This window comes from Sprattus sprattus (genome assembly GCF_963457725.1).
Source record: "Sprattus sprattus genome assembly, chromosome: 11".
In the NCBI taxonomy this organism is placed as follows: Eukaryota; Metazoa; Chordata; class Actinopteri; order Clupeiformes; family Clupeidae; genus Sprattus; species Sprattus sprattus.
Genome location: NC_137909.1, coordinates 20,291,901 through 20,352,192, shown reverse-complemented (window position 1 = coordinate 20,352,192; position 60,292 = coordinate 20,291,901). Strand labels below are relative to the sequence as shown.

Genomic DNA, 60,292 nt, shown 5'->3' with positions numbered 1-60,292 from the left:
CCAACCATTGCGCGTTTCAGTGGGACTTTTTGGATAGAAAGTGTAAGTAGTGAAAGTCCATGTCAGGGATCATCCAACATTGATTAAACTTTAGACACGTAGGGGAGAGTGGGGTGAGATGTGCCAGTTTTTACTTAAAGTGACTTTAAAGCGAGGCCATGACAATAATGCTTCTAACTTGAATATGTACATATATTTCAGGATGTGGTGCATCTTTGGGGACAATCACTTTGGATCTGAAATATAGTATTTAAGAAATATAGCTTTCTGAAAAAAAGTGGTCTCGTGGCACAGCTTGCCCCCGGTGCGGGGTAAGTTGTGCCATTAAAGAGAATACATTGGGGTAAATTGTGCCATTGATTATTGAAGTAAAACAGTATATTTGCATCTCAGAAACTGTGTTGCTATATAAAAGCTAGACAAATTCAATGCAAAATTACTCATTTAAGGTTTATTTAAAGTTATTTTTCAACAACAAAAGCTGATTTTCTACAAGCCTATTGCGCCACATGAGCACATCAAATGTACGGTACATTTTCTTAAACAAGGCCTCGAGCTTCCTGAACACATCAGAACAAAGTTGAGTTGAGTCAATTCTATTTAAAGGTAATTTACATGAACACATGTTCAGAACAAAATTAAATTCAAATGAAGACCAAATTTAATGGAATTCTCTATACAGATCACTGGCACAATTTACCCCAGGCCCTTTGGCACAAATCACCCCAATCCCACCTTTTTGGAAAAAATGCATCATCCAACTGCTTTGAGCTAAAATCATACTAGCTATATAGACTCATAGTGTAGCTAACCAAAGCACTAAAACATGTGTGAAATGTTTTTAAACTTGTCTAAACCCGTTTAGACCCTGTAGAGTTAGGTAGTTCTAACAGAGAAACAAGTATGCAGAGAGGTTTCCAGCGTGTACACTTGAAGCTTGACTTTATTCAACTAACCTTTTACAACCTCCCAAGCCTAACCACCAGGGGGCTACATAATATCCTGTGTCATATAAATCCATTAACACTACAGACACAACAATCAAAAATCCGTGATCATAGAAATTTTACTTTGGAAGGCAAAAAACTGTTTTTTGAACTTAAATGTGCTTAAAAGGCTCTCTTCTTTGCAGGATGAGTTAAATGGCTGACTCTTCAAAAATGTGTGGTCACTTGACCAATTTTTAGATGCGTCCGGCATCTCTATAAGAGGGTATGTCCGTCCGTCGGTCGGTCTGTCGGTCTGTCGGTCGGTCGGTCGGTCTGAAACGCCTGAGTGAAACGCATTCTTTCAATTGTAATTCCCTCCTGTGTCCACAAGGTGGCAGAGTTGAGTTGACGCATCTTGTTGTCCGCTCGGACTTGTTTCTATGGTTCCCTAGAAATAAGGGGTGGCACAACGGTATTTGTTTTAGCCAACAATCAAATGATAACACATTACAGTTACAACTAAATATAATCACTTGAGTCCAAGTTTGTTCATTGCTACTTTATTGCTCCCAGGCAACGGACACTGTAATGTCGGATCTGACTCCAGAGCAACTTCTTCTCATAGAACAGAAACGCCAGGCAGCCTTGCAGAGGTTAGCGGCACGCAATGTCTGCGTACCCATCGGGGAGAGCTGGCGACGAGAGATTGGTGCAGAATTTTCCAAACCGTACTTTACAAAGGTATCAGGCACTTTCCATTTAAGCCAATTAATAAGGTATTCCGTTTTAAATAGAAGATATCTAATCAATAATTTAAGTTTTACGAACAATGAAGGCCTAATTTATTTTCAAATTCCAGTTAGCATCGTTCATTGCGCAGGAGAGAGAACGTTTCACAGTGTATCCGGCGCCAGAGCAAGCCTTCTATTGGACCCATATGTGTGCCGTTGAAGAGGTGAGTTATTTCTGAAAATTCCTCGTAGGCCTACAAAACACTTCAATGCTGAAATGTGGATTTCCTCTCACGTATAGAGTGCTCATAAAAACCTATACCGGTATACTGTATACATGATGTGGCCCAGACAACTGCTGACTGCCAACAATCTAAAGATCTGGTGAGCTGACTCACCCGAGTTTGCTGCTAACTTATATAGCAGATAGACAGCATTATGTCTCAGATGTATTTAGATGTATTTGAGACTCACATCACTAAACTGCATGTTTCATCCACTTTTGTTTGTTTTGTTGAAGGTGAAGGTTGTCATCTTTGGCCAGGACCCATACCACCACCCTGGTCAGGCCCATGGTCTATGTTTCAGTGTGGAAGAGCCCTGTCTGCCTCCCCCCAGGTATGGCTGATGTTAACCTAAGGGTGAAGCGAGTATACGAGTTATGTTTTGGAGAAGCACATACATTATGTCTCACTCACGGGCAGCCGTGGACTACTGGTCAGGGTGTCAGGCCGGAAACCGTAGGGTGGCTGGTTCGATCCCCGACCAGTAGGAAAAATGTGGGCGGGGGAAGTGGTAGAGCATTGCTCTCCCATGCCCACATCCACGGCTGAGGTGCCCTTGAGCAAGGCACCTAACCCTGATCACTGCTCCCCGGGGGCCGCCAATGGCAGCCCACTTTTCCGGGTTAGTGTTACTTCACTTCACTTCACTGTGTGTGTGTGTGTCACTTCCCTGGATGGGTTAAATGCAGAGGTTAATTTCAGAGTGTGTGTGTGTCTACACCACCTCTGCCATAGAGAGGAATTTCACTTTGAAACAGGAGATGTCACTTTTTTGCTCACATTTTGACTTCAGCCTGGAGAATATCTATGCAGAACTGGCCGCTGATATAGATGACTTCCAGAATCCTGGCCATGGTGACCTTACTGGATGGGCTAAGCAAGGTGTGCTGATTTTATTTAACATATCTGCCAGGAAAAATTAGGTAGCCAATGAACGGGGTAAAATGATAAACGTTAAATGCAAGATAACGTAAAATGCTTAAAGTGTCACAATCATTGTGTTGATTCCTAAGAAACATACTGAGTAGTCAGCCACATGCATGACCCATGCTGCGACTTTCTTCCGTATAAAAGTATAATCCACTTATATACATATGAAAGTTAAAAGTATATAAGAGTTCACTTTAATTGACTAGTATCATTTATCATTTGAATATAGGGAATTCAGTATTTATAAACACTGACATGTCCCTAGATGGCAACAGATACTTGCAATGATCAAGTCCAGATCAGCCCCAGATCTTTTCAATAGCAAACTGCTCTATGTGTATCCAATCCAGTTTGACATGGTATGGTAAGGTATTGTCAAATGAAATGCACCAGGGTAATCCAAAACTGATTTGACCGAGTTTAATCCCATATACCTGCATAGCTCATTTAGGTAATTAAAGCCCATTTCCAGTCAGGCAAATGTATGCTCCTGATCTTCCAGAGTTTACTTCTCAGTACAGGAGCTAATTTCTATTTCTACTAGTGGGTGCCCCTCACTAACAGATGAAATACTGCCCTCTCCTGGTACAGTTGGTACCTGCAGCTGCTTGTCAAGTCAATGCTTCACTTTTTTGATGCCATTGCCTGTTACATACTGAAGAAGATCTGTGTCCAGAATGTGTAAATGTGTTTAGTCCATTCTGCATTAAGTAATTGTATCTGTTAATATCAATTATAAATCATATTAATTATATCTTTCAGAGAGGACAGTTATTTAATCATATTAATTATATCTTTCAGAGAGGACAGTTATTTTCTCTTCGTTCTTCCTTTAATGCTGGCAGGTGTTCTGCTCCTAAATGCCGTGCTGACGGTGCGGGCACACAAGCCCAGCTCTCATGCTGGGCAGGGCTGGGAGACCTTCACTGATGCAGTGGTGCACTGGCTCAGCAGGAGCCTCAGAGGCCTGGTGTTCCTGCTGTGGGGCGCCTACGCTCACAGGAAAGGCTCCATCATAGACAGGGTGAGTGAGTGAGTCATTAAAAAAAAAAAAAACGCACATTTAAAAGTAACACAAATAATTCCAATGAACAAAACTAAGAACAGTAATAATACAAAAAAAGAGTCTGGGTCATAACTTAACATACACAAAATATATGTAATGTGTTTAAGTTTTTTTTGCAACAGTGGTGTGATATATATTTATGAGTAGGAGGTTGAAGGAATAATGCAGGACACATGGTTTCCAGTAAAGTGGTTTTGAAACTGAGTAAACGGAAAAAGACCATACACATCATTCGAAAAACGTATCAGATTAACCAGATGGTAAAGTAAGTCACTATTGTGATATATTGAGTTCCGAAGATTGCACCTCTCTTCACGTTTCTGTCACATAAACAATAGAATCATGAATGCCATATAAATACGTTTTGGTTCTTAGAGTGTAACCTCGTCCCAAGCCAAACTCCATGCACCATGCAAAATTGAGAAAAATGCAAAAAAGTAGGCAAGGTGTTGAGGAGTGGGATGTGAGTGAGGGGGGTGGGGGGGGGTGTGTGTGCTGAATGATGAGTCCCGGTCAGAAAATGAGAATGAGACTCACACTCCTGGTGGGGGCTGGAGGAGGTCAGCCTATTTCATGACCTAGATAAGCCCCAACCTGTTAACTGTTGGTCTGCATCGGCCCTGAAAGGTTCAGGATGATTTTAAACACTAGGTGGCGTGTTGAGCCATTTTCAATCCATAAAAATGTGAATTAACAGTAAGTGCTGTTTTGTAGAGATACCATCATGTCCTCCAGACTTCTCATCCATCGCCATACTCTGCTGATCGTGGTTTCTTGGGATGCAAACACTTCTCCAAGACCAACGAGCTGCTCAGGAGGTCAGGGAAGACACCTGTGGACTGGAGTGCTCTCTGAGACCCTCATAAAACCTTTATATTCCAAATTGTTTTATACACATCTTGTTACAGAATAATGTAAGTATGTTAGGGAATATCATTCAAACTATAGCCTCAAATAGTGATGCATTCAGCAACATGTACACATTTGAAACATTGCTTGATGCTAAATAAAGTAAATTAGGCTGAATACTTACTGTGAAAGAGAACTTGAAATTGCCAATAGAGGGAGCAGTTGTGACGTCCACAATAACCATGATGAAAGCAGTTGATGTGAGCCCATCAGATATGGTACATGGTTGGTGTCTTGTTACTGTAGACAGTTGCAGCATCCCCTTGTTTTCGTTTTCGTGTCTGGATTGAAGTCTAATTAAGTAAAATGTTCCCTCAGACAAACTTAGTAGCTTTCACAATCATTTCTGCAAATCTTGTATGACGTGTCTATTATTGTCGTCATCAGAGATCAGAAATCATCAAGACTATATTATCAGGTTTATTATGTATATCTTTCTATCTATCTATCAATCAATCTATCTCTCTCTTTCTCTTGCTCTCTCTCTACATATTTACATGTTAAATTATATGAGATTAGATATTGACAGAAGATATTGGCAAGGTAAAACCAAAATCCATAGTTACAAATTCTGGGTGATTGTGACAAAAACTGTGTTGCAATAGACATGTATCTATCTGTCAAATGGCTAGTGGGATTTTATAGAAATTAAACCACAGATCCTGAAATATATTATGTTTAGCTTTTAACTCTGTAAAATCTGTAGTTTTTAACAACAGATACAAAATTGTAATTTACAAAAAATATATCTAAAATGTTATATCTAAACATTTTGCAAATCACATGCTTTACAACCAAGTTGACAGTTGTATGGTAATCTAGAAGTATTTAATTACAAGCTTAAAGTTTCCTGGTCATATCCACAGAGCTCTCGTGTTTCTTTTCATCGAGAGTGATAACTCAACTCATGTTACCCAGTCAGTATGAGGTAAATACAGGTACAGGCCTGTAGTCTTTCCTTTAATCAGGGGCAGAGTCAACAAGTGTTCTTTGGTTCTTTCCAGGCCCAAACGAAGGCCCAGATGAAACAGTTTAAAGCCACAAAGTCATACCAGTTAAAGGTTAGGTTGGTGATTGTGCAGAATATTGGCTCAACAGCCAATCAAATCACACCCCTCTCTCCATGCTCCTGAGGCAACATGTTTATTGGCTGGAACTGTTTATGGCTCGGTACAAGCCACTATCTTTATTTCCCATTCACAGAGTCAGGATTGTGTACGAACACCAGTGTTTGTGTTCGAGCGCACACACACAAAAAACGAGCAATTAGAGGACTGTGAAGAGCAATTTACTGAATTTGACTGTCACAGACTTCACCTTTAAATAGCCATGACCACGAGCATGATGTACTTTAACATGTCCATGTATTACTCCGGCTCCTCCCTGACTAGCTTGACTCAGTGTACACATCCCATGACACACATAGCTGTTCACTGGCTGAAGCGGAGCCGAGTGTGTTCTTGTAAGTGTTCTTGGGAAGAGGATGCCCTGCTTGTGTCCAAATTTGGTTCAAATGAAGCACAGGTTCATGAGGTGAAGGTTGGAGAGAGGCTGCTGGAGAAATGAAGACTGCTTGAATGAAAGGTCGAAGAGTGACATTGTGAGAGAGGAGACATTGAAGTTCTCTGGTTTAACTATCTTGTCTCATTTCCCAAATTTCCAGTAAGTTTATTGGCAATAATTGAAAATAAGCTCATAATACATCAAACACAACTTTGCAGGCTTCTACAACACACACTACAACAGCTTTATAATAACTGCATGTTTTCTGTCTGATTCTCCATGTAAGCTTATATCAACAAAAACGTAAGAAGTTCAAGTGACAGTTTATTCATCCAGTGTGACCGAAACAAGCTTGCGCTCATTTTTCTTCTGTCTGTCTGCACTTAAATGTTTATAATTTGGATGTTTTTAGGTCTAGTCCACTCTGCCTGAAGCATGCAAGAATGAGGCCAGCGAGAAGAGGGAGGGACAGAGAGAGAGAGAGGGAGCAAGAAAGAGAGAGAAAGGGGGAGAGTAATAGAGAGAGAGAGAAAAAGAGGTAGAGAGGGAGAGAGAGTATGCGTGACTGAGCGAGAGGAATAGAGAGGGAGAGAGAGAGTTGGTGGGTGAAGAAAATTAGGACACTATGACACCAATGCAACAGAGGCTATTGCATTGTGGGATACCCATAAATCCAGGTGATATAGGTAAAGTGAGTGCTGTCCCAGTTCAGCATTTTTAGGTCTGCTCTTCCTCTGCCTGGACACACAGAGCCACCGCTTCTGCCACAATCTTCTCTTTCTGCAACAAGGGTGACACCACGTCCTACAACTGCCACCACCCAGGAGTCCACCACAACTGGATAATTCACAGCAGCCTGTCCACACGGCTAATGGGAAGATGAATTCGAAGGTAACTTGCCACTGGGCTGGACGATAAAATACATTTACAGGTTACACTTATCAAATGCCTTAGCCATCTGGCTACTTATAGCTGTTGCTGATGTGTAGTATCTGCCTAATCCACCTACTGCTCATGCTATGAATAACCTCTGACTATTCACCAAAGGCAGTCTGACCCTGATTCACATATTTAGTGAATGATATTTTGAGACCTCGGTGTAACTGATAAAATATTACAATCCAAAAGATCTACCGTCCTGTTCCTGCTGTCTTGCAACACCACAGATAAACTACAGTTAATAGCATGGTAGCACAGTATTGCAGTGTCTGTAGGTGCTTGGCAGTTGTATCTATTTGCGTGCATAAATAAAGGATCAGTTGGATGTTGGTCTCTGTAAGGTTAAGTGGACTGCTGAATATTGATGTGGCTATCCTGTGAGTCTTTGGCCTCTGTGGCCTTCTGGCCAGCGACCTGGTTGTTGGTCAGGTCACGTTAGCCTTCACTCTGTTCAAGACTTTGTTGGGGGGCAGCAAAGCCAACTCTGAAGTCAACAGTATTGGGTTGTTGGCTGTAATGTACATTTACATTTAGATTCAGACAAGTAACAAGTTCCTTTATTTAAAATAACACACAGTGCAGTGAAAGCACACAGAGAAGGTCAAAGTGTTTTTGGAATGTGAGTAGCTAGATGTGTGTCACTGTGATTGTTTTTCTGCAGGTTCGTCTCCATGTCTCTACTTGGCATGGTGTATATCTCCCCTGCATTACTTTAGATTTTCTCCCTTTATCTTTACCTGAATGGATACATTATCATTATTTAAATAGTTTTGACAGAGGAAAGTGACAATCATTTTGTATGTTAGTCATGGCATTGTCCAGAATTTTTGGCTGCATTTACCTTTTCAACTGGAATTTTGAGCATTCATAAAATTTTACTGGTTTTGCAGTTATCCATTTGCTGACCACACAGGCCAGGTCAGAGGACTAGCTATGCCCAGCCTTTGCCGCTTCCTTTGCTCTTGTCGTTAAAAGTCAAATTGACAGACCTAATTGGCAGACAGATAGGCATACAGACAGACTGGTCTGTTGGAAAATGTAGGCAAAACTTTAAAGAGAGAAAGAGACATCAAAGAGAGCTAAATAATGTCCACTTGTCCTTGCAACATTACTCAGCATAAAGTTTATAATGGAAAACCAACCCCTGTGACTCCTGTGTAATTGGATTTGGTGGGCTCTGTGCTAAATCAGAGAGTAGAGGAAAGTGCTGGGATAGTTAACACTGGACAAGACCCAGGTAGCTCTGAAAAAGAATGAATGTTGAAGAATTCACTCCAAGGAACGCCAGAATGAACTTGAGGTGACCCACAAATAATCTGTCCCGTGAAAAGACAACAAAGCTGCTAATTTGATCCTGTCTCTTTTTTCTTGGCTAGTGTTGGTCTTGAGCATAATCAGTACCTTAGAATGGAATGTTTTGGAATAGTTTGTAAACCCTTTTACTGAATAAAAAGTGGGTGTAATGTTCCTTCTGTAAGCTTTAGCCACCGTAAGAGTAAACCACCCCCTTTAAATGTGCTGCACACAGACAATATAACTGGTGGACAGGAATGCCCATCTCTCTGGAACTGATTTGACATTGCAGCAAGACTATATTGAAAATTAACACATTTTTTCACAGGGCATTCAGTTCTGCAATAGCTATCAGATATTGGTTACAGTTCAACTTGTGTAAGTGAACCCTATAATGTTATTGTTTTAGCTATAAACTAAATGATATGACTGAAATGTGAAACACATCAATACTGGTGTTAATATTAACAAATTCCCATTTCTATAAAAATCTGCATTTTATGGGTAGAAAATGACTCAACACACCTACCCATGAGTGTGAGTATGATATTCATTCGATTTTCATCGACACTCTCATACACGAGTGTGAGCCTCCTTTTCATTTGCTGATCGAGACTCTTCATTCACAGGAGTTAACACCCCAGCCCCCTGGCCCACTTTGTAGCATTTTTCAAAATGATGCAGCTGGTGGAGTTAGGCTCAGAGCTGGTGGTAAACTTACATTTGAAGTATTCCAAGAATGTCGCTCACAACAGCTTTAAACATTGAGTTTCTTATTACATATTCAAAAGGTCTTGCTTCCTCTTAAGCCTGAATCAGATCTACTTGTAATAGTCAAAAATAACACACCCAACACAGACTTTACTATCGTTTGTGTTTTATCATCCTATTCAGACCAAGAGGTGTCTCTCAACTCAGGTAAATAAAGGCACTCCTGTTATAATGCTGCCCCAAGGAAGGTGACTCACACAACAGTGACAGCGCATCACTCTCTTTCTGTTTAGTTTGGGTCAATGTAACTCAGTACTGTAGACTGAGACATCACTTTTAATGAAAGCTTCCAGCGTGTCTAGAAATGTGCCATTTACAAACTCACCTCTCCATGCCATGAAGACTGAGTAACGTAACCACACATCCTTAATTTAGCGAGCTGATTCCAATTAAAAAGCAATGATCGTTAAAGACCCACAGGTTACCCTGAGGTTACAGGTTACCCCGACTGTGTCATTTGTGGCTAGGGGCATTCAGGCGTCATTGGAAATATGATCTTTGATGGTGTTTACAGGGTGCTCAGGTTTAACATTTAATAAGAGTAAATTGGTCAGATATGTTACATGCTAGAACCTGCTGCTCCACCGCAACTTAACCTAACTGAATTCTGCACCAGTGACAGCAATCTACTGCAGTCTCAACAGACTGAATTATCTAGCTGAATAAAAAAAACTAAAACACTGAGAACTCTACCTAATTCTATTAAAGACAATATTTGTGATTGCCATGCACTTCCTAACCTTAATATGTAACCATTAGAGCTCTACAATGCTTTTTGTTGTGTTACAACATTGTCAACCTTTATGTCTACCTGTATCTAGGATGATGCAAATCAGATTGTCACAGGCAAGGGTGCTATTTCAGACAATGTGTAAATGACAGTACTACCACATCTTCTACTTTTACTACAATGACTACTACTGGTAGCAGATACAGTGTTCAGACCCCTCCACTTTTTAAAATGTTTTTTATTTTTTTTATTTTGATGTTGCAGCCTTGCAGCGTCTTGAAACCATTTCAATTCAGTTTTCCCTTTATCAATTTACACTCAGAACCCCATAATGACAAAGCAAAAACGTGATTTTAGAATTCTTTGTAAATTTATTAAAAAGGAAAAACTGAAATATCACATTGACATAAGTATTTAGATGGTTTACTCAGTACTTAGATGAAAAACCTTTTGGCAGCGATTACAGCAGTTTGGCTCAGTACTAAGCATGATTTGGCAGTCTTCTTAGGTATGACAAGCAAGCTTTGCACATTTTGGCGATTTCCTGCAATTCATCTCTGCAGATCCCCTCAAGCTCTGTCAGGCTGAAACGTAACAAAATGTTGAAAACATGAACGAGTCTGAATACTACCTGAGTGCACTCTACCTCTACTGCAATGAATGATAATGTGTTTGTACTGACACAGTGTACGCGGGTTGTGAACTTCCATGAGTTGTGCAGCATCTGCGGGGCCCATTCAGAAATTGGAAATGAGCTGCCATCTGCATCAGGCATTGATGAGTGGTTAGTAATTAGCTGAAAACGAATCGTTCTAATCAAAGATCAGTAACTGGACTCCAGCCCTGCCTGTAATTTTGTATATGCAGGAAGAAGAAGAGGGGGGTGCTGGTGGAGGGGTGAGGGAAAGACTCACGGCAGGCGGAGGATAGTGTTTCAGGAGCCTTGTGTTACACGCAGTGGGGTTGCAATGGAAGTGGCCGAGGTGGTGGAGGTGGCTTAGGAGTTAATGCCGAATGGGGGATCTTTCCTGCCTGTCCCCCCGATAAATGATTCAGCAGGCTGGAGCGTAGAGCCAGAGTCATTAGGCTGAATGGGCCAGGCAGGGCAGGAAGCCACTGCCCGCACGAGAGGCACCACCTCTGGGCTACGGCCCTCTTAACGGGGTACCTCGGCGGAGGGGGCCAGTGGGAGAACTACAAGCAGAGAGCGACACGCAAACGGACCACGCTGGCAGTCGTAATTAGGGTTACCTCTACAAACCCCTGATCAAAATCGAACCTTCAACCACTTTTGGTCAATGCTCTAGTCATGGGTGCCAGCGAAAAGGTTAGTTGGAAAAGGACCGCCAAGGCACACTAGCTGGATTGTTTGTTCGCTGAATGAGACGAGACAAGGCAATGGATCTTCAGGTACTCTGCTCTAAAGAGTATTGGAGTCTATCTGTGTGAAGTGGCTCTGTGTGAGGCTGTTGTATTTCCATGTTAAATGTATGTGTTTTTACTTCATTACTCTAGACTGTCCTTTTGCATGCTTTCTGAAGATTTAGTGCATGGTAGTACTGTATTGTCTATGATTTGCTGTGGTCATAGTAAGAATTGAAAGAGAGAACAAAATGTGTTAAACTAAAGCATGGCCTGTACCATCAAAAGATCACTCTCACTTTTAACACAATCCCACTTATTCTGCTTTATGTCTTATGAATTAAACTCATCTTCCCCTACCTCTTATGGTGGATCTATCACCAGGTGGAGCAAAATTCTATGGCAACACATCATGGCGAATTTAGTCATACCCACAATACTATCAAGCGGTTAAAACCATTAGTTTCTCTCTGATAGGATCACACTGGACAAAACACTGTTAAAAACGTTTCCAGACAGAACGCTTAGGTAACGTAATTACCTACAGATAACCATCCACCCTACCCCCCTGTGGTTTAATACATTTTTTAGCATGCTTGCTTCGTGGATATTTAGCTGGTCATTTGCAGTCATTAGCACACCACAGCTGGGTGATGGGTGACGGAAACAAAGCCAGACTCTTGAGTTTCTGCGGGTATCTAGGCCATCGGGTGTTGCCCTAGGTGACTCGGTGTCAGTCACTGACCCTAAAAACGGACGTCGTGCCTTTCAGGAGCGGCCGGCCGGCCACTTTGAACGAGGAGTAACCAGATCCGGCCCCAAGGCCAGTGGGGTGACAGAGACAATGGGCCGGCCTCTCTGGTGATGCCGAGAGATGGCCGCACAGCCTCTCCTGTTCCCTCTGACGGCGGCCATTATTTGGGTGTCTTGTTGCTCTCTCGCTCCCACTCTGTCCTCCTTCTCTTTCTCTCCGTCGCTGGATTCATCTCGATCTGTCCATCTATTGGCCTTAGTTTTCAATCATACCAATTTGGTAAGTTTTGGTGAATCCAAATCCAATATAGAGCATTTAGCTCTGACATTTTAAACTGTTTTGACTTTGGCCAGTAACATTTACTACTCTTTCTCTTTGTCTCTCCCTCTCTGTGTCCTTTCCTCCTTTGTTCTCTCTGCCTCTCTTTTCTGTGAATCTTGATTATACTAATTAGGAAAGTTGTAATGAATCCAACCTTGTGCCATTTGGGTTTGTGACTCTTTCCATCTTAGCCAATAACTAAACATTTAGCCTTACCTCTCTCTCTCTCTCTCTGTCTCTCTCTTTCTGTCCCTCTGTCTCACACACACACACACACACACACACACACACACACACACACACACACACACACACACACACACACACACACACACACACACACACACACACACACACACATCCTCTTACCTCATCTCAGCCTTGGTGTCAGATTTTCATCCGTTGAGTGTTGTTGTCCCAGTCATGCACTTCCGTAATCTCTGCCTTGGCCTGAGAAGGCATGCCATCACAGGGTCATCAACATCCCATCACCTCAAATTATCCCACAGTGACAGTTTGGCCTGGCACAAGGCCCTTTCGCTTTCACAGAGATAACTCTTTCTGTAATGTTTTACTGCCACTTCATAGCCACATGAAACCTGTGGCAGATTATAAATGTCGTCCCCTATGTCATCCCAAAATCAGCAGGTTGATGTTTACATCTTACGAAGCACTAATACAGGGGGCATGTTTTAAAGATGACCCTTTGATGTCTTTGTTTCTGTAGTTTTACAGGTCTTGTGGTTATAATTCATAAGTTCCACAGTTCTCAGTTCTGTGGTTGTGAAGTTCTTCAACAAGCTATAGACCAGCGACATTGCTGAGAAGCATGATTGCTGGACAGTGAGAGTTCCATTGGTGCTGGAAGTTCAGGAATCATATATAAGTTCAAAACATCCACATCCTATTACTTCTAGTTACTCATATTAAGCTGTACATAACAGTTTAATTTCACTGTTACAATGGCTGTTTATGACAAATTGAGACTGAAGTACTGCCAGTGCTTTATCTTGTGAAGGATCCTGTTTTTCAGGCATTATCAGATAGGACAGGAATTGTACCACTTCTCCCAGTCCAAAAATCCAAAAATAACTTACTGTATTTCATCATAGGCCATTTGTTGACTAAGTCGATTATCCAAGTTAATGATGCCAAGAAAAGATATGAAGAATGTAATGCTTCAAACTGTCACTCTCAAAATAGATTAAAAGAATGATCATCTTTTTTTTTTTTACATAGTAAAAGTGGTTCACCCTGTCCCCCTTAGAATTTGATAAAATGGGGGTAATGAATGCCTTACAGCTTTTGGTCATTTTATAAAGTTAGGCCTATTGTGGAGAGTTAGCTCTAATCTTGCCAATGTTACTGCGCCCCCTGCTGTCTATCCATTAATATTTAAGATGGTACATGAAGAGAACACCCGCATGTGTATGTTTGAGCAAATGTTAAAGAGGACCTATGATTTTTATTTTTGGGGTTTACTAGAATAGATTCACATGCGTCAGTGTTCCAAAACATATTCTTTTTCTCATACTGTATATCGTTATCCACCATCTGTCTGGAACAGTCTTTAGAGAGTACCTTACTAGTGAGCTCTGATTGGTAGGCTAGGTGGGCAATAAGGATTGTGTAACAAGATTGCATCATCTTGTAACAAAGGAAAAGGGCTGGAATTCCCACAAGATGTTTCAGGCAGCTGAGAAAAGTAGCTATTGTGGGAGGGAGTTACTCCTGTGGTGTGTACTTTGTGTTTTTTTTTTTACTTTGTAGAGCATTTACATGTACAAAATGTGCATATTACACACTAAAGGAAAGGGAAAAAATAGAAAAGCATAAAGGTCCTCTTTAATGTATGTGCATATACAGAGGCTAGCCTGCCTGAAAGTCATAATTATTTTCACAATTACAAAATCACAACAGTTTTTTTTATTGCGCACAATAAGTTATTTGTCTGCTTACATTAAAAATAAATACATGTAAAAATATGTGAAAAAATATACTAGTATTACAATGTATTAAAACTTGAGTTCCAGTTTATGGTAGATGGCAAATTATTCATAAATGATACAGAGGTGCTACTTATTTGACAATAACTGATCATACTTACATACTACCTATGAGTGGTTGAAGTAGAGATCTCTTTCTGGATGTAAAAATAACAGTCTGACTGTTATCAGCCAGGTTGTGAAATAACAGCTGGAATGAAGAATACTTAAATGAAAATATACAAGTTTTCTGATTGGACTCATACGAATAAAGTGGAAGTTGCACACAGATGCTTTGTAGAAGAGGTTATCCCCCAAACCAGGCATCCGAGGAAGATATTAACTGGTGAGGGAGGCCACCACAGTCCACACATCACCCCAAGAAATCTACAGAGCTCAGTGGCTGTAATTGGGGTGCATGTGTAAGAGTCCACAATCTTAAGAGCCATCCATAACACTGAACACTGGAGGACTGCCATCCCATCAACCTAGATGTTCTACATCAATTCTCCCCAAAAGAACGAATAAAACTCATAGCACAACATTGTGCAAAGCTGGTACAATCTCACTTCAAAAGACTTAAGGCTATTATTGCAGCCAAGGAGTTCTCTACCAAGTATTAATGTCTAGGGGTTGAAAACTTATACAAGTAAAATATTTTAGTTTCATATTAGTAGACAAATAACTTATTTAACCTTAACTGCATAAGTGTTCGCAATGAAAATACTATTTGGGGAAAATTGTTTAAGTATCTTTGTAAACCAGAAAATGGAGATGACTTTCAGGGGGGTTGAATACTTTTGCAAGTCACTTCATGTACACTATATAGGCTGCCTATTTGTGTGTGTGTGTGTGTGTGTGTGTGTGTGTGTGTGTGTGTGTTTGTGTGTGTGTGTGTGTGTGTGTGTGTGTGTTTGTGTGTGTGTTTTGTGTGAGAACGGATGTAGTTCTATAGGGAGTGTATTTCCATGTGTTTGTCATATCTCTCATGGGAAACATGAAGATAATTGGGTTTATCGGGCTATGTTTTGCTCTGTGTGTGAACGTGTGTGTGTGTGTGTGTGTATGTGTGTGTATGTATATATAGGTGTGTGTTTGTGATTAATTATATGCATGTGTTTGGGTCTGTACATGTGAGTGCATGGCTGTGTGAGTGTGAGTGTGTGTGTGTGTGTGTGTGTATACTACACACTTGTCCTATCTCTCTGAGGAAAACAGTACCAGGAAAGCCAGAGAGAACAATAAAGACATGATAAATTACTGCATGTGCGGATGCCCTTGGCCTATATTACACCCCATGACTGGGACCAGATGAGGTTTCCTGTGGTTTGGGACCAAAATAGCCTTGTTTTTCCCCAAAAATAACTTTCACAAATGTACAAGTGATACAAGAAACTACTTTTCTAGTCCGTAGGATGTAAACTTAATCTTCTTTATATTGCCTAATAATATTGTTATGTGGACTGTTATTTTGTTTTATGAACCGTGTGCACCTTTGAGAAGTCACTTATGCTACCACTGCTCCCTTTTCTGCTTACTTTAATATTATTAATGGGCCCCTATTGGTGGAAATCGTAGGAGTGTGTGAGTGGTGGAGGAGGTGGTGGGGTCAAAAGGTCACTATTTCCCGTCACTTTCTCATTATATAATCCCTGATGTGCTTTTGAAAAAGATATGGGAAGACACACACACTCATAACAACAGAGGATTCAATCTCATTCAAGGTAGGGACTGGACGTTCACTATGTATGCAAGGCTTATTAAACATAGCAGTCACACTGCACCAGCATATACATTTTGAGTAAGCTTAAAGCTATTTACATGGGTTAACTTACGGTATGTTTGCACATTTAATGAAAATGTACTGTTCTAAAAGATTTTAGGCTACATTAAAAAAAAAAAAAATAGGTTATTAGGTTTATAGCTGATTGCTGTCTTGAGAATATGATGTTGTCTGTTTTTAAAATTTGCAGTCTGAAAAAGTCTGCTCTCTGGCCTTAATCCAATGGTGTTTGCCTCCTCAAGATATTTAATTAATGGTGATGGTCATATAGTCAGTGGCTTCAAATAGCTTATATATATAACAGAAATATAAAACAAATGCTGGCTGTAAACGATAGATGTCAATGGAGTTGATTATCTAAGCAAAACTGTTTTTAAATGAAATGACAATCAAGTTAATCAAATCAGTTGACAATAATCACTCTAGTTTTCAATTCATGTACATTTTTACCCCTCTTGTTTCAATTCAGATGCATTTTCCTCATCTAAAATGTCATCAATACATTTTTCAATACACCTTTCTTAAATGATAAATGATGAATGAAAATGATGGCTCTGTTTTTATCATATCATGGCCGTTTTAGTTACATCACCTTTAAATGAATCAAATCATTTGATAATGAATCACTTTATTTTCAATTCATATTCATTTTCACCACCTTCATTTTTATAAATTCATTTTTGTTGATACCGTCTAGTCATTAGTCTTTAATTCTGTCACTTCTTCTTCTTCTTCTTTAACTGAAGCATTTCTTTTGTCCCTTCAAATTAAATGCTTGAAATAATTCAGAGTCCATTTCTCTGCATGTCACGGTGGTTCCTCTAGTGCCTTGCATCCGCTGGTGATGACACTGTTGAGTGACGGATCACCCTGCTGAGACGGAAATCAGCCTGGATGCAGATTAGATAGTTGCCCTCCCAAACGCAAATCTTTCACAGAGGGACAGAGCTGTTCAAGGCCATTTCCTATTTTGTGTGGCGTCTGGACATCGAAAACCGACGGACGAAAAAAACACAGATGAGGAGGAGCTGAGCTGTCAGAGTCGGCACCTACAGTAGAAGCGTGACGTTTGCGATGGCCGTATATGAGAATGTACTGACAGAGGGGCCTTACGATAAGAGTGCATAGCCGGAAGAGGATAGGAGGGATGTCCTTTGGCCAGGGCATGGCCTTGACTTGTAATGGGGTGGTGGGGAGGTTGAGGAATTGACACCTGGCTGAACAGCAGACGAAAAAATATTCACTTTTTCTTTTTTCACAATTTCTCTAAAGCATTGCTGAAATGTTTCACAACATGTGATCCTGTAGCTCAGCTGGGAGAGTAAAATGCCAAGGTCAAAACCAAGGTCATAAATTCATTATAGTAAGACAGATGATACAGATGCTCAGATCATATACAAACTATCTGTTGGAACTCTGTTAACTACATTTTATTGTAAAAATTAGGGATTGGGTTTGGTTAAAGTGATGTTCAATGAACAATTGGAAAGACTGATCTTTCAACAAACCATCTTTAAAGTCTATAGATGTAATATAAATATAAATGATCTAGGACTTTTCACACATTACATGGTTGGAGAGAAATTATATTTCGAGTATCATTTTAGTTATAACTTAGCCCTTACTTCTTAAATAAACTTTAATTTAGTTTGAATGACTCCACCTAGGAAAACAATCCTTATACATCTGATATTTATTCATTAGAAACTTCAGTAGCACACATGATATTTTTTTCCTGTGCTCTTTGAGAATTGAACCCATGACTTTGGGCTTTGCTTTGGCCATCTACCATCCATTAAAGCCGCAAGGGCATCACGTGTAATTTTTATGGCCAGGTGAATCCATCTGATACCATAAACGACTTCCTTTCCTCTTACTGGGTAGGCTACTGACTCTCTTTGACGCTGTGATTTGTTAAGATCATAATACTTCCCTGCTCTGCCTGGATTGGCTACTGTCTTTCATTGATGCTGTCATTGGCTTAGCCCATAAACTTCTTCCCTTCCTGTGTCTGGATTGGCTACTGACTCGATGTGTGTGAATGAGAGCATAAACTCTCATGGGCTGGGTACTGACCGTCATTGATGCTGTGATTGGCCACAGAGCTTGGAGGAACGCTACGATCGCATCCTGCGGGACATGGAGGGCTCGCTGACTGCACGGGACCGGGTGGGCATCCAGGACTTTGTGCTACTGGACAACTATACCAGTGAGAGCGCCTTCCTCGACAACCTGAGGAAACGCTTCCACGAGAACCTAATTTATGTAAGTCTATGGGGCAGAAATAGAGTACAATGTCTAAGATAATTTGTAGGTCCACAGTATCTTTACAGTTTACAGTTTTGTCTGGAAAAAAGATTGCTGTTGTTATACAAAAACAATCAGATGTACCCTTCCTGAGTGTTACAGTGAGAGAGTAAGTGAGTGAGTTTGGTGCCTAAAGACCTTACCTGGAGTTGAGACAGTGTCTGTGTTAAAGGCTTGCATTCAATCAAGTGCTTTAGAATTGAATTGCCATTGCTGCAGACTGGCCAAATTGCTCGATTAAATGTTCAATTTAAACCCCCTCCTGGTGCTCTCAAAAGCTGACAATGCAGTCGGGGCAGTAGAATGGTCTCTTAGGGTCATGAAAGGCACTTTAAACATAGATCCTCAGGAACAGTACTGCTGAGACGGCTAGCCTGGCAATGACTTGATTTCCTTTGATTGTGTTTTGCTTAACTGAACCAGTTTAATCTCACCACATTTACACATGCAGCAGTTTTATTATGGTACAATCTCACTTAAGCTGAATGAAGTGCTCCTGGTCATCTTCTATGGGAACATTTTCTCATGGGAATGGGGTGAAATTCCCATTGAAAAACTAAGTCATCTCATTCACTTGGATGCACAGTAGATCATACTGAAGTCAATGTACAAAACGTTTTCCCTCCCAAGTTAGCTCAAATGTGTTAAAAAATGTTGTTAGGTCACACATACAGAGTCTGTGTACTTCTTCAGACTCCAATGTTTATTCTGCGTCAGGATATTGAACATTTCTTTCTTCATGATCTTACCGCATTCTGTAAACCTACCTAATGTTGCAAAGATGAGTGGACGTCTGTAATTCCCTGTTCACCTGCAGACCTACATTGGGACTCTCCTGGTGTCAGTCAACCCTTATAAAGAACTGGACATCTACTCGAAAAAGCAGATGGACTTGTACATGGGAGTTAACTTCTTTGAACTGCCACCACACATGTAAGTCTATACTAAACGGCGTGAAACATGGACTATATATGCGTCTGAGCATCTGTTTTTGGTGACATATTTCAACATTCAAGAAAATATTCTGAAAGTGTACCAATGCACGTGTGTCCAGACACATATACTGTCTGTGTGTCTGTGTTCGTTTTTCTTCATGTAGATTTTATTGTAAATTTGACCGTAACTACATTTTAGTGCGACCCATGATTGTTATTTCAGCTTTGCACTAGCAGACAATGTTTACCGCACAATGCTCAGTGAGACAAACAACCACTTTATCCTGATCTCGGGCGAGAGTGGCGCTGGAAAGACAGAGGCCTGCAAAAAGGTCCTGCAGTTCTATGCTGTGAGCTGCCCGAGCACCAGAGTGCTGGACGATGTTAGAGACAGACTCCTCCTCTCCAATCCTGTTTTAGAGGTAAGCGTCCTAGCTGCTTGAAACTGCTCGGGTGTGATTCCTGACAGTGTTGTTTGACAACTTCCTTTGTTAAATGAAACTATAATTTTGAAAACACTCTCTCTCTCTCTCTGTGTCCCTATGGGGTTGCTCTACGATGCTTTTGACAAAGGAGTGAGCGATGATAATTTCTGGCAACTTTAAAAGAGTAACATGTTAAGTGTTGTGATGATGTCTCTTTAGGTCAGATTGAAAGGTCACATACAAGATGTTGCATAAGAATGCATCAAAACATTTGTCTTTTAGGCTTTTGGAAATGCAAAAACACTGAAGAATGACAATTCGAGCCGCTTTGGGAAGTACATGGATATACAGTTTGATCACAAGGTAAAGGTCAAGCACAGGTTGAAAATATTAATATAATAATTAATAACAGACTAGTGATTAGAAAAGGCTAGACAACTTTACCGTTTACAACTGGCTAATAGAGATTTACAATGGCAGTATCTGATAAGACTATTCTCTTCTTCAGAACAGAACTTACTCTGGCTCCATTAAAGGCATCATAAGGAATTTGCTATGATGACTTTGTATCTGCTACCTGTTGTATGATTATTTTTTTTTACTTCTTGTATAGAGCAGACAGAGAGACAGCCAGCCTCCTTCAAACCACCATGATAAACATGCCTTTCAAATCCATAGGGGGGAGCCGTTGGGGGCCATATTCTCAGCTACCTGCTGGAGAAGTCCAGGGTTGTCCACCAGAACCATGGCGAGAGGAACTTCCACATATTTTACCAGCTGGTGGAAGGTGGTGAGGATGACCTGCTAAGGTGGCTAGGTCTGGAGAGAAACTGTCAGAAGTATAGTTGCCTTGTTCGGGTGAGAATCAGTGTTTGCAATGTATTAGTAGCCATATTAGTAGTCAGTGTTTGCAATGTATTAGTAGCCATATTAGTAGTCAGTGTTTGCAATGTATTTGTGGCCATATTAGTAGTCGGTGTTTGCAATGTATTAGTAGCCATATTAGTAGTTAGTTAAGGTCACTCAAAAGGGTGACAGTTCTTGAAGCCTTCAGCTAAAATAGTTGAAGGGGGGTGTATATCAATTAATTAGATATATACAGCATATAGTTACCAGCAAAACTAAGAATGTGAAACATTAGACATTAGGTAATTAGATCATTTAGACTATATACTATTATATACTAATATACTACATCACTGGATTCTTAGAAGTACCACAATATAACATAATACCATACATACTACAACACCTTACTATTGATACCATACTAAGGCCATAATACCTTTCCTTTGTGCTTCATGCTTAGGGTGAATGTGCCAAGGTGAGCTCCATCAATGATAAGAGTGACTGGAAGACTGTCCAGAAAGCCTTCACCGTGATTGATTTCAGTGAGACGGATGTGGAGGTGAGCCTAAAACTGTGTCCTTATTTTCTTTTCGTCTCCAATGATGCCTCCTCCCTTCCCTGGCGATTCCCAGTATGCTGGAATCAGCATGTTCTCAATCTGTTTGTGGTTAAAAAAAAACAGTGTACACGTGAGTGTGTGTGTGTAGGTATGTGTGAGTGCGTGCGTGCATGTGTAAGTGTGTGTATGCATGTGAGTGTGTGTGTGTGCATTTGCGTCTGTCCCTGTGTATGCTGGTCGATTTCTTCTGTTGACCGCATTTTCTCATGACATACTGCAGCACCTGCTGGCGATCATTGCCAGTGTTCTTCACCTGGGAAATGTCCAGTTTGAGAAGAGTGTGAGAGGCTACGCCACTCTTAACAGCAGCCCTGAGGTGCACTGGCTTTCGAAGGTACATTTCAACCCCAAACACCCAAGCACATTCAACCGTACAGTTGAATAGAGCAGTCAGTTAATGAGGAGAGCAGTAATGAGAGCAGAACTTGAGAGCTTGAACCATCTAAGACTAACAATGCATATATTTTGAGATTAATATCAAATATATATATGGTGTTCCCAACAAAAGTCTGAGAGAGAGTTTAGAATGGGTGAAAAGCTGTTGCGCTTCCAGTCTCAATTTCCTAGAGACCCGGTCAAACATGCTTTTTGTGTTAGAATAATCCTTGCTGTTGTGAAACACTGGAAATATACTGTAGTCTATAAATTATTTGGAAGTACTGCTAGAGTGACTAAGTGAATAATCTCTGTCCTTCCCAGCTGCTTGGGATCCCGCCACAGATTCTGCTGCAGGGTTTAACTCACAGGAAGATTGAAGCCAAATCTGAAGAGGTATTTATAACAAGATGTTATGTATCTTTTACATGCTGCTATTGATATTGCTGTATCTTTTGTGGCAGTTTTAGCCAGGTTCTTACTCATGTGCTTTAATCTCTTTTTATTAATGGCTCTAAAGTGTTCAAAACATAGACCAAAACACAGAACATCTGTCAATTCAAGTCTACTGGACAATGTGTGTTACTTGTGATAGCTCCCCAATTTACTTTATTATCCTTGCTCTACTTCTAATTTGGTCTCTCTTACTCCAGGTTCTCAGTCCTTTCACCAAAGAACATGCAAAATACGCCAGGGACGCACTCGCCAAAGCCATCTATGGCCGCACATTCAACTGGCTGGTGGGCAAGATCAACGAGTCTTTGGTTAACAAGGTGCAGTTATGTGGAGTTAAGGTCCCTAAATATGAACCGTATGTCAGTAAACATCACAACATGAATATAAGTATCATAAGTAGTTAAGCATTAAGAAATAATAACTCCTCACGACTTTTAGGTCCATGTTCTTTCCCTTATGTCTTTATGTCTCAATAGGATTCAACAAGGAAGACTGTCATTGGCTTGATTGACATCTATGGATTTGAAGTTTTCCAAGTGAACAGGTCTGAAGCCAGTAGGCTCTTGAGTTGATACTATCCACAACTCTTCCTCAATGTTCACAAAACTACTTATGCTCCTGTGGTGTGTAAGGGCCATATGATGAACTTTACAATGAGGCTAGCCGTAACCACTGCTTTCTGTTGTTGTTGTTGTTCTTCTTCTTGTATATAATGGTGGTGTACGCTGCAGTTTTGAGCAGTTCTGCATAAACTACTGTAATGAGAAGCTACAGCAGCTCTTCATACAGCTGACTCTTAAATCAGAGCAGGAGGAATATGAAACAGAGGGGATTGAGGTAAGTGGATGTCTTCTTTTTTTAAAGGTTTATTCATCAATCCAATGTTTAGTTAAATAAAATCAAAGCCCATGCTTTGAGCTATGATCTATGATCTTTCGCCCTTACAGTCACATTTTGTAAGAAACATAAAAAGTGTCAAAGCATTTTCTGTGCACAGATTGTTTTTATGCTGATTGTATGAGTTATAGAGTATGTTCTGAGAAGGTAGAATGGTTAAACTCTGTTAGCTTAAAATAGTCTTTTTGTTTTGGCTGTGAAAAACATTGAGGTCACGCTTTCATGCTCACCTGACTTTCTTGTTTCAGTGGGAACCAGTGCCATACTTCAACAACAAGATCATCTGCGACCTAGTGGAGGAGAAACACAGATGCATCATCTCTGTGCTGGTAAGAGCGAGGCATTTTCAGACAGCTTGTCAAGATTATTGGAGCAATTCCTCTCAAACTCCTATTCACACGCACTCAGACACCTCGACACACGTTGGGAATGGGGTGAAAAAAACGAGGACATTCCATATTTGTCAATTTAGCAAGAACCTGCAATAAGTCATGTTCATTTTCTTAGCTTGTGCTATTTGTTCTAGTTTGTAAAAGAGTGCTTTTAGAAAAGCAAACAACGTGTCATTACCTGGTGTAACATGTGCAGGATGAGGAGTGCTTGCGTCCTGGCGAGGCCACAGATCTTACCTTCCTGGAGAAGCTGGAGGAAACCCTGAGTGGACATCCTCACCTCATTACGTGAGTCTACTACAAATCAAAAAAAGTCTTTTGTTTACATAACATTCGTATTCACTTCATGTTCAGAGACTATACAAAACAACCCTATTATTTTCATGTTGTCAGTGTTATGGTTAAATAGTTATTGTTATATGCTACTTCACAAAGTGTAATTTAATCCATCAGGCATAAACTGGCAGACCAAAAAACCAGGAAGACCCTTGATCGAGGAGACTTTCGTTTGATTCATTATGCTGGGGAGGTCACATACTCTGTCTCAGGTGAGGTGAATATGGCATATTTGTATAAAAACCCATCTACATATCTTTGGCTCATGACACAGGGCAACTTTCTCTTTGTGTACCTTCACTTGGTGTGGTTTGCCAACAGACTGTACTTTTCAAGCCCTGGCTAAATCTTTTAGTTTATTGTTAAATTAACTGGGTTGACTTTCTACAATACATGCATGTTATGATTATTTTCCTCCCAGATAAAACATGTGTGTGAGTTGTTTATTGGAGGGAATCATTTGATTTATGGTAAGGGTTAGGAGCCATGATGGAATTTAAATATTGTCACTTTAAGGTAAAGGGGATATTCCTAATGTAATGCAACATGTTCTCACAAGTGATTTCTTCTTCAGGATTTCTGGATAAGAACAATGATCTCCTGTACAGGAACATAAAAGAAGTAGGTGCTTTTGTTTCCTTATAATTATATTTCATCCACTAGTAAATACATGGAAATATTGGACTGGTGCTTATGTATACATGGAACAAATACATTCCTTCATTAATGTATATTTACACAATGTAATACTGTATAGTAGTTTATGCATCTATCACCTGATCCAACCGTTTTTTTTTACAAGACCTGTCTTTAAAATGTCAATTTCTGTCTTAAAAAAAAGAAAAATACTATTGTAATTTATCAGAACTGACCTTTGGACTGTTGATATGATTCTATAACTTGGGAATAATTTGGTTCATTTCAGGTGATGCGTCAGTCCCAAAACAATATAATCAAGCACTGCTTTCCAGCTAGTGAACCTGACAGCAAAAGGAGACCAGAAACGGTAAATGTCTTGGTACATTTAGAATGAACTGGTAGTTAAATAATCACACATTTCCTTTGAATAACGATGCTTCAAACCTTGGATGATGAAAATGAACTATTAGGTATTCTTTGTTGGTCACAGTTAAACTGTTTGTCTTCCTAATGTGGACACTACAAGCTGAAAAAGACACCATGACTGTTGGGTTTTGATTCCACAGGTAGCCACACAGTTCAAGACTAGCCTGGCAGGCCTGGCTGAGATACTGATGTCAAAGGAGCCCTGGTATGTGCGCTGCGTGAAACCCAACGATGGCAAACAGCCAGGTGAGCGATCGAGCAAGTTGGCTGATCAACTTGACTCGCCGTGCACACCAATCTCACAACGTATCTTCCTTCAATTACAACCTGTAATTGTTCAGGAGTGTGATGTGTGTGTGTGTGGTGTGTGGCTACTTGGTCCTGAATGTTTTATGAAGTGGCCTGCCACTGCTTTGACCTCTCCCTTACTGCAGGGCGATTCGATGATGTAATTGTTAGACACCAGGTGAAGTACCTGGGACTGATGGAACATCTCCGGGTCAGGCGGGCAGGGTTCGCTTACAGGAGGAGATATGAGGTTTTCCTACAGAGGTACACAAGCTGCATGTTTTAGGGCCATAAACTATAGCCTTTCTCCAGCTCAGGAGGGCAGGGTTTACTTGCAGGAGGAGATAGGAGGTTTTGCTGAGGTACACAACTTGCGTGGGTCAGAGCCTGGACACATCTATAGCCTTTGGTTTCAGGAACATTAATTGACTTGATTAAAACACGTATTGTGAAAGTGCAGTACTACTGTCATAATAGTAGCTATTTTTCTAACCTCAGACATACTGTGTAAGGGCACAGATTTTAGTGAGTCATTGTGTGAAGGTTAGTCATATAAATTCAAAGACTTTACAAACCCAATTTCGTCTGTCATTGGTCTGCCAGTTTAAGCCTGTTGGATTAAAATACACTATGCTTAATCTTAAAACAGTAATAATATTACTGTTGCTTTTCTGGAAGTGTGATTATTTTGTTTATGTCCAAGGTATAAGCCCCTGTGTCCAGACACATGGCCAAACTGGAAGGGAACTGCAGCACAAGGTGTGGAAACGCTGGTTAAACACCTGGGATACAAGAGAGAGGAATACAAGATGGGCAGGTGAAACAGACATCCACAATTAGACAGACCTTTGTTTTACTTTATAAATAAAAAATAATTTGGCAGTCTAATGGGGCCAGATTAATACAATTTCATTTTGGTTTACTAAAACACTGAAATGAACTGCTTAAAGCTAATTTAACTTTATATTGCGTGCCTAAAGGACAAAAATCTTCATTCGTCATCCGAAAACCTTATTTGCCACTGAAGATGCGTTTGATCTTTGCAAACACCAACTGGGTGAGAATTTTTGACAGAGTTGATTTTATATTAATGCATTTTCTTGTATGCATACTGCTCTTGGACCCTTTTTAGATTGAATGGATTTCACCCTGATCAGGGTTCACTGTTATAAGGGTCTAGATCTAAAGTAAGTTTCAATCTTACAGTGCAACTGGTAGTCATTAAACATCAGTCACAGAAGCTCTGTTTAACCAAAATAGATCATACTATGCCTGATTTTGTAACATAATAGTAATAATGTCAGAGAGGTGTACAGAGTGAGATTTAACACAGTTCCAGCTTCATGGAAGGACATGTCTCAGAATCCTTTAAAGAAAAGTAAGGCACGTGAAGATTACAGCAAGGTCCCAGGTTTTAACAACCCCTGTCTTATTGTCGCCCTGATCTGTGAAGAGTCTAGTGCCAGCATGATAACTCTTCCCCCGCTACATCTTTTCATATCTTTTTTTTTACAGCCACCAGGATCCAGGCGAAGTATAAAGGATATAGAGTGAAAGGGGACTTCCTCCGGCAGAAGGAAGCTGGTGAGTGATGACCCAAATATACTGCCTCCTTGGGCCTGCCGTGTGCCCCAGAATCTTTAAGCTGGAATATGGGGCAACACAGTTTTAGAGGAGTCGTCTAGAGATTTTATTGGACCCCCCCACCATGAGCTTCAAAACTCCTATTTGTGTATTTGTTTAAAAGACTGTGTGTGTGTGTGTGTGTGTGTGTTTGTATTTGTTTCCTGATATATAGTTGGATATGTATTTGTTTGAATGTGGGGCTTGGGCGGTCAGCGGGAGGTTTCTGATAAGTGAGCAATAAAAGGAAACATTTGATCCTCAGCTGGCATGACCACTGAAGCTTTATAATTTATTCTGGTCACTAAACGGGATTTTCGTTGTCTGGTCTGTTTTTTGTCTTTGACACCCCTCTGCCTGATGTACGTGTGCCAGCCACAAAGATAGAGACCTGTTGGAGGGTACTGATGGCTAAAAAGGAGAAGGAAAGGAGAGGCTGGGCTGTCAAAGTCATTAAGAAGTAAGCCACGTTATGACATTGTTTATGTTGTATAACGACATGGAGCATTATAGTATTGTTTAATATTAAACTTTTGACATTTGGACATTAAAATGCTGTCTAGAAGTGAATGTGCCCATTTTAATGAAACTGCATGGGTAGCGGATTTAGACCCTTTCACGTCACTCACAGTTGCCTTACAGCAGAAATAATTCATGTTTAAGGTTTATCAAAGGCTTCATGACCAGAAACCAGCCAGTGTGCAAGGACAACTCTGAGTACTTGGCCTTTGTGCGCCACAACTACCTCATGAGACTCAAAGACAATCTGCCCAAAAGTGTTCTGGATAGACACACCTGGCTCACCCCTCCCCCCATCATGAAGGAGGTAGTTCGCCGATGGATGTCTGCAACAGCGAATGCTTTATCATTTTATATACAGCATGAATAATATGAACGGTGTAAATAACCTATTAAAAAAAGTTAATTAAAAAACAGTATAATGCCTATTTTCGTACACATTTACTCTAAATAAACTCAAAAGAACTGTTTTCAACAGCAGTCAAGAGCATTCATTTGAGACCATAGAGAAGAAGTACATGTATACTGTACATATGTGACTGAGGACATAAGTGAGATGAGAAAGTGTGGTTTATAGTGTTGTTTTTCATTGGGATATTAGAGAAGAAGTGTTTTTGTTTTTATCTCCAGGCCTCCCAGTTACTACGCAAACTCTACATTCGTCTCATGGTGCAGAAGTATGTGAAAGGGATGACAGCGCAGAGGAAAGCACAGGTGATCCTTGACCTTTGTCACATGTTTGACGTTATTATTCCCACCTCATCCTGTACACAACCAGTTAAGGTTCAATGGTGCATTCTGTGTACATTACAGTATATGGTACTGGCAAAAATTGTATTAGGATTCATTTTACATCGAGGTTTGATACAATTTACAATAAATTTGCCAAAGACAACAAATGACCCACAGGAAATCCCTACATGGATGGTTCCTTCCCTTTTAGCAAAGATCAAGGGACCTCCAACACTAATGTCTGCTGTTTTACTAGTATTTCTTCAGTATTGACTTGCTCAAAGTCACCCATTTACCCATTCATTTTCAAATTGTATGGATTGTATGTGATTCTGTTTACAGCTTCAGCTGAAGGGATTGACCAGTGGCCTGTTCAGAGGCAAGAAAGAAAACTACCCCAGCAGCGTGGGACGCCCATTCGTTGACACAAGGATAAGTACGACTATTTGTGACTCTTTGTGAAATTAGTGAAAAACAGCATTTATTTTGAAAACTACATATCACATGTCCTTTGTAATTTTTTTTTACTTTGACACTAACGCAGATATTCATACAGTATTCAAATAAACAAGAAAATTGCAGATCCCGTGTCATTGTCTTGATGTCATTGTCTTGTATGCAGGTGAACAAGACCTCAACATCAAAGTCTTGCAGACACTTTGCCAGGAGGGTGTAAAGGTATATCACTCTCCATTAAGCACTTAAGATTGATTTCTTATGTGTATTTACCGTTTCATTCAGAAATCTGATACTGAACTACTGAAGCTCTCTGTATAACACAAAATGTTATACTGAAATATCCTCTATAATGTTATTTGTCATATTCGGATAATTAAGAACAAATATCCTTCTCTATCAGCTGACAGTCTGGTGTTCAGGTCAGTAAAAGTACACTGGTCTTTGTTTTTCTGCCCCCAGTACAGCGTTCCTGTCATCAAGTACGACCGCAACGGCTTCAGGCCCCGCTACAGGCAGCTCATCTTCACACAGGTGGCTGCCTACCTGGTGGAGGAGGGCAAGGTCAAGCAAAGGATGGAGTACACCTCACTGAAAGGTTACTGCTGCAGTGATATCTAAGGCTACGCATTTATTAGGCTAGGGTCATTTATTTTATTTTAAAACAAGGGTGTCGGATACTGTCGGGATTAGAATTAGGGTGTTTATTATGACATTAAACATTCAGAATGGTGTCCTGTTTGAAACCGTATGGTTAACGCTATAGTTTTGTTATATGATGGCTAGGTGACTATTAGTTTATACTTGTAGGCTATGTGTGTAAAAAAAACTAAAAACGGCTGATCTATCTTTTCTCAGGTGTGTCTGTGAGCAACCTAAGTGACAACTTCCTGATTTTCCATGTCACATGTGATTCCAAGCAGAAGGTAGGAGAAAATACACCCCCCCCCCCCTGCCGAAACACAAATTGAAGAGTCAAAACAAGAGAAAAAACAAACAAACAAAACATGTTTACAAACTGTTCCCACATTAAGTATTGCTGTTCAAGTCAAGTTAAAATGACTTTTTCTTGTGTGACTATGTAGCGTGTGTCTGTTTGCAGGGGGATGTAGTTCTGCAGTGTGAATTCCTGTTTGAGGTCCTCACCAAACTGTGTGTGGTAATGAATAGGAAAAGCATCATCAGCATTGTCCAGGGAAGGTGAGAAAAATCAATCTAAGCTATTATTAATTGCCGTCACCCTAGTTTATGGAAAATAACAAATAAGCAAGTATATACTTACAACTAAATGCTATATGTTGCTTAAACTACTTGCAGTGTAAGGTTTGATATCCATCATGGCAGAGAAGGCTTTGTGGACTTTAAGAGTGGTTCAGAGTCCATGGTATACCGGGCCAAGAATGGCCATCTTATGGTGGTGAGTATTCAAGTGTCTGGGAAATGGTGGCAGAGAAACAATGAGTTCAAGTCATTGCAAACCCTGAATAGTCTCCTTACCACACAAATTATTTCAATTTTTCCAGGAGTCAACAAAGACAAAATCCCGATGACCCCGAGTACTGGATATCATGGATAAATCCAGAAAGCACTTAGTTTCCCCAAAACTCTGGTCAACTAATTTTAGACTGCAACCAAGTGATGAACTTTAAGATGGCTGCCTTGCCCTGTCGATCATGTAAACTTGGATTTTTTTTTCTAACAAAAGAGTGGAAAAGGGCGTGATTTCATGATGCAAGATGCTCACACGAAGAGCTCTATATTTCCACAAAGAACAAATTAACCCACTGCTGTCATCATGTAATGATTAAAATACATGTTCCATAATGCAATATTGTTGTTAAAGCCACATTCTGCTTGTTTAGAGGCATAAGACTGAGCAATGATCCCACACACTTCGGCATGCTATGTAGTTTCTTAGTGTATTCCAGCACAATCCACAATATTGCAGTAATGTTAAATCCAATAATAAGACATCAATGGAGATAAATGTTTTTTGTTTTGTTCTGGCAGTCTGAAATCTGTCTTACTGTTTTTTTTCTGCCTTAAGATTTGAAATTACAAATTAAGATTTGAAAGAATATGGTTAGGTCATATGCTGATGTAAATCTGTGTTTTAAGTGTATTTAAAAGTGTTAAACTTTGTGTTGTATAGGTTTGGAAGATGCTATTTATCGGACTGCATAGCGATGTTCTATTTGTGTAGATGTACGGTAGCCTACATGGTAAACCAGTGTCACTGCAAAAGCCACACGTTAGTCTGCTACAAGTCCTTCCATGTCACCAATTAAGAAGTATTATTGGCCAAATGCCATTGTAACATAGAAGCTAATCTCACAAAGCCTGCCGTACATTGCAAATACAACTGGAGTCAACCAGGTAGGAATTTAGTCTGTTTTGGGTGCATTTGTATTTTTACAAACCGATTAGGCATGTTGAGACAGTGGTATGATGTGGAAGTGGTGCGAATTCAGAAAGCAAAGGTTTGGACTATAGGGGGGGAAACCAACCTTTAACCGGTCTGTTCGGGACATTATTTAACACCACAATTGCAATTACACTGTGGACTCTCAACACGTTTAGCCCTGCAGGACTAAACGATGGAATTGGACTGAATTCTTTACCGGCCTCGTCACTGAAAAGATGACATGTTAATTTCCAAAAGATGTCAAAATACTGTACATGTTGTAAGACATAACTATGTTATTTTGTGAACTAGCCATGTGTATCATACTTTTATACTTCCACCAAGAACCTGCTTTACAATAAAGACAAGACCAAAAGTCGCATGTGTAAACATCTTTAAGGTATTTATTAACATACAAAATACATAGTAATTTTAGATAATACAATCTTGTGCAAATACAAATCTCACATGAAATGATTGTTTTACTGCATAAATGTAGCAAAAATATTTTTGTTCTTAATTTAAAACCACGTAGGAAAGGGAATGCCTCACAGTACAAATGAACTTCAATCTGTTCACTTCAATTCAGCATCATAGATAATCACAGGGCTATGTCTCATTTTGGTTACTTGTTCTCTTAGATGTGATTCAACACATAGCATACGTATATGGATTCAAGCACTAAGGAGGATCCTAATAGTTTGAACATTATGCCCCTTGTGCTTCAATGACATTTTACATGTTTCCAAGACAACATCCTACCTGGCCCCTGCAAGTTGGGCCCAATTGTCATTACGTTTACACTGTGACTACTTGTGCAAGTGTAACGAATTAAACGTGATGCTGCGGCATTAGGCTACTTCACAGGCAGCAAGTGTAGACAGCATTGACTTTCTGGTCACTGTGCCCTCTAGCGTATGTTGGGAATTTCTCGAAAATGAAATATTTCAGTGCAAACTTTAATGGTAAGCCCACTAAGCTTATGCCTACAGAACTCGGGATTTAATTTGAGACAGACCCCAGGTCTTTGGTCAGAATTGACACTACATTCTATGTTCAACCATTCCCAACTCCAACAGTAAAATATTATCAGCAAACAGGATTTATGTCAGATTATGATCCTAGTGTTCCTTTAGCCCTTAATTAGAGAAATTGTCTCCAACAGTTAATTCCGACATGGATAAGTGATACGCTATAACTTAACACCTACTCCAAAAAAATCAAAAACTATTTATTTTATTGTAGTACATTTTTTTACTGATGGTAAAATGATTGGAAATATTTTCATTTGTTTTAAATGAAAACTACAGTCCTAAATATATAGTGATAATATTTAGAATACATGAATTAGGGTTAAACAAGATTAACTAATACAGGCTGTGTAACAAAATCTCTGCTGGCAAAAAATGCACATCAAGGAGTAAGGCACTAAGTCTTCAGTAAAGCTTTTTGTAATTGTAGCATATTCTTTCATACTTGGTTGCTGAGATTTTTTGAGTCAAATATAAAATGCAAATATGTTCAGACCCACTATTTTGTACTTAAATTTACTTTGATGAATGGATACAAGTGTTAAATATGGGGAAGTAGGGAGATAAATATCTTGTGTGTTTAAAGACAATGCTTTAAGTCTAACTGTGTCCTCATTCTGCAAATAAGGCAATACGTTCGACAGGTGCGACAGGTGACTGAAGGTATATGGAAGGGTGTATACTTCCAGGCTCCTTAACTTCAATGCCACTACATACTTTAAATATTTTGCTCATACATTAGTCTGAGTCTTAATATTTGATGATAGTGAGTGCTGTGTCACCATCATTGTTATGGATTCTGAAATAGGAATGCTGCCAGTGAAAGAAGATGGAGTCACATAGCAATGATTAGAACTGAAGGGAAGTTCTGACATAAACTGGGCGAGTGCAGCTGCTCAGAAAGTGATGTGCCTTCACAAAAACAAAAGAAGAAAAAGAAAATAAGACTAACCTAAATATCCAGCTAATATCCTGAAAGATCAGTGTTAAGTACTAGTTTTTTCCCCGGCAAAATAGAATCCAGCATCTGAACAACTTGCTTGATTCCTAACCCTGGTCGAAGGGGTGTAGAACAGCCAACTTTAAATGTTCAAATATGTAACTTGTGCACCACTGTAGATCACACACACACTTGGTTGAGCAAATGCTTTTCATATGACTAACACAAGACCAAAGAGTTGCTGATCATGCCAATTGAATTGACAATTTAATACCAATTACCAAATTGAAATTCCATGGCATGAAAATAAGTCTCCATATATTTTGAGCACTTAAGAAGACCCAAGTTTAAAATGGCAGCTGAAAAATAATGCTGAACCAAAAGGAAGCATCAGAGTCTTTCAAAGGCCACAGTACGCATGGTTCTGATCAATATGGGATCTTTTTCCAAAAGCAATATTGTGCTATGACCATGGTCACAAAGAGACTGTTTAAAATGAGTTTCCATTTGAAGATGGACGTAGCACAACACCACTTTTGGAGAACACACCTACTAATTTGTTCATGTAGAGCTCCTCTTTGGTCAAATTCTTCATATTAAGGACTCCTTCAATAACCGTCTGGCCAGTAGTGAACACTTTGCAACAGTTCAGTGTTAAAATAATGTAACATCCTACATACAATCTTTATCCGAAAGGACTCCATGTGAAGGACCCTATGCTGACATATAGGGTTGCAAGTGAACTTGGTAGTGAACGTGGATGTAAGGTAATTTGTGGTTGTAGATTTGGCTGGCCAGTGTTCTCACAGGTAAGTGTGTGTAACTGCCAGTGGTGGTAGGTGTGGTGTGAACTTAGACCTCATTTGCAGCAGTGAAGGTGTGGCGACCTCAGGTGACCTTACTGATGGTGGTGGGTGCGGTCGTCGGGACGCTTGATGTGGATCCGCCGGATCCTCTCGATGCGCTCCCGCTCCTCGTCCTCGTCCAGGTGGTGCGATCGCCCGGCGGCGCCACCCGTTGCCTCCAGCAGGGCGTTGTCGGGACCCCGTCCGTCTTGCGACTCGTACAGGAGGATGTTCAGGGTCTCCTCATAGATTCGGGCCTCTGGGAACTCAACCTGAGGAGACGGGAAAAACTCTCCAAGTCTGTGTACTTCGATACAATAACAAAAACATTACAAGCTCCATCAAATAAATGTACATTTAAAGTCTCAGTTTTAAAAACTGTGGTTATAGATTTGCAGAGAATGTAGTCATCACCTGCCCCACCTATGAATCCCTAGAGAAGTGTTCAGTTTGCCATGGATCTGACATTATTATATGAACATGGTGTTTATAAACTTCCATGCCAATGTGCTAAATTGGTATTCCCTGGATATTTCTTTCAGTCTAGTCCAAGCTTAGGTTGTGTTTGTAGGTGTATTTCAGTGGTATCGCATGGAAAGTACAAATAATAACACCGTTTCAACATTTCTCAGAGTCCGTGCCTACCTTTGTCTGCTTCTTCTCAGTGGCGTAGACAATGGATGTGCAGCACACTTCTGCAATCTTACGGCCCTGGCCATAGAAAGACCAGCAGCAGATCTCATCGCCAATCACGTCCTTGATGAAGAGCACTCGGCCGTTGAACCGCAGTGACAGCTTGTCAAACAACTCTATGTTCTTCAGCAAGTTGTCATCAGAATTGCTACAGCAAACAGAACGAGGTTGGAAGTTGTTGAGCTTTACAAATACACCCTTTGCACCACTTCACTTTAATCAACATAACTTTACAGCGATAGAAATAACAGATCTTCCTTACCTGGTGTAGGAATATTTGTTGTTGCTTCTGTTGTATAAAAGTTTCACAGTGGGCTGGGGTAGAAAATAAAGGTAAAGCATGCTGAGCACATTCTCACAAAAGCTCTCTTCACAACACCATTGTTTTACTGACTAAATTAAACTTTAAGGTTTCCACAGGGAACTATAAAGCAAACAAAAAGGTGATAAAAGGAGGGAATTACTTTTATGTACATGTATTACAATAATTAGGAACAAGCAAAATAATCTTTTTTACCTTTATTAATGGTTATAAGAGGTTTCATAATAAAACACAAGTGTAATGTCAGACACAGCCTGTGAAATAATACACTTCTGAAATTGAAGACTAGTGTTAACTGCGCTAAATCAAGACAATTAAACTAAGGCAGCATCCAACGTGTAATGGGAGCCAGGGGATACAGTGCTGTGCAGTGAGTAACTCTCACTCGCCAACACCTGAAGATACATACTACTGACAGACCCTAACAGCACCTATAGGTTTTAGGCTCCTTGCTAGCACACCCACCTCCAATGCTCAAGGTTGCGAATTTGAGTTCCTGTGTGGGACTGTGCTAACTCCAGGACTTACCTTGTTAGCAGTGGTAATTAGCCTCTGTTCCTCCTTGGATGAGGTCACCAGGGGGACTTTGCAGAATGGTTCATATGTGTCTTTGTTCTGGGAATGACAAATTGCTCTTGTGATTGATTCAAAGGACCGAATGGAATACCTCAGTGACTGGCACACAGAAGCTAAAGAGTTGAACAATTCCCAGATAGAGATAGTACAGTTCTTAAGGATTGACAACCCTCTATTGTAAAAACACATGCTTTGTAAATAGTGAGCAATATACATATAAGGCACATCAGTTGGGGCACACTTACCCATACTAGGGATGCAAATGATTAATCGATTTTAGATTAATTGTCGATTAAGAGGTTGCTCGATCAAAATGTATTAATCACGATTAATCGCTAGAGGGCGCTAGCGCGAGAGACCGGTTGAAAACAAAATGAAGCGAGCGAAAAGAAGTGCGGTGTGGGACCACTTCAACATTGTTAATTCAGGCAACGAAGTCAAATGTTCTCTGTGTAATGCGGTATTGAAATACAATAGTTCCACTAGCTCACTCAGTTATCATTTGAACACTGTGCATGCTGCTGTCCTGCATGGCACCACCAGTTCACCTGGTTACTGCCGCGAGTTCAGGCTGTAGTCTTAAAACTCAGGTTAGCTATTAGTTCGTTAGCGGGCTAGCTCACCTAGACTTCATAGAGTTAGCTACCTAGCTCGTTAGCGGGCTAGCTCACCTTGCTATGAATATGAATATCTCTGTCTACTCCCGCGCTAACGTGTGCCCGCGAGTTTGGCTCATGAGAGTTAGTAAGTAAGTAAGTAAGAGTTGAGTTGGCTATTTAGCTTGATAGCGGACTAGCTCACTCAGGCTTAATGATATTAGATACCTAGCTCGTTAGCGGGCTAGCTTACCTTTGCCTGATGGCTTGCCATTAAGAATGTAACTACTCTATCCCTCACTAACGTGAGCGCGAGTTAAACTTCAGAGAGTTGTGTTGGCTATTTAGCTTGTAATAGCCTAGATGCAGTTTCTTCATAATCTATCCACAAGTTAGATACAAGATTACATATATAGTTACAAGACAGGCTCAATAATATTCTGTTTGGCTCTCTATTTAATTTCTTCTATTCTTTTTTTTTTTATGTCTGTTTCAAATGCAAGAACTGAGCCAGTCCATAATTTATTTCTTTGTTTTAAATTAAAGAATGTATTTTGTTATACCATAAAAAAAACTTTTCTGCTTTCTTTTCCTAATGCATAATAACTTGAGGAATGTAGAGTAGAATAGAATAGAATAGAATTATCATAATGTAATGTAATATAATAACTCAACTATTTAGCTGATATTTGTAAAGGCCCTATTGAAGCACTGAAACTCAGGTGAAAAACGCCGCTTATCAATTAATCGAAAGTCGATCGATAAGATTATCAACTAATGATTAATGAATTAATCGATAATTTGCATCCCTAACCCATACCCATCAGTTCACACATGAAAAAATGCATGCGTTCACTGGAAATCACTTTGCACCTGATTACACACTGTGTGTATGTATGTATGTATGTATGTATGTATGTATGTGTGAGTGAGTGATTGACTGTGTGTATGTAAGGGATAATGTATAGAACGCAGGTCCTTATCGGAAAATAAGTCCCGACAGGGTGAACCGGACACCGACGCGAAGCGGAGAGCATACCTGTAGAGCAGCGAGACACTCATCCGCCAGCCCCTGAACCAGGTAGTACTTGGCCTCAGCCAGTAGCTCCTCTGTCTCTCGGCGACTGTCTGGGAGTGGGACAGCCCCATCTCTGAGGTAGTTCAGGATGGTGCCAAAGTGCTTCCCACACCGGTCAATTAAGATCCAGCCTGGGGGAAGGAGAGAAACCTCAATGTCAGTAAATAATAACTGTGTATACTGGTGTGTTGAGCTGGACATTTTCAGAAGCTGAATATACACATTTTGACCATACTAATCACCCATTGTAATCTTTTTCAGTTGCACTACTTGTAAAGATTATCACTTATAAAACACACATGGAAATGCAGGCAGGCTAGTTGACAAGAAACATTTCCACACCATCTGACATAGCAGCTTTTAGTCACCTTCACTGTCTGTAAGAACTTCCATCCTTCCACTGAACATGGCTTTGAGCATGGTATCTTGCTTAGTTAGGGTCTGCATGGTAGTGTAGTACAGGGCCCCACCCACGTTCAGTTTCACATACTTGGAACCTGGACAGGAACCTTTGAAGGAGGTGGTGCGGGTGGTAGCCGCAGGCACTGCTGTGCTGACCGCACTCACTCCCGACATCTCTTCCTGTGAGGAAACGTAAAAATAAAGTATGGCAATATAATGCAAAATTGTCCGCTTTTTTTAATGAGCAACTACTTCTGGCATCAGCTTTAAATTACTTTTGATAGTCATCTAAAGGCCAGATAAACACACCTATCGTTTCCACTAGCCGTTCAGGCTATGCACTTCTGTGGTTCGTGTGGGAACACCCCACGAAAATGTGAGAAAAGCCTTCACAGCACGACATTGCCAAAATAGGCCAGATAACATGTTCACAAACTGTGCCAACTGGGCTGTTGGTGGTGTCTGCGTGGTGTTTGCATACTTTAAATGGAGGTGGCTTGCTAGTGCTAGATCAAAAACCCATCACGCCCCTCTAACATGTCAGCAACATTGTGACCACAGAAATAATTTCCTAACAACAGTTTTACGAGGGCGACTTAAAAACCATGGTCAGACAACTATTGCATAAGTTTGTTAAACTCACAACCTGTTAAACTCACCATGGCTAACCTACAGCAGACCAGCTAACGTCACCTGAAATGTTACGTTACCAGATTTCCGACTAAATTTGCCTTACAACATTAACTGTTTTCGTTTTATTTGGACTAAAGAAGACAGCATATCGGTAATGACTTTAAGAATTCAGGGAATAATATCTAGCTGCCGAACCTGTACATTTGCCTAAATTACCTGCGCCTTTAAAGTACCGTTAGGTGCACTTAGGATAGCGAGCTAAGGCTAACAAATTGACCAATAAGTGAATCAGTAAGTTTACATGCTTTGCTTATAGGTCAGTGTCATTAAATGATACATTCGAATGCTGATGGTCAGCCATTTGGATTAATATCTCCAAGTTACAGAATGAACGTAAAGCACAATCGCGCAAGTTCTTACCATAGAATCCCTGGACAATCCGTCCGTTCAAGTTAGCCAAGGGAAACAAAGTTCGTGAGGAAAACAATTGGTACTCCTCCCTTCCTGTTTCCGGTTAAGCGATGACGTTATCTTATGGGAATTTCTACACGTAAGGGATTTTCTCAGTTGCTTCTAACATTTCTTAAAATAGAATTGTAATGTGCTGTTTGTTCAGGATCCACATCATGTAGTCACACCTGCCTCCACATAATCACATCATAGACTATTAAGGCAGAGAATATAGAATATATAGTGCAAGGCAAGCATGAGGACAAAAAAGAGTAGGCTAAGTGTGACACTTAATCTTTTTTTTTAAATCATTATTCTATGCAGGAAAAGTTGTCAAATTCCTTGTGCTATGGGTTGGGAATTCCCACAGCAGCTAATCCTCTCACTCTCACATGTAAGTAGCTTACTCATACCCAACAACCTAGCCTACATCCACAGGGTTCACTACCACCATCATTTCACCAAAACATTTCAAAGCAAAATGTGCAAATGAATATCTGTGTTTAATGATGTTATCTTGTAATGGTGTTAATTGCAAGCATTTTCATTTATTTTTTAATATAGCTAGGTAATGTTTCAAATAACGTTACTATAGACATTTGTATTTTGATGATATTTGATTATTTTGAATTCATAATACATGTTATTCAGTTCAATCCAGTTTAGATGGTCTACAATACATGTAGAATCCACATTTTCTCGTAAATATCAACAGTTTAAAGTGACTGGTCAGTGTCCCCCACCTAGTTTAGGGGTGGTGGTGGTGGGGTTCAGATGGTTTACAGTCTATCCATAATAAGTTCAGTAGATGGAAACAAAACAAAAAAACACTGTTATGTAATTATGTTGTAAAGTACTGAGTGCGAACGGAAATCCAGTAACGTTAACACAACAAGAAACTCAAACTCTTCATCACTGGAATAGAAGATTGTTCTCTTCAACTATTCCCATCAATATTTTTAACATATCTTCACTGTAAATAGTTTCTATTTCAACGGAGCTCATAAATCCTACAGAAAAAAGAGAGATGAAAAGTACAGTATGAGGATTTGGAAATATATTTACTAATAAAATACACCGCGTTCCACATTATTATGCAAATTGGATTGAAGGGTCATAAACATTCATTTTTTAGTTTTTCAATTAAAGTCATGGGTAATATTGTGTCTCAGGGCTAATTGAATGATTGAAATCAATCTCAGACACCTGAGATAATTAGTTTGATAGGTGAGCCAAATCAAAAGAAAACTACTTAAGAAGGATGTTCCACATTATTAAGCAAGCTACATGTTTCAGGCAAAATGTGGAAGAAAAAGGATCTCTCTGCTGCTGAAAAGCGGCAAATAGTGCAATACCTTGGTCAAGGTATCACAACATTGGATATTTCCAAAAGAATTGCGCATGATCATTGGACGGGGAAAATATTTGTCACTGATTCACAGCACAGGTGGGTTCGTTCAGACAAAGGCAAGATAAGGAATATTTCTGCCAAACAAATGCGTAGGGTCAAGAGAGCAGCCACTAAAATGCCATTGAATAGCAGCAAACAGGTGTTTGAAGCCGCTGGTGCCTCTGGAGTCCCACGAACTTCAGGATGTAGGATGCTCAAGAGGTTTGCAAGTGTCCTTAAACCTTATTCGGCCAACCCTCAACTCTGCTCACAAGCAAAAAAGGTTGCAGTGGGCTCAGGTCTACATAAAGACTAACTTTCAAACTGTTTTGTTTGCGGATGAGTGCCGTGCAACCCTTGATGGTCCTGATGGATGGAGTAGTGGATGGTTGGTGAATGGCCACCATGTCCCAACAAGGCTAACACGTCAACAAGGAGGTGGCGGAGTCATGTTTTGGGCCGGAATCATGGGGAGAGAGCTGGTAGGCCCCTTCAGGGTCCCCAACGGTGTGAAAATGACCTCGGCAAAGTATGTAGAGTTTCTGACTGACCACTTTCTTCCGTGGTACAAAAAGAAGAGCCGCGCCTTCCATAGCAAAGTCATATTTATGCATGACAATGCACCCCCTCATGCTGCAAAGAATACCTCTGGGGCATTGGCTATAGCAGCCAATGCCCCAGAGGTATTCTTTGCATAAAAGAAGAGTAACTCATGGTGTGGCCCCCATCTTACCCTGACCTTAACCCTATTGAGAACCTTTGGAGCATCATCAAGCAAAAGATCTATGTGGTTGGAAGGCAGTTCACACCCAATCTGGTGCTCTGGGAGGCTATTTGGCATCCTGATAAGACATTGAAGCAGAAAACAATCAAAGAACTCATGAGTTCAATGGATGCCAGAATTGTGAAGTTGATATCAAAGATGGGGTCCTATGTTAACATGTAACTTGACCTGTTAAGATGTTTTTGATTAAAACTTTTTTTTGATTTCAGTAAATATGGCCTCCTAATGCTGCAAATTTAACAAATGACAATTTTGAGTTCTTTACAACCTATAAAATATCTTGAAACTCTGAGACTTTGAAACTCTGCATAATAATTTGGAACACTGCATTTTGAGTTTTTTAATTTTTTTTAAAATACTGTTATCATTGGGAGGTTTGTTCAATAAAATTTGAATTATACTCTAAAAGTTGATGACTTGAAAATTATACTGACTGTATGTGCATTACTATTAAGGAAAATCTGAGCAAAGTGTAATTTGCGTAATAATGTGGAGCGCGGTGTATATGCAAAATCATACTGATATGTTGTAAGACCAACCTCCATAGATATTATTCACCAATGATGCAATTGATCACAAGGATTGCAATTTACTTTAAGGCACAGTTCTTGTTTTGTTTTCTTTATAATTGTTAATACTCTTATGATGAAAATGGAAGGCAAGCAATCACTATCACAGATGCTTGACATCAATATCAGATATCAGATTCTTCAAATTTCAAGATTCTGTTGCTTATGAATGGTGTTAGGAGGCCCAGCCAGCTATTGTCTTCACTGGTAATAAACAGTCAATAGCCTACTGCAATTAAATCAGTAAGATATAACCTTCAAAGGGAATTTCTGACAACGTAGGAACAGTAAAGAGCTTGCTGACCATTGAATAGAATGTCAGTATCTGAGATGTGACAAAAAAGAAAACCTTTTCTCTGTTACTCAGTGCCACCCTCTCTGGCTCATGCGCTTGCCATATTAACCGTGACACTGTATGCATGCAGCCTCCTTAGCCTACTTCTGTCTCCCACACACCAGTAAAACAGCATTGCATGAAAATGTTCCATTCCAAGTAGATCTAGGCATTATGCCAGTTGTGGTGTATTTATAGCATTCCCATTGAATAGCAAGATTCCAGACTAAACTATGTTGCAACAAAACTCAAAACTGTGGTGTTTCTTAATTTGAACCAACCACTCAAAACAAAAGGTTCAACAAAGGAATTCACAAAAGCACCACGCTCAAGGGACCTGTGTTATCAGAGAGACCTTTGTCGTTATTGAGCTATAAACAACAGAAGTACCTAAGGCAGAGGATTAAATATTTTACTGTTACTCGAACAGGACTACAACAACCTCAGACACATCACCTCAGGGACAGACTTTGAGCCTTTAGTGCAAGACTCATCGTAAGAGTGTGCAGTGGTCACAGGCGGGGGTCTCTGAGGATATTGTGCACCCTAATGGAAAAAATACTCCACCGTGGTTTGACAGCGTTGTTTCTTTTTTTATATCTTAATGGAATCACTGGTAAGTGGCCATTTTTTGTCACCATAAAATCATCAGCATTGGTTAAGCTATTGTTTTTCCCATTTAACAGCGTTACATTTGTCAATCAGAGATTTCATGCATTGAGCTTTTGCTATGGACTTTTTTATTTCACTACATTTACTGTATAATTTATAAAGATTTAAATGATAAAGTAGATGTAGTTTTGTACTTCAGATTTTCTCTCAATTTATACCAAAAGGCAACCTCAAGGGTACAATAAACACAAAGACAGTTCTAATGGTGTATACTGTGGAATGAGACTTCAGACATTCCTGGAATGAGATAATATAACATACAACAATAACATTGTCTTATGGTGCTATTTGAGAACTCAGATGCATGAAAATCTTTGATGCCTCTCTACTCTTTTTCTTCCAAACAGGTCAATCATGTGAAGGACAGTGTGGCCAAAAACTCGACACATGTTCTTGCCATGTGACATGTATTTCCTTAGAAAACTGCTGTGACAACTTTAAGGAGTTCTGTGTTGATACTTTTCCATACTCTGGATCTATATTTGGAGGAACAGATTTAGTGATCCTAAATGCAACTTTCAATCAAAACTCCAACATAACCTGTCGGTAAGATCTGATTAATCATTGCTTAAAGGCCAGTATTAGTTGTCTTTTGCATGCTATGCATTTTTATGTTGCCCTCACGAACTGATACATTCAGGGAATCCCACAGACATAAATCTCTTATGACACAGAATTCCCTCTTTTAGTTTATTTGTGTAAATGTATATAGTTCATAATGTGAATTCTATGATAATATACTTGGTGTGTATAATTATGTACTCTGTGTCTTTCCTTGTTTGTAAACTAATAAGTAATGCCTTCTTGGCACTGTAAAGTAGTCACACATCACAATTTCCAGACTTGTTTTTTCTGGTGGTTAATTAGTTCCAGCCTATGTGAGTTTGTTTGTGTCTTCTTCCTGTAGGTTTAACAGAGAGATAGTAACTGAGGGCTATGTGGACCCAGAGAGTCGGGCCCACTGTATATCGCCTCTTCTTTATCAGACAGGATGGATTCCATTGGAGATTGCAAATGATGGAACAACGTACAACCGACAGGGATCCTGGCTGTCAGGTTTGTTGATTTCTTAATGTTTGAGTAACCAATTTTGCACAGTTTGGACTTACTTAAACATTTGTATTTGAGAGTTAAGTGTAGTAGTCTCACACACAGAAATCACATTCTAGCCATTCTACTCTAGTTAGGTCATATGTTCCATTAAATAACAAAAGGTCGAATCTTGATAAATTATATTATATTATAAATGCTATTTCATGATGCAGTTTTCTTTTCATAGGCCATCTACATACATATATATCTTCTACATATCTTATTGTGGTTTGTGACCAATTCAGTAGATATTAAAGAGTTGTTTCAATGTTATATTATATTTTTCACCTCATTAGTTCATCCAGGAAAATTGGACCCACGCTTCAAGGTGACGTTGGTGAATTCCACACAGTGGCAGTACTACGGTACTCCCAACATAGGAGGAACCCTTCGCATGACGTGGAACACCTCACTGGTCAGGGCTGAAAATGTCAACTTGGAACTGTGGGGCTACAGAGAGGAAGGTTAGACTGACATCACACTAGTCTACACTCAGACAGTTAGTGATTCTGGAAGAGATCTTGCACAGATCCAGCCCAGATCTAACACAGATCCAGACCAGATCTAACACAGAGCCAGACCAGATCTAAAACAGATCCAGACCAGATCTTGCACAGATCCAGACCAGATCTAACACAGAGCCAGACCAGATCTTTCACAGATCCAGCCCAGATCTAACACAAAGCCAGACCAGATCTAACACAGATCCAGACCAGATCTTGCACAGATCCAGCCCAGATCTAACACAGAGCCAGACCAGATCTAACACAGATCCAGACCAGATCTTGCACAGATCCAGCCCAGATCTAACACAGAGCTAGACCAGATCTAACACAGATCCAGACCAGATCTTGCACAGATCCAGCCCAGATCTAACACAGATCTTGCACAGAGTGAGACCTGTTCTAGAGTTTGCTGCTGTGTGGTAATACACAACATGGTTCATAGCTGTGTGCAGTGGCGCCCCCACATGTCCAAAACATACGCACTGCCGGCAGTTGTTTTGATTAACATATTGAATGGCAGTGAACAAAGCATAATTGGTGGTGAAAGTAAATAAAAATAACAGTGACATGTTTAAAATACATAAAAGAAAGGTGGGCCAGCTGTTTGAGACATTTAAAGACATATCTGAGGCTTAAATCGATACAGAGAGAGTCTTGAGGGAGTTTGACACAACCATTGCAGAGGCTTAGTGTCATTCTATTAATGAGAGTGTGTAAAATAAGGGGTTGGGTTACTGTTGGTGCTTGCAATGAACTAGTGACCAAGAATTACATTTGCTTCAGTATTTATCTGATCAACGTTCATTCCTTCTTTCAAATGCGTTTAAAATGTGAGGATGCTAGCCAGGATGATATTATTTGACTTAAATGTATCCAAATGAGTTACATTCAAGTGTGTTTTTCTAGGAGAGGCTTATTCAGAATCCTGGACAGCTGAATGGAAGTACCTGTACTCCCTGGTCAGAGGATACCCCAACAATGGCACTTTCAGCTTTGTTCCCACTGTGGCAGACAAGCCCTTCTTAGACTGGGAGCTGGGCTGTGTCCGGGTCAGCCCTAGTGCTAACCCTGATGGGAAACGGTATGCAGTCTATACTAATGACAAATTCCTGCTCAGCAATGCTGACAAACCTTTCGATAAATATCACCTTAGCAAAACAATACTGTATATCCTAATTTAGCATTTCTGATGGATTATAACCAGCCCATGACCATAACATTTAAAACCATATTTAATCCAGTTTTAAACCATATTCAATCCAGTTTTTTGACAGATTGAGACTTTCTGTAAGGAACTTGACTTCCAAAGTAACATTTTCACTGCTTCTCTATTACAATACCTTGAAGGATTGACATGGTTAAATAAGGATGAATACCTATTTTGTTGTAGTGATGTTCATGCTGTCTGGAGTGAAGACCATGCCCTGGCTTGGCACCTGGAGGAGAAGTTCAGAGAGAACTCTGCAGCGTGGGCGCTGGACAAATGCATACAGTGGGACCAGCTGGAGAAAAGCTTGCCTAGTTTCCTGGATGAGACCATTGACTGCCCGTGCACACTGGCCCAAGCAAGAGCAGACACGGGCCGGTTTCATGTAAGGATGTCAAATACAGGCAAACAATCACGCCCTCATGCCTTTATGCTAATAGCCCTGTATAATATTTTAGTTGAAGAAATATTTATATTGACATTGTATGAAAGTAGAGTCTTTAGATTATATTTGTTTTAAAATATCATATCAACTTTTAAAATAGAAAGTAGAGGATGTACTTGCATGGTCATGATAGGGCAGTTAACATACATAAGAGGGATTGTGCTATCTGTGTATTTCATCCCCTTCTTTAGACTGACTACGGATGTGACATAGAGAAAGGGAGTGTGTGCACATATCATCCTGGGAGTGTCCACTGTGTGAGAGCCATACAGGCCAGGTAATGTGTGTCAAAATATGAAATATTGGACTTCAGGAAAGGATTCCTAGTCTATCGTGTAACTACCTATGCTAACAAACTGCAACCAAAGACTGAAACATGAGAGTGCCAGCTCAAGAGAGACTGGGATTGGGTGGTATTTGTCAATGGAATAGATGCCCCGCTCAAACACAAGATGGTTTCATGTCACACGTCATGGGAAAAAATATGTATTCAAATAAAATTATATATGATAATTTAAAATTATATATAAAATAAAAATTCAAATGAAATTTACTCTTTTCGATTTCAAGGCTTGATGGGTATATTGGCAGTGCAAATGCGGCCCAAGTACTCCAGATAAGAATTAAAATTGTGGAAATTCGGGATACTCATACAACTGCACCACTTAATTTTCCCTAGACAGACAGTTTTAGTACATAAGTTATATGGTTGAAAAAGGGGACGAGAGTACTGTATGTAGAGAGAAAGTATTGAGATTGAGTTGATGTGACTCCCAGTCCGCTCTAACACTCCAACATCATTCAAAGGATGCCACTACACACTATATCATCTCGCTACTTAAAGGTTAAAAGTGCATCCTCAGTAGTATTTATGTAATGCATTTACATCTCAGAAGTATTTATGTAATGCATTTACCCAACACTCCAATTTCATGTCCTGGGACCGCTCAATGTAAGTGATGAAGCTGTCTGCCAAATTTACCACTCTCTTGCAAATGCTTAACAGCGGCACTATGGTTGCTATGTTATGTAGCCCTCTTAGCAAGATTTATTAAATACATAACTGAGTGTAATGTGTCTGCCAAGGAAGCTATGTTGTGTCTGTCTGAAAAAATACCAGGGATACAGCTAATTTTAATAAGCAAGTGTTATTCAAAGCTTCCAGCAAAGCATTGGTTTTAAATTTCCCGTGGACGTGCTGTGGTGCCAAATTCCCTGGCATAAATGTTGCGGTTTTAAATCCCTGGCATGAGCAATGGTGCTAAATCAGTGACATAACTTTTGTGTTAACCTCATGCTGACTGACTGCTTCACTCACAGCCCCAAGTATGCGGCGGGACAGCAATGTTGCTATGACAGCACGGGAGCCCAGGTTCTGACCTCGGATTCCATTGGGGGGAGCACCCCAGATCGGGGACATGATTGGGGATCACCCCCATACCGAAACCCCCCCAGAATTCCTGGAGCGTCCCACTGGGTTTACGATGTTCTCAGCTTCTACTACTGCTGCCTGTGGTCAGACAACTGTCACTACTATTTCACACACCGGCCCTCTAGTGACTGCAGGACATACACGCCTCCGAAAGCAGGTTAGACCCTGTGGCATCAGAGCCAGTAGACTACATCCTCTCAAACAGTGGGTGGTGCAAATACAGATAAATGGATTTTTAAAAATGCAGGACGTCATCCTGACAGTGCTGATCTGTCATCCACTTTTATCATAAATGTAATCCATGCATAAGTATGCCAAGAGTATAGCTAGGGTGTCCCAATAATTCCACTAATTTTGAATCGAGTTGAACTCATTTTGTTGAGCTTATGAACTGTCACAGTTCATAAAGTTGTTCACAGCCCTGTAATGCTGGATGTCTGGAATAGTTAGTAGTAATAATTTCTGTGGCCCCTTAGGTGCAGTGTTTGGAGATCCCCACCTTATCACCTTTGATGGCACGAGATACACCTTCAATGGAAAGGGGGAGTATTCACTAGTTGTTTCTGAGGCGAAGCATTTTGTGGTTCAGGGAAGAACAGAGCAACTGACCGATCCACAGAGTGGTAAGTTTGGCATAATGGCAATCATTTATATTTACATTTATTTAGTTTTTATGGAAACTTATATAGTTTATATGTAATAAATATACAAATACATTTTTATCAGTATGTCTTGTAGTGCTGTAAACACCTTGCTCTAAAAGTTGAGCTACAGGAATGTCATCATCCAGACCCAACTGAACTGTTCTCTTACATTATAACACTTTTCATTAAAATTCACTTCATGATTTTCAAAAAGCTATTTATTTCCTTTTTTATAACAGTCATAACAAATTATGTCTGCCTACATAAGCAGGAGTGTTGGTCAATGCCACCAAGCTTTCAGCTGTTGCCATGAGAGAAGGGGAGTCTGATGTCATTGAGGTGCGTCTCGACCAGCTGAAAGACAGTTTGCAGGTCCTCAGGAACCAGATGCCACTCTCCTTCACAGAACAAACCTGGATGGACCTCAAAGGTGAGATCTATAGCCAGCCACTGTGACAACAATTACTTTAAAAATACATTTGAAACTACGTTTGTCAGTATTCACATGCACAAATTCCATGTTTTTTTCTGTGACACAGGTGTTCTTTTGTATTTGTAGTCTTTTTATGATACATAAAAAGCAAATATTTATTGGTACAGTGTACTATATCGTTTGAGCATTATTTATGATGTGTCATAACTGCACTCGTGATCTTGCTGATGCTAACATCATGCCAGTGGAACCATAAATGCGAGGTGACTGTTCAGACGATAAGATAATAAGGGAGGATTAGTGTTTAGGCGGCAGATTCAGAGATAAAGACGAAGCTTGTAAAGTAACATGGGGCAGCCAGCAGTTATCTTGCTTAATCTTATAGTGTTTTGTTTATGTCAAAAACTTTGAACATTGGTGTGCTTTGCAATAAGTTGGCTAAACTCTACATTTTTTCTGTACACTCATGTAGAATCAAGGTTACTAATAAACAGTCTGGGTCTAATATGATCTAATGAATGAATATGTCATTCATGTTCAGTCAATACACATTGCACTAATGAGTGCAATTTGGAATATCTGTAACATTGAACAATTCAACAAAACTCTTCTGTCTTTTTCACAGGTGTGTTTGTATTCTCCCCAGTACAACACAACGTGACAGTCATGTTCCCCTCTGGGGTCGGGGTAGAGGTGCGGAGGAGAGAAGGGACTATGGCAGCCACAGTCCTGCTTCCTGAAGAGTTCAGAGACACTACCCAAGGGCTGCTTGGAAAGATGAATGATGATCCAAAGGATGACCTTGTCTCCAGCAGTGGGAACACTGTTCCAGATGCAAGCAATGCTGAGGAAGTGTACACATTTGGAGCAAGCTGTAAGTTATAGCCAGGTGATTTGTTTTCCCACAACAAGAAACATATGACAAATAGTTATAAGTCATCCCCTTGGTGAAAGTGTCTATAGTTCATTTATGTTTCACATGGCAAACATTTCATTGAGAGTTCAGCCATATGATCCACAAAATGCAATCAGAATATAGTCTAACTCTTTGTGATAGCACTGACCCATAAAAGGGGTTTTTGTGTGGGTGCATCCTAAAAACTTTGAATAGGTGAATGCTCTAAGTGGTGCATAATGGAACAAGGTAAAAAATGAGATAGTTGAATCTCCTGAGCTAGTTGAATCCCCTGAGGTGGTTGAATCTCCTGTGTGTTGCTCCATATCTTGACGCTTCATAGTACCGGCATGCTGGATTACACACAGCCCTTATTGTGTCATTTAGGTTGTAGCTGTTATTTAACTATGCATTATCAGCTGTGGCACTTGAAATAAGTAATGTGTCCTTGGCCAGTTCACTGTTTAAAGACTCTGTTTATCTTTCTTCTAGTGTTTATCAGTTCATCTTTGATACTTTGACGTACTGCAATGATATATGCGAATATTGCAGCGTCGGAGTGGATAAATGGCATTGCAGTATCTCTGGTTTTACACTCTTTATCATCCCAAATGGAAAAAAACTTAGTTGGTCTAAATTTGACCACATTTTTTTAAAATCCCCTTTTCCCTATTGGCCAACAGGAAACTGGAATTGAATCAAAAGTTGGTATCAGACAGCCAAAGGGGGTTTTGTACAGTGAAATACAAAAATGAGAAATTTTGCTTCATGGCTTTCCAAAGTAATAAACAAAGGCTCCATTGCAGTAACATAGCTGGATCGCTGTGTGATTATGAGACAATGTCCTCCTTAGGGGCGATCCTGAACGAGTCATCCCTCTTTACCTATGACTCCAACTACCTGCTGGACTCATACCTGTTTGCCCCCAAGCACGATCCAGCTTTCTCTCCAGCGTTCGCCATCCCTGAAAATCCAGACGACCCCCTGATGAACGAGGCATCCAAGCTGTGCACTGGTGGCGGCTCTGAGCTCTGCAGATATGACACCCTGGTGGCACGCAGTCTCAGTGTGGGAAATGCCACCCGCGTGTCTTTCAATAGCCACGCTACTATTGCTGAGGACCTTAGCGCAGGTAGCATTATGATTCTCAGAGAGCATTGTGTTGAAGATTGCCATTGTACATTAGGCTACCATTGCAGTTTTCACATTGCCATAATCATAATGTTTATGTTACATAATATATTGTATGTTCCATTCAGTCCACCAGTTAATTCTGTCTGGCAAATTTTGTATTTTCCTCAGTGGTGTCCTGTGGTTGGATTACTCCACCGAGTAATGGCGAGAAGGACGGCACAACATATTTGCAGGGATTCACAGTGAAGTTCACTTGCAATACTGGCTATGTCCTGCAGGGGCCAAAAGAGCGCACTTGTCAAAGCAATGGCCAGTGGTCTGGGGAGCTCACCGATTGCACTGCTGAGAGCGGTAAGCACTAGACATGATGTATGCACCAGACGCACACTCAAGCAATCAGAGTCAGAGTCTTGAAGGCGTTATCATGCCCTCATACTGCTATCATATGCTCCATTTATATGGTTCACTGTGCATGTAATTTCTTTGTGCACATCATTTCTTTGCTGGTAAGGTGCTACACAAATAAAGTTTATTATTATAATGATTATTAATATTTGTATTATTATAAACTTAATCAAACAACTGACAAAGATACAGTAATATGTTGTCCCTCTTGAGTCTTTGATCAGTAAATGCATTGACTGAGTAGAGTTTGATAGGAAAGTCCTTACAAATAAATCACTATCTGGAGGGCTCAGAGAATTATATAATATATGTTGTGTTCCAAACTACCCTCTAAGAATATCCACAGACTGGAGTTTCATGTTAAGCAATCTACACGTAAATCCAACTCCTCTTTCAATGGATCAAATCTTCTGTCTATTTCAGGGGCAGGGAACACTCTTGGCATTGTTCTGGGCACTGTCATTGGGGCTATTGCTCTCGCAACCATATTGACTGTAATAATTCTCCACAGCAGGAAACACAAGAGGTAGCTGATTTATAATATGATTGTATTGTATGTTGTTGTTTCACTAGGTCTCTATTTCTCGTAGCTTGATTGTTCTTTCCTTTCTACATCGCTTTAAAAGCATCTGCTAAATGACTAAATGTAAATGTAAATGTGTGGAACTACTCATTTCAAGTGACACATTTAAAAAGCATACTATAAAATCAAATGAACAATTTAGTCAATGATATTAAAAAAGCATTTCTCCAACCTTTTATTTTCAGAGCAACCCAAAAACAGGAAGAAGACGAGGCTTTCTGATCCTAGTACCACACGATGGGACTACCACATGATAGCATGATAAAGTGTGTGTATCATGTCAGAAACTCACCAAATACAGAATACTTTTTGGATATGCATCAGAGACAACTATTTCTATTTTAACCCAATTGTCAATCCATATGTTAATAATAGGCCATACTTTGTTTCGTTGCGCACAGTATGAGTATGAAAAGCAATGTTAATATTTGTATGAAAATTACTGCCTTTTCTGTAATATGTATACTTCAGCAAATAATAAAATCATAGCAATCAAAGGCCTTAATTATGCTTCTGAGCAATCATATATAATAGAATGTTATTTACTACCAGTGAAATGTTGTGCACCAAGTAAGGACAACATGTTAAACATTAGTTTTTTGCATCACAAAAAGGGAGCTATTCACCTCACATTATTAACTTGTACTTTGTTTACTCATTTGTTTTAGTTTTGCAGTTCTGCATCACTAATGCCCTCTGGTTGTGCCTCTCTGCCTTTTGGCCAAGTTCAAGTGTACTTTGGTTGTTGTTCCTGCTGGATCAGGGAGGGTAGCGGAGGGCGGCCTGCCTGTGTGTGGTGTGACATGCCTCACTGTGATTTATGTTGCTGTGGTCTGACATGGCTGAATCAAAGGCCAAACTCATCTGGGTAAGCACAAGTTGTCCTGTACCACAAACAAAAAGGCCTATGCAGTAGTAGTCATGTTCTATAGAATATTCTGGAAGAAGAAAAAACAAATACTGTACATATGTAATGAAATGGCATCAATAACAATTTAAAAAGACAGAACAGATATTAAGTTTGTCCAGACTGCGCACATCAGCCAGCTCTCCGTCTCAACTTCAAGTGCAGGAGACAATGGATGTCTTATCCAGAAGAATGTCAAACGTAATAGATGTTCTAATTTACATTGGTTGAAAGACTAGGGGCACATTGTTTTCACACAAAGACCAATAGGTCAGTCTTTCCAGAGGCCTATAAACATTCTGTTCCCGCCCCCGTTCCATCCCCTCCTGCTGGAGGGTGGTTACCATGGCGAGACAAAGAGCACTAGGATGTGACAGGACTGCAGAGGTTATCAACAAACAACACTGTCACTACTGTGACTGCAGTCACCCACCAACTATTTGCCATTTCCCCCTCAAGACTATTTATATAAATGATTAGCGTCATTTTGCCCGGGTAACAGTGAAGTGAAAGCTCTGCCTGAGCTGCAAGGGAATTGTCAGCTAATAATTCTTTTCTGCTTGATAAGCTCTGGAATGAACTGAGGCCCCTATAAAGGCTGTGCAAGCTAGTTGCATCAAGCGTCCTTGCAGTGAATACTTCTTATCATCAGTCTGGTGATGTTGCTTGTGTAAAGAAGATTTACCACCTTTGCTGGCTCTCTCAGACAGTTACCAGTAGTCCTATTTCAGCTCAAGACAGTGGGGAAAAACAAGGACACATTTCACTGTTTCACACCTAGTTGAGCTATGGATGAAGAAAACAAAATGATGCCGCGTCCTCTTTTTCAACGTGGGGACCCCTTCCATGACTGGACGATGCCAAGTCGTCTTTTCAACAGAGAAATTGAGTTTCCAGCTTTCCTGGACGAGAGAGATGTAAACTGGCTCGACTGGGCAAGGAAGAGGCTGGCTGCTACCTCCTGGCCGGGGTACACACACGTTCCTGTTATCTCTCCTTCTGGATCACAGGCAAGCCCCAGGGCACAGTCACAGGGCACTGAGGGAACATCAGAGGTGAGGTTTGGGCAAGGGAGCTGGAAGCTGTCTATGGACGTCAATCAGTTTACCCCTGAGGACATCACGGCCAGAACAAAGGAAGGCTACCTAGAAATAACAGGTACTGGAAATGTTCTGACAGTATGGGTAATATTCTACATTCTGGAGCTTTTTACTCACTTGTGCTTCACCTAATACAAACATTTGACTGATGTTGAAGGTAAACATGAGGAGAGGCAAGATGCACATGGACTGGTCTCACGGAGCTTCACTAGGAAATACAGGTCAGTGTGTGTGTGTTATGTTTCCCACAACATTCCTATAAAATATATTTTCTTTCATTTGTTTAGCTAGATACATAGACAGGCAGACAGACTCATGCACATGAAACAAGGATGTAATAATGTGTTATGTAAGGAACATTCAGCTCAATGACTGATAGCACAGTATTGTTTCAAATGCTCTTTCTGATGTATATTGTCAGAATACCAACTGAGGTGGACACAGAACACATTGGGTGCTCCCTGTCAGCAGATGGCGTCCTCTCCGTGGAAGCCCCACTACCTGCCTCAGGCACCAGACGCACAGAAGAAATCGTCATACCTATTCAGATCCAACAACAGCAATAGAGCACACACCTACATTCACTCTCCTCCTGTCTCTCTCACTCACACACACACACACGCACACACACACACACCGCCTAACCCCCTGATACTACATTCACATAAAGTTTTTTATCTGTAGTATTATGAATAAATGCTTTGAATATCTCACTTAATGTCCATATTTTACAACAGTTCAACTATGCCAACATTGGGGTGACGCAGGTACGTGGGATTCTGCTACCAGAATCGTTTTATGCAGTTTCTCCCGATGTTGACAGTTTTACAGTCAACAGTTATGGTAGCATTCTCCAAAAGTTTACAGTATCTTGAATTAATACTAGAAGGTTTAGTCTAACAAGGGAAGAGTTTAATTGACAAGAAACTCATAGTGACTAAATCACTCACTCTGACTCACAAAGAACATCCATCACTGCTAAAAAATTTGTACACCAGGGGGCCCAAAAGGGCCAGGAAGAGACAGCTGACACTCCTCACCAAAGCTTTGACCTGGGAAAAAGGGGTTGTGTGACCAAAGGGTGTCGGATTCTTCACACAAAAAAATAAATAAATAGAGCTGCTGAAAACTTGCTGAGAAGAAAGAACAGCTCCTGAACTCCTGACCTGAGTTGCACAGAAGGTCAGAGAGAGAGAGAGAGAGAGAGAGAGAGAGAGAGAGGGGGAGAGAGAGAGAGAGAGGGTGAAAGGGAGAGAGGGAGAGAGATAGAGAGAGAGAGAGAGGGAGAGAGAGAGAGAGAGAGGGTGAAAGGGAGAGAGGGAGAGAGGGAGAGAGAGATCGAGGGTGAGAGATTTCGGCAAAGCCCAGTAGGGGGAGGTACGCAACCATGATGAAACGAATTCAGCAGTAAAGCTGCACAGCAACAGTAACGTAACCAGCACTTGCTCTTATTTGTATTATGTGGTTCTTACACTGTAACTCACAAATTAAGTTATTAAATGCCACCAGAGGTGCACAATACATGGTTGAGTCTACTTTACTTTCAGTAAACTATATAACGTATGCCCATGTATCCTACTTATTTTGTGTGGATTAAGCTATGTTTACTTCCCACCACAGAATACTTGTTCAGTGTTGAAACCTTAATAGACCCCCTCATAGTTTTTTAGCTTGTGCCCATAAAACAGGCATGTGAATTATGCACTGAAGTTAGTGTAAGTCTTTCATTTTCTGCCTGCACTGTGGCATTGCACACACTCCTGTGTGATTGGAGTCAGCCCCTGTGCACAGATACTGGTGTATATTTAGAGTAATTTAGAGTCCTCTTCTGACCTCCAGGCGCCTCTCAGGACACACAGTGTCTCAGTCTAGTGTTTCAAATAGCAGACCGCCAGTGCCGTGCTGAATAAGTAGTGATTAAATAACTGATGGATAAATATGCTTTTTTTGTATTACGACAAATACAATCAATAGATTGTATTAATAACTGATACATACGTGATTGTGACAAATTTAAAATAATAAAAAGTGGTAGTTCCAGCATGCAGGATATAATGTGATATTGCAGGCGTTCACTGCGATAGACTGGGAGGAGGTGCGGCGGGCACCATTCTTGACAGCTGCGAGAAAAACAGATGGCAGACCTCTCAAACAGCTTCGTAACAGATCAGGGCAGCTTGCTTGCTGAAGGGTGAGGAAGGTTTATCTAATTAAAGGATTAAAACACCAAGATACTTTTCACGGAGACAAAAATAAACTGACTGCTCCCGGATTCTGGTAGTAGCAGATGCAAAGATGGGAAGAACACATGCAAAAAGTCTTGTACATACCATTGATAGTGTCTTTGTTCGTGGTAACCATGTTTTTACTCTGGAAAGGATATATTTTCCCTGCAAATCACTTTTATTTATGTAGTACATTTAAAATCAGCAGAAGTTGTACCTTAGGGCTTTCCAGTCTAGGTACATAAATTGACAATAAAATAACATGACAAGGCAAAAGAGTTGCAAAAGTGAAAGGAATAAAAAATATATATAAACAAACCCTTGGTAAGCATGGAAAACCTTAAATAACAGTTCTTTTAATTAATTACTTACCCTGTCTAAGTAGCATTTAGGCTACTGTCAGTCAAATCCAGGGAAGTCTCAATAGATTACACCCGCCTTGAATAATAACACTTCTAAAGCTCAGTATCCATAAAGCATTATAAACCGATCCATAAAGAGTTATAAAATATTAAAACATCCTCGCAATGATCGACACAGGTTTATATAACTATTTAAACATAGTAATGATTGCAACCGAAATAAGCTTTCCTTTTCACTGTATTTATTATCGATTTATTTGTTCAGGGAGGGTTGCTAGCCATCAGGCATCTTGCATTTGCCAATATAGCGGGACACAACCCCCTGCCCACCCCATTTTCAATCCCCTGGCCAACCGTATCTTCAAGTGGTTCAGTGTTTCAGCCAGCATTGTGGGTTGATATTCGAATATTTTCTAAATGTAGAATAATTGTACTGCTTCAGTAGAACTCCACTCATAGACAGTATCATTTCCAAGCTATCATCATCAGTTTACAGATGGCCTGACACAACCGATTTTGGCTGATATTAAGTATAGTCAGTATTGTATCATGGACTGAAAAAGAAATACCCTGTAATTTTTTCATGCGCATAAAAAGCTTATTTCTCTCAAATTCTGTGAACAAATACATAGCCTGTGTATATGCACAATTTTCCATATCATCTGTAATTTAGTTTTATATTTGAGATCCATATCCAGTAATATGTAGTATAATTTGTCGTATAATTGTCTAGATCTTCAAGCACTATATTTAGCTATATTTTGCTCTGTATTGCATCAATGGCAGTTATTAAGCAGAGGTCAGTCATAATAATGAGGACTTTATATGGTTAATATTTTGTACAGAACATTCCAAGAAGGTGTCAGCTTAACCTGTTCTGATTTGACCACGGATAAACTGACTCAAGTTTCAAGGAAGAGATCTGACTCTATATTCAATCGCGCAACCAGTCTTATGTGACCATCTGGATTAATCCCTGTGATATTTCCAAAGGAGGCCAGTGACTTTCCCAAATGCCAAGGCACATCTCAAGTCAAGAAGATGTCCAGCCGTAGGCAAATTTCCACCGTCAGTGAAACACAAGACCCACATGTTTTATGGCCATGTTTGAGTGTGAAACCGCAGGGGCCTGCCCGGAGGCACTGGGTGGCGTGTGCTGCCGAAATAGAAAACTCAAGATTTACAGCACCTCCTATCCAACTCCAATAAACTTGTCAGCTGAGAATCAACTCATCACAGTTAAACCAGAGGAGTATGTAACAGGAGCAGGTCTGACTAACAAGGGTTTAAGTTGACTATTTTCAAAAGTGACAAAGCTTCAGGTTTGCCTCTACTGTGCGGAAAATGTGGAGTTAACATGCCAGCTGACCAAAACAAATGCTCCTCAACATATCTGAAAGGCTTTAAAAAACAGTAGTCATTAATGTGCTGTCAATGCCCACCACTAGGGCGCACTATTCAGCCTTTCCTTTGAGGTCAGTGGGTGGGCTTTACAAACTTCCCAACATCCTACAGTAAAACAAGATTCAGGGACAAAAAAAAACTGATGGAAACATTGTGATTCAATAAACCTAAAGGGCAAGCCAACAAATGTGTCCACTATTCATTTGCCATATGACAAATCGGTCACCCAAATTTATCTTGGAGGTGCCAGCCAACCGTATAGTTAACAGTATTAGTATCTTGCCTGGGCTGACTCAGCCAAGGAACTCTAATTGATTTAAGGCACATTTTCCCAGCAGAGTATTTTTAAAGTTACGCATCCAAAACAAGTTACATACAGTATATGCACAATGACACATTTTTTCCAACCCACTTATAAGTCATCATTCTTGCCTAAGATGTATCAAATACCATCATAACAGCATTTCAATAATAACATTTCAAGCACGTTCTTGAATGTATTACCTGATCCAGATTGGTAACAAAAATTAAGAGTAGGTAATTTATATGATTCATTTAGCTTTGGGTGCTCTGCAGGTTTCGTTCTTTCTTTATATGCTCATCAAAATTGCTGTTATCTTCTTACTAACTTGCTCTGAATTTCCACAGACAGTAAGCAATTTACAGAAAAAAATTGAATGGCGTTAGAAACTCTACACCAATAAATATTCCTGTTGTTGTCACGTCTCAAATTAGACTCACAGATTTGCATTTCCATATTGGAAACTGTTAATATCCTGGAAATGACGTAAGGCCTTAACTGAAAGTTGGCAGACGGACTTGCACTGTGAAGAAAATCAAGTGTTGTAAAGTAAAAAATAAATAATGTTTAGCATTTATGTATTAGTTTAGTATTTCACAAAACTTTGTATATCTAAATGTATATGCTCCTAATGTTCAATATTTATGTATTGGTTTTAAACCTTTAATTTATATACTGAAATATGTATTTGAATTTGTCATTCCAACAGTTTAGTTATGGCAACCACAGATTAATGTTGTGGAGTTCTGCCCTACTGAATAAGATATCTGCAGTATATGTCTGCAGTAGCAATGCAGGCAGTGGGAGTAAAATATACTATAATGAAAATATATGGCTTGTTATCTAATGATGACAGGAGTTGGGAATACATCAGTTTAGAGGTGGTCTTTCAAATGCCAAGTACACAGATATAAATAACCAGCCCAGCATGAAAGGATATCTTGAGTCGTATTGACCTTTTAGTGTCGAGTCAAGGTATGATAACAGTTTAAAATGACACCCTATTGAAATGTTTTTCATTCTAAAAAATGTATAAGAATTGGGATTCCTTCACTCATATTTATGCTATACATGACAAGAAGTCAACCATTATCTAATTTAATTCTAATCTTTGTTTATCTGTTATCAAAATTCTGTAGATTTTTCCTCTCTCGCCAGCTGGTCATGCTTAGAGAGCGAGCATATTTTTGGGGGCCCATTCAAGTCTGCCTGATCCTCGACATACTTCTGCTTTCATTTGGCCAAAACCCATTAAAACTATTTTCGGCCTGGTCAGTTAGCCAGCTCAGTTCTGGCAGCTTGCGGAGACATATAAAACCATGAATGAAAATCCATTCATGAATGAATCTAAAATGGATCGTTCTCTTCAGCCAGGTTGGAAGCTTGATCATAAACTGCCTCCACATCAATCATAAGGCCAATTACTTCAACCTAGAATCTCTCTGGCCCTCTTCAAGTAAGAGTCTGAGTCTGAGTCTGTGTCTAAATTTGTTCCTCAGTCCCTGGCAGAGAAAGGTTGTTTCCTTGGCTGTTAAAGTACACAACTGTTTCCTCAAAATCAACTCATATTTTCATACAAAGGTATCAGATCACACTGTAACTCATTAGGCCCAGACCACACCATGCTATCTGAACACTTACCATCGGGTGGCTGCCCAGTATGCAAGCTGGCATCAGGAACTTCTTGTTTGGCTCTTCACTGAGCTTGAACTTGACATACTGCGCCTTGTTCTTGCCTCCTTCTCTGTCTCAGCCTGCACCCTGAGGAAGCCACAGGTGGTTCACAGACTACAGTTTCTCTGAGACTTTCTCTTTTATGACCAACAGCTGAGATCTTCGACAGAAAGAGTTTATCCACTTCATCAAACAATCTTAAGAAAAAGCTATAAAATTGAGAAGCTAATGGACTAATAGGTTAGGAGTTGTTTGCCAGCCAGCCTTTCTTCATGTAAAAGACTGTGGAGTTACGACAAATATGAAAAATTATACAGTTCATACAAGAATTTATAAGTATTTTTAATGTACAATTGCTTTTTTATCAGACACAGCTAATTAGTGAAAACCTAACATACTTGCCTTGCAAATTGCTAGTTAGCTTGCGATGATGTGATGTGTCGCGGCATTGTATTTGCTGAAATCATGCCACCAAAGCTATTCTTACATTTTAACTGATTTTCTGACCTGGAGCACCTGGGTGGCTAATGGGAATGACTGATGTGCTAATATCTGTTTCACATTTCCATATACTATCTATATAGAGTTGATGATTAGAACTAGCATCTAAAAAAAACTTACCAAACCATACCTGTTAAGGGAACATTAAACCTTGATCAAATAAAGCCTCAGGAACTTGTTTACAGATAGCTTTAACTAACACATGTCTAACACAAGTGTGGTTATGTGAATTGAATTTAGAGACGTCTGAAGTCTTTTTCTGGTGAGGTAACATTTCAAGACCCCATGCCTAAACTAATGAGGTTAATAGGCTAACAACTGTTCCAAATACCATATAGTAATATACACTACATGGACACTGAATAAGAGTCTATTTTAAATGGCCATGGCCATGACCATGTTATGGCTCCCTGATATTGATATTGTTCAATCAGACTATTGCTCTGGCCACTCTCCTTTCCTTTCTCTCTCTTACTCTGTACAGCCTATATGTATAAAACAATAAGGGACCCATAATGTCTTAAACAGTAGACATTTGGAAATGAGATAAGTTTCTCAGCACAGTAGAAGTGCATGTACTGTACCATAAGTGAAAACCAGCATCAGCGTGAAAGGAACAAATCAGTTTGCTCTAGCTCTGGTTTTGATAAATCTACAGATATTTTGCATTTTAGTCTCCCTGACTACTTGCTATTGCCAAGTACTTCAGGATGTTCTGTTGGTGTTTGTTCATAGTAATTAGGACAGAATGAGAATGAA

General features: G+C 40.0%; 5 protein-coding genes across 5 annotated transcripts; 4 read left to right on the top strand and 1 right to left on the bottom strand.

Annotated features, from left to right (window-relative positions):
* Window positions 1-1,517: 1,517 nt before the first annotated feature.
* Window positions 1,518-4,795, top strand: ungb (uracil DNA glycosylase b; the record flags this gene model as incomplete). Its single annotated transcript, XM_080847509.1, has 6 exons — window positions 1,518-1,670; window positions 1,789-1,884; window positions 2,181-2,278; window positions 2,738-2,826; window positions 3,720-3,898; window positions 4,655-4,795. The coding sequence occupies 6 exons, from the start codon at window positions 1,518-1,520 to the stop codon at window positions 4,793-4,795; spliced, it is 756 nt and encodes a 251-aa protein (XP_080703635.1).
* A 13,604-nt stretch (window positions 4,796-18,399) lies between these two features.
* Window positions 18,400-30,114, top strand: myo1hb (myosin IHb; the record flags this gene model as incomplete). Its single annotated transcript, XM_080847112.1, has 31 exons — window positions 18,400-18,555; window positions 19,415-19,530; window positions 19,756-19,954; window positions 20,240-20,320; window positions 20,636-20,815; window positions 21,267-21,365; window positions 21,646-21,759; window positions 22,125-22,196; window positions 22,454-22,573; window positions 22,733-22,800; window positions 22,988-23,093; window positions 23,402-23,482; window positions 23,742-23,833; window positions 23,999-24,093; window positions 24,456-24,502; window positions 24,807-24,887; window positions 25,087-25,192; window positions 25,381-25,498; window positions 25,938-26,051; window positions 26,215-26,291; window positions 26,750-26,818; window positions 27,233-27,317; window positions 27,521-27,683; window positions 28,007-28,090; window positions 28,451-28,544; window positions 28,731-28,786; window positions 29,027-29,162; window positions 29,423-29,490; window positions 29,667-29,764; window positions 29,882-29,981; window positions 30,088-30,114. Exons 1-31 carry the CDS (start codon window positions 18,430-18,432, stop codon window positions 30,112-30,114), a joined length of 3,072 nt encoding a protein of 1,023 aa, XP_080703238.1. The 5' UTR covers window positions 18,400-18,429.
* Window positions 30,115-31,530: 1,416 nt separating this feature from the next.
* On the bottom strand, window positions 31,531-38,545 carry LOC308371999 (BTB/POZ domain-containing adapter for CUL3-mediated RhoA degradation protein 3-like). Its single transcript, XM_080847089.1, has 7 exons — window positions 38,505-38,545; window positions 37,418-37,631; window positions 37,011-37,180; window positions 35,328-35,414; window positions 34,740-34,792; window positions 34,430-34,625; window positions 31,531-34,056 (listed from the first exon to the last, which is right to left on the bottom strand). Exons 1-7 carry the CDS (start codon window positions 38,505-38,507, stop codon window positions 33,838-33,840), a joined length of 942 nt encoding a protein of 313 aa, XP_080703215.1. The 5' UTR covers window positions 38,508-38,545; the 3' UTR covers window positions 31,531-33,837.
* A 3,615-nt stretch (window positions 38,546-42,160) lies between these two features.
* LOC308371993 (sushi domain-containing protein 2-like) lies at window positions 42,161-51,281 on the top strand (the record flags this gene model as incomplete). Its single annotated transcript, XM_080847076.1, has 15 exons — window positions 42,161-42,227; window positions 42,631-42,829; window positions 43,191-43,339; window positions 43,672-43,839; window positions 44,788-44,962; window positions 45,272-45,473; window positions 45,725-45,810; window positions 46,854-47,122; window positions 47,442-47,588; window positions 47,881-48,039; window positions 48,668-48,916; window positions 49,791-50,069; window positions 50,240-50,422; window positions 50,900-51,002; window positions 51,245-51,281. 15 exons carry the CDS (start codon window positions 42,161-42,163, stop codon window positions 51,279-51,281), a joined length of 2,472 nt encoding a protein of 823 aa, XP_080703202.1.
* Window positions 51,282-52,754: 1,473 nt separating this feature from the next.
* LOC308372011 (heat shock protein beta-1-like) lies at window positions 52,755-53,632 on the top strand (the record flags this gene model as incomplete). Its single annotated transcript, XM_080847101.1, has 3 exons — window positions 52,755-53,124; window positions 53,224-53,287; window positions 53,488-53,632. The coding sequence occupies 3 exons, from the start codon at window positions 52,755-52,757 to the stop codon at window positions 53,630-53,632; spliced, it is 579 nt and encodes a 192-aa protein (XP_080703227.1).
* Window positions 53,633-60,292: the final 6,660 nt, after the last annotated feature.

Coding starts and splice junctions, on each gene's coding strand:
- LOC308371999 (XM_080847089.1), bottom strand. Junction 34,793..35,327: donor TAATTACCACTGCTAACAAG/GTAAGTCCTGGA, acceptor TTTCTACCCCAG/CCCACTGTGAAACTTTTATA. Junction 34,057..34,429: donor CTGAGAAGAAGCAGACAAAG/GTAGGCACGGAC, acceptor CCGTCTCCTCAG/GTTGAGTTCCCAGAGGCCCG.